Here is a 72,089-nt window from a genome sequence, read left to right on the forward strand (position 1 = left end):
GAGATATGTGGCCTATTTCTCCACAATTGTATCATATTCCTCCTGTTCTTTTTGATTGCATCAGTTCCCTGGCATCTTGTCTCGAAAGCATCCCATATCTCCTTTAAAGTCTTGCATCCAATTACCCTGTTTGACATGACATTATCAATGGAACTATGCAGCAAATGCCTTACCTTTGCATCCTTGGCAATAGATGAGATGTCTTCAGCTGTGTACTCACCTTTTTCCTTTTGTATGGTCTTTGCTGGTTGATCAGCAACTACAACAGAGAGCTTGGTAGGCTTATGTGGTCCTTCATTAATTCTGTCAAGGTATTCTGGATCTGTAGCTTCCAGAAACATAGCCATCTTCACTTTCCATATGGGATACTCAGAAGGTCTCAGTGTGGGAACCCTAATAGTCTCATATCGACTGTGGGTTTGAGTGTTTTGATTTTCTTGAGTTTTGGTGGGCTTAGTTGGTGTTTGTGTTTCTTCAGACATGATAGTTTGGATCTTTACTGTATGTGTGTTAACAGAAAAGCTCTGATTCCACTTGTTAGGTCACACAACACTGTAGAAGGGGGTTGAATACAGTGTTTATATAATCAAATCGATTTGAACACAAGTATGTAACAAAGATCAAGTATATTCAATAAACTCTGTTACAATATGAACTGTTGTTCTCTCTCAGTGATGAACAAATATCACTAAGAGCTGCTAGGTTACAATGAATAATGTTCTCGATAATGATAACACATATAGTGTAAACCCTAAGCTGTGTTTATATAGTACACAGCTACAAGATATATTCTAATTGATATGGAATATAATTATTTCTCCTAAAATATATCAATTAGATATCTTCTACAAGCCTTCTAGTCCTCTAAATCTTCATGCATATCTTCTTTTGTTTTAGTCCATATCTTCTCCTGTAAATCAGCCGTATTCCTTATCTGAAAGTCTTCCCGCACTTAAGTACTGATATGTATCTTCTGAATCCTTAAGTTCTGATATTAAGTTCTGACTTCAGTAAGTCCTGATATGTCCTGTTGTTAAGTTCTGAAAACTAAACACAAATCATATTAGACATGACATCTCAAATATATCTAACAATTCAGATGCAGGAAAATCGGAAGTAGAGAATTCGTCTACCACACTGGACTGAGAAACTGAAGGCAAATATATTTATGTTGGAAACTTGGTAAGTAAGGTGTGTGAAAGAAAGGGAAAATGAGTTTCATGAAAAGTAATATCTTGTGAAACAAAAACCACGTCCTTTGCAATATCTAATACTTTATACCCTTTTTGTGAAATTGAATATCCAAGAAAGGCAAATGGTATAGCACATGGATCAAACTTGGCTCTATGTAGCAATACTAGAAACAAAGCATAAGCTACCAAGGACTATGAATTGAGAAAATTTTGGTGCTTTTTTACTAAGTCTAAAACATGGAGTATTATTCTTAATACTCTGTAAGGGAGTTCTATTAAGAATATAAGCAACACACAGAATACTTTCACTCTAACACTTATCAAAAATCTTGAATTGAAAAAATAATGCACGAGCAGTTTTCATTATATGTCTATACTTACACTCCATAAAACAATTTTGTTGTGCAGTGTAGCTGCTACTAGTTTGATGAAAAATACCTTGTTAAAGAAACAGTTCCTTCAAAATTCCCTGGCATACGTTTGGTACATTATCAGATCTTACTTTGACTATATTGGACTTGTACGGAGTTGCAATATGAGCAAATAAATCTTGCGGAATTTTGACACAATATGTTCTATGTTTCATCACGTGCACCCAAGTAAATCGACTATAGTCATCCAATGTAATATCCCGTAATATTTAGATATCGATTAATAACAGAATAATAGAATAAAAAGAAATTAAAATTAGTTAAGAAGTATAATTTAGAATTGAATTAGAATAAGGAGCCTAAAATTTGGATCATATTCTAATATGGATAACGGGTAGGTTAAGATATAGGGTTTTCTATCGTTATAAATAGATCATATTCGTCTTCCTCTTTTTTATTCATAAAATTCATAGGGCTCTTCTCGACATAAATCAGCAATCTTGTTAAATTCGTAGAAAATTCATCGTAAGTCAGAATTCAGGGATCCTAGACTTTTCGGAAAGGTCTTTTCATTCTCTACAACTTTCGTCATTTATGTTTTTCAAGATAACATCGTTTAGAGGGTCAAAAAGGCTATATTCAGATCTGGTCAGGCTTTGAGGTAAGTACTTTTTAACTTAATTTTATTTTCGAAAAAGTTTTGATACTCTGATTTTCGAATTTCGTATAAAATATAAGAATTCTATTTCGAACTGTATAAGAAATAAGATACGAGAATTTTTTGAAACCCAGTCTCTACGTTTTCGAACCCATTCGTAATTTACGCTATAGTTCCGGAACTAGCCTTGGATACCCTTAATAAGGCGCACAAGTGTGCAACTTTAGATACCTATAAAGGGCGCGTAATTATTGAATTTTAGATGCCGACCACTGGAAATGTGTGGTATAAAGAATAAGAATAAGAATTAGATGCCGGCTACTGGCAAAGTGTGGCCGTAGATCAAGACTGTGGTGTTTATAAGAATTATCGTTTCGATCCGCTTTATTATGTCATGATCTGTTATAAAATCTGCCCTGTTCTATTTTAAATTCTGAATTTTGAAATATAAAACTTTGGGTTGGATCTATTTTTAGAAAATATTTTATAAAATTATTATTATTTTGAGAAAATTCTTTTTATTAAAATACCCATTGTTTTTCTGTTTAAGAGTTAGTCAATTTGTACTTGTTGAGCTTTGTAGCTCACCCCTTTCAATTTCAGGTTTCGTCATAAGATTCGAGTTGGAAATTGTTGGAGTTCGAGGACTTGGAATTGTGGCATATTAACTGTTGTACTTCCGTTAGCTGCGTTTTTGTAATAGTCATCTTTGTAATAGAATTTTGGATTAGTAAATTGTATTTTTTATTAGTTTTCTATTTAGAATTAATAGTCCGGAGGTGCGGGTTATTATAGTGCGGGCTTTTACGGTTGGTATCAAGAGCATGCTGTCTTTCAGAGTGTATTAGGTATGGGACTAGTACATTCCCTAGGATACGTTCCTGTGGATCATAGTTTAAGTTTGACCTGTAGGAGATTAGTAACACTAGACGTATAGGATTGTTGTGAATTTGGGGACCAAATTCTTTTAAGGAGAGTAGTATGTAATTTCTCGTAATGTTTAGATATCGATTAATAATAGAATAAAAAGAATTGAAATTAGATAAGGAGTAGAATTTAAAATTGAATTAGAATAACAGGCCTAAAATTTGGATCAGATTTTAATATGGATAACTGGTAGGTTAAAATATAGGGTTTTGTATCGTTATAAATATATACTATTCGTCTTCCTCGTGTTTATTCATAAAATTCGTAGGGCTCTTCTCGACATAAATCAACAATCTTGTAAAATTCGTAGAAAATTCATCTTAAGTCGGAATTCAGTGATCCTGAACTTTTTGGAAAGGTCTTTTCGTTCTCTACAACTTTCGTGTTTATGTTTTTCAAGATAATATTGTTTATAGGGTCAAAAAGGCTATATTCAGATCTGGTCAGGTTTTTAGTTAAGTACTTTTGACTTACTTTTGTTTTCGAAAAAAATTTGATACTTTGATTTTTGAATTTCGTACAAGATATAAGAATTCTGTTTTGAACTGTATAAGAAATAAGATACGAGAATTTTTTGAAACCCAGTCTCTACGTTTTCGAACCCATTCGTAATTTACGCTATAATTCCGGAACTAGCCTTGGATACCCTTAATAAGGCGCACAAGTGTGCAACTTTAGATACCTATTAAGGGCGCGTAATTATTGAATTTTGGATGTCGACCACTGGAAATGTGTGGTATAAAGAATAAGAATAAGAATTAGATGCCGGCTACTGGCAAAGTGTGGCCGTAGATCAAGACTGTGGTGTTTATAAGAATTATCGTTTCGATCTGCTTTATTATGTCACGATCTGTTATAAAATCTGCCCTGTTCTGTTTTAAATTCTGAATTTTGAAATATAAAACTTTGGGTTGATCTCTTTTTAGAAAATATTTTATAAAATTATTATTATTTTGAGAAAATTCTTTTTATTAAAATACCCATTGTTTTTCTGTTTAAGAGTTAGTCAATTTGTACTTGCTGAGCTTTGTAACTCACCCCTTTCAATTTCAGGTTTCGTCATAAGATTCGAGTTGGAAATTGTTAGAGTTCGAGGACTTGGAATTGTGGCATATTAACTGTTTTACTTCCGTTAGCTGAGTTTTTGTAATAGTCATCTTTGTAATAGAATTTTGGATTAGTAAATTGTATTTTGTATTAGTTTTCTATTTAGAATTAATAGTCCGGAGGTGTGGGTTATTATAGTGCGGGCTTTTACAGTTGGTATCAAGAGCATGCTGTCTTTCGGAGTGTATTAGGTACGGGACTAGTACATTCCCTAGGAAACGTTCCTGTGGATCATAGTTTAAGTTTGACCTGTAGGAGATTAGTAACACTAGACGTATAGGATTGTTGTGAATTTGGGGACCAAATTCTTTTAAGGAGAGTAGTATGTAATTTCCCGTAATGTTTAGATATCGATTAATAATAGAATAAAAAGAATTAAAATTAGATAAGGAGTAGAATTTAAAATTGAATTAGAATAACAGGCCTAAAATTTGGATTAGATTTTAATATGGATAACTGGTAGATTAAGATATAGGGTTTTGTATCGTTATAAATATATACTATTCGCCTTCCTCGTGTTTATTCATAAAATTCGTAGGGCTCTTCTCGACATAAATCAACAATCTTGTAAAATTCGTAGAAAATTCATCGTAAGTCGGAATTCCGTGATCCTGAACTTTTTGGAAAGGTCTTTTCGTTCTCTACAACTTTCATGTTTATGTTTTTCAAGATAATATTGTTTAGAGGGTCAAAAAGGCTATATTCAGATCTGGTCAGGTTTTTAGTTAAGTACTTTTTGACTTACTTTTGTTTTCGAAAAGGTTTTGATACTCTGATTTTCGAATTTCGTATAAGATATAAGAATTCTGTTTCGAACTGTATAAGAAATAAGATACGAGAATTTTTTGAAACCCAGTCTCTACGTTTTCGAACCCATTCGTAATTTACGCTATAGTTCCGGAACTAGCCTTGGATACCCTTAATAAGGCGCACAAGTGTGCTACTTTAGATACCTATTAAGGGCGCGTAATTATTGAATTTTAGATGCCGACCACTGGAAATGTGTGGTATAAAGAATAAGAATAAGAATTAGATGCCGGCTCTGTTCTTTAGCAGTTGAAGATGAAATGTTTTGTACGGCTCTGTTCTTTTTTGTTCTTGAGTGTATTATGTGTATTCAATTCTTAAATGAATGATCTGCTGCTTCTGTCTTTTATAATTCAATCAATAGAATCCACTTGAACTGGCAAGACAATCGGTTGAACTAGCAAGATAATCCCATAGTTGGTAGAACTTTCGGTGAGACAATCTGTTGTACTACCATGATAATCAGTATGACTATCTCCTGAACTAGCATGACAATCAGTATGACTATCTCCTGAACTAGCAAGACAATCCTATAGCTAGCAGAAATTTCGGTATGACAATCAATTTGAATTAGTATGACTTTCGGTATGACAATCTGATTGTCATACCAGTTCAATTGATTGTCATGCTGAATTAATATTGAATATAATTCAAAATCAATTCTGAAAATTCATAATATTAATTCAGAATTAATTAATCAATTAATTCAATTAATAAATAAATTAATCTTTGCAGATATAATTTATTTTCTTAATTAAACTATATGACTTAATTAATTAATAGAGAATTAATACTACTCTTGAACAACAACCACTCTTCTGAATATCTTCCGAAAATCACTGAAAATTATGAATCAATTCCACCACTTCAATGTTGACACTCGATGTACTGTCTGGTTCATGAGTGACTAACTTTCGTGACGTTTCTTCATGTCTTGACTTTGATAACTTGATTTTCTTCAGATTAAATCCCTGTAATTATCTGATACACTGACAAGATCTCTGACACTTGATGAAATCCACAATCTTGATTTATATCATTGAGGCTTGATCAATTTCTTGAGCTTCTTCCAGTGAAGTAATTCCTCAAGTCTGTAGATGAACCTTGTTTCTGAATCCTTTGACAGATATTACTTTGAGAGATCTCTTTGACGGTAGATCCACTATTTACTTGTTACATTCTTATTTGAGTTGAGTTAAACCCTCGAATAAACAAATAAGCTATGACATATGCCTTTCAATCTCCCCCTATTTGTTTGTTAGACAATAACAACAAATACCTAGAGGATAACTCAACTAACAAATAAGAAAAAGATGTAAACAGAAATGCAAAGTAAATAGCAGAAAAGTTCTGGATTATATTTAATATTTTCCAGATTCCAAATAGATGTTCCTCTAGACTGAACATATATTCAAGTAGTTTCATCTTCTTTTGTACAACCACATTTCCTGTTGAGAAGCGCATATCTCGCTTGCTTCTCCCCCTATGAGAATCAACTGCTTAAAGGAGATCACCTTCGTTTACCACATCTCCCGTACAATAGGATCCGCAGATAAAAACCAATGGTACTCCCCTTTTGGAAAACAACTTCTTCCCTTACTAGGAAATCATCTTGTGTTAACCACCTCTCCCGTACAATAGGATCCGTAGTTACAAACAACAATGGTGTAGTGTAGTGTACATGTGCTTTACCTTTTTCTTCCTCCCTGCTATTTCTCCCCCTTAGTTGAGGAACTCCAAACTATTACTTAAGCTTTTATGTCCCCCTTAAAGAAGGAATGTATGCCGTTGTCTGAAGGAGTTCTCATATTTCACTTGGTTGGAAAATAATTAACAAGTAGTTTCATCATTCTTCCTCACTGTGAGTGTGTGATTTTGTTTAGTGTACCTCACATGTGTTTCACTCTTCTCTCCACTCGTGTTTAACTCATTCTCACAAGTGTATTACTCCTCTCATAGCTCCAAAATTCAGCTATAACTGCAAGGAAAATCACCTTAGCCATCCTTTAGGAGGAGGTCACAGGTGGTGCAATGGGAGTTCGCAAATCCCCATCCTTGTTAAACTCGTCAGATGAATCTGAGTCATAATCTACAAGTTGCTAGTTTCCCTTTTAGGGTTCCAGATTTGAATTCTGGGAAGGTAAACAATGATTCAACGAATTTAGCATAAAGATCAAAGTTCCATTCTAATGTCTGTGAAGACATTTCCTTGTGACTCATCAGGTAATATCTGAATCATTGTCAACAAGTTGCCGATCTGCACCTATGTCAGATCCACTATCCGCAGATGCATCCAGGGGATTTAATCCTGGGGAGGTAGACACTGACCACTGACATATGGCTTTTGGATCAGTATCATCTTCTAACACCTGTAAAGGCAATTGGTTCATTAAAGAACCTTGAACAATCGAATCTGACCTTAAAATGGTCGAAACTCTTATTTCCGTCAACTCATCCTTTGTGTGTGTGACCTTTCCTTGTGCATCAAGAATTGTTTATATTTGAGGTGGTGACACTACATCGGATGCCTTGGCCGACAGGAAAATTTCAATAGACGCACCCTGTTCAGAGAATGAATCTAGTAACTATTTTTATGCCTTTTCAGCCATTACATCTTTTTGAGAAGATGTAAGGGGGCTAGCATTTGTCTCGGTTTAAATACTACTCATCTTTGTAGGAGACAGAGCTGCTGGGTTGACTTCAGAACCTTCCTTATGTGGTGCACTAAGGCACTATCTCCCTCACGCTCATTCATACTACATTTTAGTGGTAAGAGAGTGTTGGTTGGTTCTGTTTCTATGTTTGTCTTTACAGTCTGGGATAGATGTTGTGGGTTTTCAACCTCATGACTATCAATGAAAGAAGGACATTGAAGGCTGAACCTGTATCACGGAACATATGGCAATAGAGATAAAACGTACTTAAGATCTATAATGAATGAAAATTATACATTTAATCTTTTGAGAGAAATGATGTACAATAGTGATTTCAAAAGATTTTAAATGAAATAAGAAATCACTAATGTTGAAAGAAGTTTGAGTTCAATGATAACATTACCAGCTTGCAAACAGCCATATCCCTCAGTTAAACCTTTGTTGTTATCTCCAAAGGTAACCACTGGGCCAGCTTTCTCAACCATATTTGATAGCAGGGCTCTATCTCCGGTCATATGTCTTGACGATCCACTGTCAAGAATCCACACTGCCGGTTCCACCTGTTTAATGCCCTGCAACACAAATGGATTAAACCTTCTTCGGAACCCAAACTTGGTTGGGTCCGACATACTTGTAGAATTGACCTTTTTCAGGCAAAACAACATTCTTAACTTTAATGTTCTCAACTTTCTCAATGACTGGACATTTGACCTTGTAAACAGCCTTAACAAATTTCTGTTTAGGCTTAGGCACAAATGTCTCCTTTCTAGCCATAGGAGGACTAGCAGTCTTAGACCTATCATGCTTACTATTATTCACATGCTGACGAGGAGTAGTCTTATCACTAGAAATATGTTAAAATAAGCATACATCAAATTAAAAGCACAAGACATACAATTAGGAACACCACATACTCTATGAGAGGGATTAACAATATGCAAATTATGCATGGTAGACATGGCATTTTTGTTATCCAACTCATGTGTGTCTGAGTTAGTCTCAGTTGCTTTCACAACTTTGACTGGAACTTTTGACACACTTGGCTTGGAAACAACCTTCTCATTAGCACGATCTTCAGCACACATTTCTTCTTGAATAATAAAGGAGGTCTCATTAAATGGTTCAACAATTGATCCTTTATAGAGGGGTTTATCAACACCCTTAAGCACATGTGGTACTGCCCTACCTTTAGCACATACATGTGGAGGGGAGTTTATGCCTAATTCTCCAATAGCAGCATTGTAATCAAAACCTATTCCAGATGTTTGATTAACAGCTTGCTTACTGTAGAACTCTTTAGCCTTCGAACAAGAATTAAAGTAAGCTTTAACCTTAGTCTCAAGACCGGTGATCTTGTCTTTGAGAATAGTTTCGAGTTGTCTATAATAGTTAACTCTATTCTATAGAAAAGATACTTGTTCTTTTAATTTGTCTTGATTAATGTGCACAAGTCTTAATTCATTGACCTCTTTCTCAAGGTCTTTGATCTGCTGACTTAACAGTTCATTATCACGACGAGCACAATCTAAGGAACCTCCTAGATGATAAACTATTTCAACATCAGTAAATTTTACCTCTTTTCTTGACGATGAAGTATTTCCATCAATAGCCATAAGAGCAAGATTCCCATCTTCTTCATCTTTACTATCAGTATCATCCCAGCTTCTTCCCTTTGCCAGATAAGCCCTTTCAGAGTTACTCTTCTGATTTGAATAATAAGAGTTCTTCTATACTTGCTTTGGCTTCCTGCATTCTGTGGAAAAGTGTCCCTACTCATTGCAGTTAAAGCATCAAATGGTGCTCCGATCAACCATCCCTGTTTTGTATCCACCACTGCTGGTGTTAGAGGATGAAGAACCACTTTTCTGGAATCTGTTGTAGTTGGACTTGTACTTGAACTTGGGATTTCTCTTGAATCTGACATTTGAGAATCTCTTGACAATCTAGGCAATTGACTCATCTTCCAATTGCTCCAGCTCTTCCAAGGAGTAAAAATCATCACTGGATTGATTTATAGTAGGAGGATCATATTCTGCTACTATCACATTTTCCTCAGCCTTGGAAGACTGTACCATTCTCTCTAACTGTTGAGATTGTTGTTGACCTTCAGCTACTAGAGCAGTAGACGTGTTGACCACTCTATCTTTCCCGTAGACTTCCTTCTGTTGAATCTGCTCCAACTCATAGGTTTTTAACACACCATAGAGTCTATCCAAAGAAATCTCACTCAGATCTCTAGCTTCTCTTATGGCAGTGATTCAATGTTCAAGATGAGTTGGCGGTGTTAAAAGGAACTTTTTGTTGATCTCCCTGATTGAATAATATTTTCCATTTATGTTCAGGTTGTTGATCAGTGCATTGTACCTCTCGAACACTTCAGTAATTCCTTCTCCTGGATTGGATTTAAAATGTTCATACTCAGAGGTTAGGATCTCTAACTTGTTCTCCCTAACTTCCTCAATACCTTCATTAATCACCTCAATAGTTTCCCAGATGTGTTTGGAATTTTTACAGTTCATCACATGTCTGTTCATCAAGGGATCAAGGGAATCAACTAAAATTAATTGAAGGCTGGAATCCAAGGAGGCTTCTTCTTTTTCAGCAGGAGAAAAATCCTCAGGCTCTTTTGCATAGGTTCTAGCTTTGGTAATTACGACGTCATCTTCTATAACCTCTGGTTCAATAACCATCGGAATTTTTGGACCCTTCTTTAACAGGTTCAGATATTAGGGATTTGCCACTTTTAAAAACAAGAGCATCTTCTTCTTCCACATAATATAATTTTCTTTATCAAATAGTAAAATTTTAACGGTTCAAACTTTTTGTGAAGTCATTAGGAATTTTTGAATAAATAAAAAGTTTAAGGAGTTGAAAAATCACAAAAGTCCAGGATCTTGATTTGTTCGTTAATCAAAAGGCTCTGATACCAATTGTTAATTCCCAATATGTTTGTAGAAGGGGGTTGAATACAAACAATACCGTTTAATCGAATTTAATGCGGAATAAAAAAGTGAAACAAAATTCAAGTTAAACAAAACTATTATTAAACTTGAAAGGTGTTACAACAACGGTATCGATTACAAGGGATTAATCTCAAATTAATTATCACAAATCTAGAATAAATTCGACATGAACTTTTTCTATTTTTGCAATAAAAAGGGATCAAATGCTAAAAGCAAATTGAGATTAAGTTCTAGGGATTTTGATCCGCTAGATAGTTACACAAGAACAAGAGAATGATTTATAGTGGTTTAGATTTAACTTTAATTGCTAGAAATATATGATCTTGAATTGAGCAGTTGAAAATGAAATGTTTTGTGCGGCTTTGTTCTTTTTTGTTCTTGAGTGTATACCGTGTATTCAATTCTTAAATGAATGATCTGCTGCTTCTGTCTTTTATAATTCAATCAATAGAATCCACTTGAACTGGCAAGACAATCGGTTGAACTAGCAAGACAATCCCATAGCTGGTAGAATTTTCGGTGAGACAATCTGTTGTACTACCATGACAATCGGTATGACTATCTCCTGAACTAGCATGACAATCGGTATGACTATCTCCTGAACTAGCAAGACAATCCCATAGCTATTAGAACTTTCGGTATGACAATCAATTTGAATTAGTATGACTTTCGGTATGACAATATGATTGTCATACCAGTTCAATTGATTGTCATGCTGAATTAATATTGAATATAAATTCAAAATTAATTCTGAAAATTCATAATATTAATTCAGAATTAATTAATCAATTAATTCAATTAATAAATAAATTAATCTTTACAGATATAATTTATTTTCTTAATTAAACTATATGACTTAATTAATTAATAGAGAATTAATACTACTCTTGAATAACAACCACTCTTCTGAATATCTTCTGAAAATTATGAATCAATTCCACCACATCAATGTTGACACTCGATGTACTGTCTGGTTCATGAGTGACTAACTTTCGTGACGTTTCTTCATGTCTTGACTTTGATAACTTGATTTTCTTCAGATTAAATCCCTGTAATTATCTGATACACTGAAAAGATCTCTGACACTTGATTAAATCCACAATCTTGATTTATATTACTGAGGCTTGATCAATTTCTTGAGCTTCTTCCAGTGAAGTAATTCCTCAAGTCTGTAGATGAACCTTGTTTCTGAATCTTTTGACAGATATTACTTTGAAAGATCTCTTTGATGGTAGATCGACTATTTACTTGTTACATTCTTATTCGAGTTGAGCTAAATCCTCGAATAAATAAATAGGCTATGACATATGCCTTTCAGATCCTATTCGTCTTCCTTGTTTTTATTCATAAAATTCGTAGGGCTCTTCTCGATATAAATCAGCAATCTTGTAAAATTCGTAGAAAATTCATCTTATGTCGGAATTTAGTGATCCTGGACTTTTCGGAAAGATCTTTTCGTTCTATACAACTTTCATGGTTTATGTTTTTAAGATAACGTTGTTTAGAGGGTCAAAATGGCTATATTTAGATCTGGTCAGGCTTAGAGGTAAGTACTTTATGACTTACTTTTGTTTCCGAAAAAGTTTTGATACTCTGATTTTCGAATTTTGTATAAGATATAAGAATTATGTTTCGGACTGTATAAGAAATAAGATACGAGAATCATTTAAAACCCAGTCTCTAGATTTTTGAACCCATTCGTAATTTACGCTATAGTTCTGGAACTAGCCTTAGATACCCTTAGTAAGCGCACAAGTGTGCAACTTTAGATACCTATTAAGGGCGCGTAATTATTGAATTTTAGATGCCGACCACTGGCAAAGTGTGGTATAAAGAATAAGAATTAGTTGCCGGCTACTGGCAAAGTGTGGCCGTAGATCAAGACTGTGGTGTTTATAAGAATTATCGTTTCGATCTGCTTTATTTTGTCATGATCTGTTATAAAATCTGATATGTTCTATTTTAAATTCTGAATTTTGAAATATAAAACTTGGGTTGGATCTATTTTTAGAAAATATTTTTTAAAATTATTATTGTTTGAGAAAAATCGTTATATTAAAATACCCATTGTTTTTCTATTTAAGAGTTAGTCAATTTGTACTTGCTGAGCTTTGTAGCTCACCCCTTTCAATTTTAGGTTTCGTCATAAGATTCGAGTTGGAAATCGTTGGAGTTCGAGGACTTGGAATTGGGGCATATTAACTGTTGTACTTCCGTTAGCTGCGTTTTTGTAATAGTCATCTTTGTAATAGAATTTTGGATTAGTAAATTGTATTTTTTATTAGTTTTCGATTTAGAATTAATAGTCCGGAGGTGCGGGTTGTTACAGTGCGGGCTGTTATAGTTGGTATCAAGAGCAGGCTGTCTTTCAGAGTGTATTAGGTAGGGGACTAGTACATTCCCTAAGATACGTTCCTGTGTACCATAGTTTAAGTTTGACCTGTAGGAGATTGGTAACACTAGACGTATAGGATTGTTGGGAATTTGGGGACCAAATTCTTTTAAGGAGAGTAGTATGTAATATCCCGTAATATTTAGATATCGATTAATAATAGAATAAAAAGAATTAAAATTAGATAAGGAGTAGAATTTAAAATTAAATTAGAATAACGGGCCTAAAATTTGGATCAGATTCTAATATGGATAATTTGTAGGTTAAGATATAGGGTTTTGTATCGTTATAAATAGATCCTATTCGTCTTCCTCATTTTTATTCATAAAATTCGTAGGGCTCTTCTCGACATAAATCAGCAATCTTGTAAAATTTGTAGAAAATTGATCGTAAGTCGGAATTCAGTGATCCTGGTCTTTTTGGAAAGGTCTTTTCGTTCTCTACAACTTTCGTGGTTTATGTTTTTTAAGATAATGTCATGTAATGGGTCAAAGAGGCTATATTCAGACCTGGTCAGGTTTTGAGGTAAGTACTATTAGACTTACTTTTGTTTTCGAAAAAGTTTTGATACTCTGATTTTCGAATTTCGTATAAGATATAAGAATTCTGTTTCGAACTGTATAAGAAATAAGATACGAGAATCTTTTGAAACCCAGTCTCTAAATTTTCGAAACCATTCGTAATTTACGCTATAGTTGCGGAACTAGCTTTAGATACCCTTAGTAGGCGCACAAGTGTGCAACTTTAGATACCTATTAAGGGCGCGTAATTATTGAACTTTAGATGCCGACCACTGGTAAAGTGTGGTATAAAGAATAAGAATAAGAATTAGATGCCGGCTACTGGCAAAGTGTGGCCGTAGATCAAGATTATGGTGTTTATAAGAATTATCGTTTCGATCTGCTTTATTCTGTCATGATCTGTTATAAAATCTACTATGTTCTATTTGATATTCTGAATTTTGAAATATAAAACTTGGGGTTGGATCTATTTTTAGAAAATATTTTATAAAATTATTATTGTTTTGAGAAAAATCATTTTATTAAAATACCCATTATTTTTATGTTTAAGAGTTAGTCAATTTGTACTTGCTGAGCTTTGTAGCTCACCCCTTTCAATTTTAGGTTTCGTCATAAGATTCGAGTTGGAAATCGTTGGAGTTCGAGGTCTTGGAATTGGGGCACATTAACAGTTGTACTTCTGTTAGCTGCGTTTTTGTAATAGTCATCTTTGTAATAGAATTTTGGATTAGTAAATTGTATTTTGTATTAGTTTTCGATTTAGAATTAATAGTCCGGAGGTGCGGGTTGTTACAGTGCGGGCTGTTACAGTTGGTATCAAGAGCATGCTGTCTTTCGGAGTGTATTAGGTATGGGACTAGTACATTCCCTAAGATACGTTCCTGTGGACCATAGTTTAAGTTTGACTTGTAGGATATTAGTAACACTAGACGTATAGGATTGTTGTGAATTTGGGGACCAAATTATTTTAAGGAGAGTAGTATGTAATATCCTGTAATGTTTAGATATCGATTAATCATAGAATAAAAGAAATTAAAATTAGATAAGGAGTTGAATTTAAAATTGAATTAGAATAACGGGCCTAAAATTTGGATCAGATTCTAATATGGATAACTGGTAGGTTAAGATATAGGGTTTTCTATCGTTATAAATAGATCTTATTCGTCTTCCTCGTTTTTATTCATAAAATTCGTAGGGCTCTTCTCTAGATAAATCAGCAATCTTGTAAAATTTGTAAAAAAATTCATCGTAAGTCGGAATTCAGTGATCCTGGACTTTTTGGAAAGGTCTTTTCGTTCTCTACAACTTTCGTGGTTTATTTTTTCAAGATAATGTCGTTTAGAGGGTTAAAAAGGCTATATTCAGATCTGGTCAGGTTCTGAGGTAAGTACTTTTTGACTTACTTTTGTTTTCAAAAAAGTTTTGGTACTTTGATTTTCGAATTTCGTATAAGATATAAGAATTATGTTTCGAATTGTATAAGAAATAAGATACGAGAATCTTTTGAAACCCATTCTCTACGTTTTCGAACCCAATCGTAATTTACGTTATAATTCCGGAACTAGCCTTAGATATCCTTAGTAGGCGCACAAGTGTGCAACTTTAGATACCTATTAAGGGCGCATAATTATTAAACTTTAGATGTCGAACACTGACAAAGTATGGTATAAGGAATAAGAATAAGAATTAGATGCCGGCTACTAGCAAAGTGTGGCCGTAGATCAAGACTGTGGTATTTATAAGAATTATCGTTTCTATCTGCTTTATTCTGTCATGATCTGTTATAAAATCTGCTCTATTCTGTTTTAAATTCTGAATTTTAAAATATAAAACTTTGGGTTGGATCTATTTTTAGAAAATATTTTATAAAATTATTATTGTTTTGAGAAAAATCATTTTATTAAAATACCCATTGTTTTTAAGTTTAAGAGTTAGTCAATTTGTATTTGCTGAGCTTTGTAACTCACCCCTTTCAGTTTCAATTTTGTCATAAGATTCGAGTTGGAAATCGTTGAAGTTCGGGACTTGGGATTGGGGCATATTAACTGTCGTATTTCCGTTAACTGCGTTTTTGTAATAGTCATCTTTGTAATAGAATTTTGGATTAGTAAATTATATTTTGTATTAGTTTTCGATTTAGAATTAATAGTCCGGAGGTGCGAGTTGTTACATCCATTATAGTCAAAAATTGATTACAACCAGTATATGATTTGACCTTATAGGGTCCCCTTATATCAATGTGAATGAGTTCAAAAGGAGCTACAATTTTAATCTCACTATGAGGAAAATAATTTTTTGATTGTCTAGCTAGTGGACATATATAACAAATAAGCTGTGAAGAAGAATCTTGTAAGCCTGATAATTGTAATATCCGGGAAAATTATGTGAATATTTATGTTAAATAAATAAATATTATGTGTTTGTATAAGTTAAAATGTCCATTGCAATGATATTACGTGTTATAAAATGCTATTTGTATTCCCATGTGAACCGGAAAATTTTCGAGTAATTAATATGTGTTTAAACTATAATTATATGAATCGATCTGTAATCGGGACGCGTGTTTATTAGCGTCTTTATTGAGGTACTCGTTTTATTTCGTTTCATGTGCGTTTGAACGTATTTTATGTGTGTTCGGTGTTTTCTGTTAATTTAGTAATCGTTTCTATTTTTCAAAAATAAACGGATCGGGACCCCACCGGGACGTCAAAGCCCACAAAATTCATGTTTTTATTTTTATAGGAGTATACATATTTCAAATACCCTTTATCTTTGTATTTTTGAATTATTCGCAATTTTGGGGAATTTTGATATAAATTTTATATTTTATTGATTTTAAAATTATTCCCCATTATTATTATTTTTGGGCCTAATTATTTTAATTATGAGAATAAAACACCCTCAATTGATTTTAGGGGTATTTATTTTCCAAAAATATAAATAGCTGCAAGAATTTATTTTATTCATTTATTTATCAAAAATTCTGAAAATAAAAACAAAAATCCAAGAACATATTTAGGGGTTAGATTTTGCAAGGAACCTTTGATTGATGATTTTGATTGAGCCAGGGAACCAAATCGAGTGTTCTAGTAATCAAAACGATCCTCATAAAGAGACCTTCCTATTGATATAACTTTTGCAATCTGAGAGTAAGTATTCATAGAAATTGATTTTGCGGTTCTTGTTCTTAAATTTTGATTTTGATTATTGATGATTGTTGATTGTTTCCGAGATGATAATCAACTTTAGAATGTTAATTAGAATCGATTTGCGTATTGGATTGATTTGTTTTAGTCGAGGAGGTGTAAAACCGAGTTCTTGATTATTTTTTTATTCGATTTTGTAGAACTTTGGGTGAAGGATGGTTGCTGATGATTCTTGGTAATGATTATACTAATCCCAGGCTTTATTTTGATAATTAGAACATGATTTTTGGTTGAGAAACGAAATTCACTGACCATTAAAATTCCTGATTTTTTCATGTCCTTGCAAATCCTTTGCATGGAAACCAAATTAAATTGGAATTGAGGAATATGCAACATATCATGAAGAATTAAATTTTCATGTGCCTTTACATACCCTATGTGTGCAATAGGTATTTATCTCCCATCAGGCACTGTTATATTTTTCATTAACTCATATGACAGGCTTATAAGATTGGAAAAGATTTAGATAAAAACAGATATGGTCAGTAGCACCAATGATATACACGATCGAATCTTCTATTGATGCTCTGATACCATGTTAAAACTGATGAAGTTCTTCATATTCAATTGTAAAATCCCACATCAATAAAAATAAGAGTGTTTGAGACCTTTATAGATACAAGATAACAACTAATGTGTACCAAATCGCTAGCTTTTTTGGACTGACCTGTGTTGGGTCCGGTACGCATTCAGCTGTGGGTTTGGGTGTTATAAATGGTAACAGAGCTCTGCCCAGCCGGAAGTGCAGAGGCACTGCACGGGTTCCGTATGTGTGTGTTTGTGAGATCGACGAGGACGTCGATCTTATAAGATGGGGTGACTGTAACATCCCACATCAATAACAAAAAGAGTATTTGAGATTTTTATAAATACAAGTTAATAACTAATATGTATCAAATTGCTAATTTTTTCGGATTGACTTGTGATGGGTTGTTGGATCCGGTACGCATTCAGTTACGAGTTTGGATGTTATATCAATCATAATGATTAGCATAGTAAAAGTAGTGAAAAATATTTTAGCTATTAGAAGTGTTTGATCAAAGAGCAAGTAAAACATTCTCACTAACTAATTATAGAATCCAATGTGCGGGTATATAACTAACTCAGAGATTAAATTAGTGGATGAAAACTGTGATGAGCTGTCATACGGAATACTGAGCTGACAAGATAGAACGGTGACTATGTGAGTTTGCAGAATTTGAACTTAAAAAATATTCAACAATTTCCAATTAATATTTTTGATTAATTACCGATTTTGGATTAATCCTAAATTAATAATATTAACCTATTAGGTCGGATTAATTTTTACAAAAAGTGAATTACACCCTCCCTCTCTCCAATTGTTATCGTTGTCGTTGGTGAAAGAGTGTTCGACAAACATTTTAAGATAAAAAAAATTATAGTTTAATAACTTTTTTAAAAAATTTCTTTTTCGAATAAAAATTTAAACATTTTATTTTTATTCAGAAAAAGAATTTTTTTTAAAAAGTCAGTGAACTATATTTTTTATGTATCAAACGCTCTTTTAAAAACGATTACAATTGAAAGAGACGGAGGGAGTATACTATGACCTTTCTCTTGGATTTTTGTTGACGGTTCTGATTGTTTACTTGAAAGAATTGCTGTCACCAATTTTTCCTAAAGCTAGATCTATACTGATTTATTTCCTTTTTTATACAAATAGGTATCTCGATTAATATTGATGATATAATGATATTGGTGCTCCTACCCATGTACTTGCTTACGACACGCATTTGTATCATTTTGACATCATCTGAAGAACGATATCATATGCATTGAGTCATGAGAATTGACAATATTTCTCTTTTGCATGCTGTCCACTGAATTTCGATTTATTATCTCTCTCGGTAATAAAAAAAAATATATAATTGGTCAACTATTATTTCAAATTGCTGGCCTTATATAAAGCGAAGTAGCAGGAGGGATTCATAGATACTTATCTATATATCATCTGTACATGTATAATATTTCTACACACACACAAGCAAGAAATACATATATTGATTCGGGAAGAATGGGGGACTCAGTTGAGATAAAAATAGAAGAGTTAATACGAGCAAGTTCATCAGGAAGTCAGGTGTTGCCGACGTTAGAAAGTCCTGTAGATCCATGGCTTCCGACGACAGAGAACGAGACGACGGATAATTTGCTTCCGATAACGGAGTTACGAGAAGGAGGTACATTTTCGGCTACATTTCTACTTATTTGTTCCGGGATGGGGCTTCAATCCTTTGCGCTTCCAGTGGCACTTGTCTCTCTTGGATGGTAAGTTTCGTTTCTTGCATGTCAAATTTGGTTAATTTAAATGAAGATTCTATTATTAGGAGCTTACTGTCATGCCCCTACCTAACTAACATATTTTAATATTTTGTTTCTTTAAGGAATCCAAGTATTTTTAATATATCGATAAGTGCCAGGCTCCAACATCTGAGTGTTATTGTTCCGTGGTAGTTGGAGGTGCACAACAATATTTGGTCGGTAGTTTCGGCACGATAATTACCGATTGGACCTCATCGGTCGAGTATTGTTTTGCATGAATCACAATCGGAACAGTAACTTGCGGGAGCAAGTGTGTTATTTAATTACGATTATAATTGGAGGGGAATACTTTGGTTTATTGGTAATATAGCTATATTTTATTAAGGAATTATAAGTTTATTAGGGTATATTTTGTTATAATGTAATCCTAAATGACCAGCTATTCAGATTTTGTTACCTTGTCCTTGTCCAGATGCGTGCACCTTGCAAAAGATGTGAAGTTGATGGTGAATTCATAGATGAGTTCAAAATCTTTAATAGAAGGTCAAGTTGCCAGCAAATTGAATCAACCAAAACAGACTCGTTGTATTAATATTTCAATCTAGGTTGTTTTAACTGTATGCAACTCTTGACTCGTAACCAACTGTGTGCGTGTGAACTGATATAGTTGTCTATACATGATAGTTCTGCAGGCTTCAAAAATGGGTCAAAGAAGCCCACTTTTATAAATTATTATATCGAATCTACTAAATTAATCACTAAAATTTAGTTTACGAGGAACATTAATTTACTTCAATCGTGTTGCTCATCTCACTTTCATTTGTTTTAATATATGTAGTCTTGATCATGATAACCACAACAAAATTAGCTTATACAACACCCTTAATACCGACCAAAGATGTAGTGCTAGAGTTTTTTACTTTGAGCTTAAATTCAATTCCTAAAGGTAATAAAGAAGAATATTCATTATAAAGACAAAAATTAAGTAGGTGGTGAGATATGAATCTTGATACCAGATACCTTATTCCTAATTTGTTCAACATCTGGATACTTCGTTTATTATGAACGGTAAATTAAGGTTTTTACACTTTAAAGCATGGTTATAAATTTTGAAAATCGAAACTATTAGATTGAAATATCGATTTATGATTTAATGAATAATTTATCTGTAATTTATTGAGAATCGATTAAACTAAACAAATATTTTAACCGATTTTTGAGCAATTTATAGATTTTTTTTTAAAAAAATCGGCCGATTTATATAACAATGCTTAGAAGATGAGCATTTATTGATATCTTATGTAAATTTATTGATTAATAAGAACCGTCGATTAAAATTTTCCTATTTTATGCAAATAACTATTATTTCTCGATTATGTAGAATTGAACCAAACTGAATTCATATTCATATTCATATTCATATCGGCATAACTCAAAAGTTGGGACTTGAATTAATTTAAAATTAAGCCAAATTTTGATATATTTAATTTCTAATACTCCCGCGTCCCACTTATTTTTATCATAAATCAGATTTTAACCTTTTTTATTTAATAATATTAAATAAATTATAAGTCACCAAAAAATATATTATTTATCAAATAAATTAACATAAATAACATTTCAATTATCATAATAAGTAACAGAATTATTAAAATTAATTTAATGTGGACAATATTTTTGGGACAAAAAATAAAAAATGCTGTCAATGGAAAGAGGGAGCACAAAAGTTTGAGTCAATTTTATTTGACTAGGTCTAGATACATTAATTAACTAGTCAAATATCATGTATTTTCCCAAAATGAATGCTAGTGAGATTTTTATTAGATGAAGAAACCGAGTTTTGACGTTATTATATGTGGAATTATAGGTACTGGGGTATCATATCATTGACCATCGGGTATGTATGGCAGCTCTATACCATATGGCTACTAGTCAATCTTCATGAATCGAAGCCTCCTGGAATTCGCTACAGCAGATTCATGCATTTGTCAGTCACCGCCTTTGGTTAGTACATCCAATTCCTAAACCAAAAATTACGTTTAATTCCCTGCAAATTATTTGTTCTACGATAAAATGTGTTATAGGCGAGCTAGAGATGAGATGCTTTTATTTTTGCTGATTAATTACACATGCACACAGCATGAGTCGAACTCTTAAATTTCAGTGGGGGAACAATAGTTCAAACACTGCACCAACCATTTGTTGACGCTTGTACAAAGATTGTCTAACATAATGAAATTGTAATGTTTGCAGGAATGAAGTTGGGAAAATTACTTTCGTTGTTCCCAGTAATGTACTTAGCAGGAGGAACATGTGTGCTCTTGATTATTAACGGAGGAAGTTGCTTGAGAAGTTTGTACTTGTAAATGTGCGGACCGGGCAACTGCACTAGCAGACCTTTATCTGGTGCAGAGTGGTACTTATGTTTTATAATAATAGCCGTCATTCTGTCTCAGATCTCTCCCAACTTGAATTCTGCCACCAAGGTGGCAGCTATAGGAACTTTAGCCGCCATCATCTATACTACATTGTTGGTGGTTCTCTCCCTTGTCCAGGATCGACCCGAAGCCAGCTCCTTATACAGTGTCAAACACGCTCCTAAAAGACATAAGGATGTTTACGGAGCTATCAATGCTCTTGGATTAATTGCATTTGCCTTCAGAGGCCATAATGTTGTACTTGAAATTCAGGGAACGATATCAACGTCCAAAAACCGACCATCAAAAGGACCAATGAATAGAGGAGTAGCAGTTTCGTATCTAGTGATTGCAGCCTGTTTATATCCCCTTGCAATAGCTGGATACTGGTGTTATGGTAATAAATTAAACATGAGCGATAGCATGCCACTGCTAAGGTCATTCATGGATTATCACCGTGACAATGTGCCAAAATTTATGAGGGCCATAATATACCTATTGGTGGTGATACACTTCCTAAGCATATTTCAAATCTATGGTATGGTAGTATGGGACAACTTGGAGCGAATTTATGTTACCAAGAAAAATAAGAGATGTCCCAAGTTGGTGCGAGGAGTAATTCGAGCATTGTTTGGAGGATTTGTGTATTTCGTGGCAGTGGCTGTTCCATTTTTAGGAGTTCTGGGACCGTTGCTTGGAGGACTTACAGCAGTGCCAATAACATTCGTATACCCTTGTTTGATGTGGATCATCATCAGGAATCCTCGTCGAACAAGTCCAATGTGGTACCTCAATGTAGGGATTGCATTTTTGGGCATAGTTTTCATTGTATTCATAGAAATAGCAGCTATTAGAACTTTAATTGTCTACGGCGTCAAGGCTAGTTTCTTCCATCCCAAATAACAGTGATATCTGGACAAAGAATGTGTATTGACAGAGAGAAAGTCACAATTTACACACAGATTTAGCTGGCTTTGTTTTTGCTTAACTATTTTTTTTAGAAATGTAAATTCAAGGTTGACTGTTAGTCTGGAACTTTACTACTACTAGTCTATTACTTTCAGTTTCTATCAGTCTCAAAGAATATTACAGAGACATGGCACATTGAAAATCACTTGCAGTTTTTCTCACATTGGAGAAATACTAAACAATTTTCTTTGTCAAAGCTAGTCTGCTCATGTGCTACTGAAACTTTCACTTACATTCTCTGCAAAATCAAAAATGGATCGGAACAATGTAAATTTATCTTGAAAAAATCATACTGACCTATAATATGATAATAACATCTCACTTTGTGTTCAAGATAAGCATGAGAGATCTCAACTCAAGGGAATCAATCTCTTGGAAGTTCAAAACACAACCTCTAGATTAGTGTTCTGTTCCACCGACCCTTATTAGTTTTCACATACCGATAACCGACCATCAGCATCTTGTAAACCGTCTTCGATGTGGTAAATTAAAAAAAAATAAGCATTACAGTAACTAATCTTAAAGTAATACTGAATGCAAACTACGCAATGTATTTTCACCAGTAATGACTTTGAAAAGCGCATAAGGATAACTTAGAGAAATGTATGTTGGTGCATTACTTAATACTTAATATACAAAGTTATCTTGATTCCAGTAAATTTCTTCTATATAAAGCATGAGAATTCATGTGAACAAAATACAATTCTATCCAAAGTAGACATTTACTAGCTAAGAACTTTGTGAGTATAATATATTTGGTTTTAGTTTAGTTTTAGTATTTGCAGGATGGGAGAAACTAGAGGCTGTGGAATGTTCGATTTCTTGCAAAAGAAAGATGGCAAACCACAAGATGATGCTGTAATGAAATCCCCGGAAAAAATGCAGAAATCAGAACTTGAGGAGAGGAAAGAAGAGCAAAAGCACAACCTCGCAGAAGAGCTCCACCACACTCGTAAAAACTCAAGCTCTGTAAGCATCTTATAAACATTTGAAATCCATATAACCCAAAGTTTTTTAAAGATAGAATGGCTTTATTTGCCAGTGCACTGACAATCCCTCCTGTGATGAAACTACCAGTCTAGCGATGAGGAAGGACGAGAAAGGAAAAAGAAAAAGAACGGTTTGAAAGAGAAGATCAAAGATAAAGTAACCACTGGAAATGAAGAGGATACTGAACACCAAAATGCGCGGACATTTGTTGAGGAATGCAATGAAGAAGGGAAGGCAGAAGCACTACAACCTGAAGAGAAAAGGGGATTTATTGAAAAGATCAAAGAAATACTACCTGGTCAGTACAAGAATGCGGAAGAGGGGACTATGAAGCCTAAATCAAATTCGGAAGCAGATGGAAATAATGAAACTATGGAGAAGAAGGGCTTTATGGAGAAGATCAAGGACAAGCTTCCTGGAGCCCTTAAAAATGGTGAGGAGAAAAAAGAGATTTGAAGTAAACTTCATTTGGGATATATATCCAGACATATCTACTTCGCTATCCTGTTAAGTTGTGTTCTATAAAACTTCCATTCCTAAAGCAAGTGTTTTATGTTTGCAGTAGTTTGATTCTGTGTGTTCTATAATTTGTTAGTTCTCGATGTATTATTCTCCTTGGCAATCTTGTTTAATTCTTGTTCTTGTGTATTATGTCTATTTGATCAAGGTAGCTGCAATTTTTATTTTCTTGTGAATCAATTCAAATTTTATTCAGGATTAACAACGCACAAAAAATTGTTCGAAAATATCATTTTAAGGGCAGATATGCTTCCACAAGTTGACACACTGACTGAGATCAGAACCCAAAATTTTCTAAATGTAAATACAGTAAACATTGAGAATTAGCTGATGAGATCCTAACCTAGTGATGAAGACTAATATCGTGTTTAGGATAACCCTTTATAATTTATACCGCCCTTCTAAATATATCAAATGACTGTTGAACAAAGGTTTTCCGGTGATAGATACTCCTTGGAGAAAAGTTTAAAGTACGTTAATGATGTATGATGAATCTTCACATATGCATTCTAAGTTTTAACAATAAAGCATCAAAAAAGACCTAAGCTATGTTAAGCAGTTTCGACAATTTGGAAGATCAGTTGTGATGAACACAAGCATTTGTCAGATTAACCGGCTTGCCTAGTTTGCTGCCATGTATAGTGACTTGGCATCTGATGGTCCGGTAGAACTTTGGTTTCACCAGCTTTCCCAACACATATGCCCTCGACCTTATGCCGATAGTCAAGTTCAGTGGCACAGAGATGCTGTCAATTCTGCCATTTCTAGAAATAAGACCAGGCACTCCACCGTATAGTGGAAGCTGATGTGATTCGATGCTGGTGATTACAGTCCTCTGAGTCTTTCTATTTTGATGGAACTTCACCTCCTTTTAAATTTACAGTCACATTTAGATTAAGTTTAATAAAAACGTACGAAAAAACATGAGAACAATGTGTCTTCCCTTGATGCCAAAGTAAACGACAATGAAAATGAAAACCTTTAATTATAAGATTAAGGACGAAATTTATAAGAAATAACATGAAAATCAAAGTGTACTAAAGTAGTATTCAGGCAATGGATATTGCAGACATAAACACAAGTTACACGATCATGTCACACAAAGAACCTGTATATTATTACTTACTCCCTCTTTGGAGGCGTTTATTATTTGCACGTATTTCGAGATTTATATAAAATATAGTTTTATAATATTTTTTTGAATAAAAGTTTAAACATAAAACTTTTATATAAAAAAATAAATTTAAAAAATATAATGAAGTTATACTTTATATGAATATTGAAAAATATGTCAAAAAGTGATGTAAAGAATTTAATGGGATATAGAGAGTACTTGGACATCAGTCAAAAGGGCTCAATATTTTGAAATAAAGAGCTCTGCAGCTTTGCAGTTTGCACCATGTACAGTCTACACATTATCTTTACCAATTGGATAACTATTGTCACTTACTCTCATTGATTTATTTAAATAAAAAAACGCTTAAGATTTAATTCACCCAGTCAAAAATTACTAATTCAACACGTCTTATATTATATGTTAGTAATACGCATCCACTAATACTAAATACAGCTTTGAAAAATACTCTCTACCTACTGATCAACTTTTTAACTTGCCACTCATATATCAGCTTTACAAAAATAACTTACACATAATTTGATTCATAAAATCAACATAACATTCACCACGCAAATTTTCTATTTTTCATCAATTCGTAGTTTATCAATTGAATTTTATTTAAGAGAGTACTAGATATCGCAAAACAAATTCTAACAATTCCCCGAATATTAATATCGCATTATACAGTTGGTAAGTTTTTTTTATGACAATACTGGACTTGTATACCCACAAATTCAAATTAAAATCTGCCACTTACTCTTACCTAAATATAGGAAATCGAGTGAGTAATACTTGAGTACTTGATAACCCAAAACATATTTTAAAATCGTTACAAAATGATCTAAAATCAATCACATAAATTGAAATAATGATGACCATGTATAGTATACCATAAAAAAAGGGAAAATCCTGATTTCGGGGGCAGTATTAGATACATCATACATGCATTATTATTAGTGCAACTCCACTAAGCTGTCACGAGTATCCCACTATTGAAACATTACAACATCAATATCTTTAAAATAACCAAATAAAAAAAAACGTGATCTCCGCGCATGATATATTAAATCAAGACACCTACAGCATATATTATAAAAATAAAAAAAAAAGTGTATGAAAATTTACTTACAGGTCCAGTAGCAAGATTACGCTGGTAATACGAAAGTCGAACTGGCGCAACTTTAACATCAACTCCAAAAAATGTACCAGTGTTCCTGTACAATATCTTTATCGTTGAATTCAAAGTCAACATATCCGTTGCCACTCCGGATTCATCCATACCCGATTGTACATTTAGCTTCTCAAACACTAACCTCTGCCAAAAAAAATGGTAACTTTTATTTTTTAAACCAACTCGTCCTTATCGAGTGACTGAGTCAACTCGGTAAAGTAAAGTATACTTCATTCTCAACAGCGTGTGAAATCCATCTCTCCCCTCCAATATTTTCAAAAAAAAAATTCAAAAAACAAAAGAAGTCCTAGCTGAATTGTCATCATTCTGTTTTACTCATCCGAGTCGACTCACCGAGTAACTCCGTAAAAAAACAGCTGTTATTATAAAAACGTCTAAAATGATTACTAAATGTTTATAATACAATAACACATTAAATGTAGAGTTTGTTGTTTTCTTAAGTTAATCAACCAACTACTAAGACAAAATAGCCCAACTAACTCACTGAGTCAACTCGGACGAGTAAACGAGTCTGTAAAAAGGAATTCTTACCTTAACGTAAACTTCAGGAGGGTAAGAAGTGCTAGCGGCCCACAAGATCAACGAAAACACGGAGAACAAAACTACGAACGACAGCACAAAACACACAACATAAAACCTCTTAATCTCTTTCTTCTCTCTCTCATCCTCTTCATCGTACTCCTCATCTTCATCTTCCTCAACCAACTCCCCAGACCGTTGAAGTTTCTTCCAATACCCGGCATTCCTCGCCGTAGTTTTCAACGAAGCTGAGAATCTAGAAGTTGATGATTCTCGAGAATGGTGTATAGGAGAGCAATGGTATTGGTGACCCGGTGACCCGAATGGACTTGACCCGTACGACATTTTGTCCGGCTCATGATTCGACGGGCTTTGCACGTAGTAAAGTGGCCGTGCTGGCGATGATGCTTCGACGCTTGTTACATCGGAGTCTGATTTCCTGTGCATTGTTATTTTTATTTATTTTTGATTCGATTAAAAATATTTATAAGAATAAAATGGTGTTAAGAATGAATGAATGTGGATATATACGGTGAAGAAGACAGGAGGAGTCAGAAACAGGGGTATGTTATGTGATGTCAGTGGGTGTTTAAGTTTAAAATTAAGGTGCGACGCGGTTATCTATATCTTTTGGCAACTGCGGAATGTCCGTAAGGTTCACGCATTTACTAACTGAAGGGTTGTATAATTTTCTTCTTCACGTCTTTTTATATACAGCTATTTCCCACCTCATTTGTCCGCAATATACATTTTCTACGTGCTGACATTACCTTCTGCTGCCAATTACTACTTGGCTAGCTAGACCGGTGTTATTTGAAAGACTTGCCAAGAATGTTAAATTACTTGATTAAGATATTATTTTCTGGTAAACAAGAATTTGATACTTTCTCCATTTCAAAATTATTGGTCCACTTTAAAAAAAATTACACACATTAAATTTTTTGAGATTTGATGAAAAAAGATGTATTAATTACATTAAATCTATATTTATATATTCTTAATTGTGCTAAAAAAGGAGTCAGACAAATTTAGATTTTACCATGGGTCGACTCATTTATCAATTTTACACTAATTAAAAAATAAGTTTAATACATGTAAGGCAATATTAAGAATTTTCTTGTAATTAAAAATTAAGTAAATAATTAAAGAGCTCACATATCATTTCAATCATGTATCGATATCATACGCTAACCTATTTTCAAATTTAAAAATTCACACAATTATCTCTACTGATGAACCCTACTTTCTCCTACCCTCACTAATCTATGATCATATATTCATTGTTTCAATGGTTTTACGTCTTATTTGTACATGATTGTTGAAGAAAGAAATCAAAATCATTTAAACATATCTTATCAGTTTATGTGTTTTCAGTGTAATACATCGTGGCTGTTATGGATTAAAACTACTATATATAATTGCTGTATTTGATACTAAGGAACGTGAGCTTCGAGGCTCGATTTGACTGCTCTTGTGTTTCGTGACTCAATCTGCCTTAACAAGATGCCTACGTACCTTGCTGATTGCCAAGGATCAAGTCAAAAAACGTAGTTCTGATTTGTGGGGTGAGGCCCCTTATATAGATGCGGGAGTCCTTGAATTGGACTTGGTATAGGAGGCTTGGTGGATAAGCCTCTGAATTAGGATAGACTTAGGAGTCCTAGGAAGTAGGAAGTTGATTCCTTATCCTTTCAGGTCCCCTTGAGGCTAATCTCTAAGGATTTATATCCTCATCGGGACTCTTTTCAACATCTGATTTCTCCCTTATTAATTAATTACGAAATTAATTAATAATCAGGGCTTTTTGGGCCTTTTTTATTCCACCAGGCCTAATCTGGTCCGTCAGACTTAACCTTTCTGGTCTGAATATTATACATCTTATTATTATTGGGCCTAGCAGCCCATTAATTATAAAATCAGGACTTATTTATCCCTATCATTTGCCCCCCAACTTTTGGGAAACATTGATTAGGTTTCGCAGAAGTTAAATCTATTCGTTCCCTTACAGGGTTTCGTTTTTGCGTAAAGTGTGGAGCGACCTACACATTTACAACGAATCTTCCTTTTATTCAGAAATTATCTTAATTTCCAGGAATTTTTCCCTAATTTTCTGGAATTTTCCCTAATTTTCTGGGATTTTTCCTAATTTTCTGGATTTTTTCCCTTAATTTCTGGGTTTTATCCCAATTTTTCTGGATTTTTCCCTTAATTTCTGGGATTTATCCTAATTTTCTGGATTTATTCCTTATTTCTGAAAATATTAATATTTTTCAGAAATTATTTAAGGAATTTCCTTATTTTTTCTGGATTTTCCCTTAATTTCTGGGATTTATCCTAATTTTTCTGGATTTATTTCTTATTTCTGAAAATATTAATATTTTTCAGAAATTATTTAAGGAATTTCCTTATTTTTTCTGGATTTTTCCCTTAATTTCTGAGATTTATCCTAATTTTCCTGGATTTATTCCTTATTTCTGAAAATATTAATATTTTTCAGAAATTATTTAAGGAATTTCCTTATTTTTTCTGGATTTTTCCCTTAATTTCTGGGATTTATCCTAATTTTCCTGGATTTATTCCTTATTTCTGAAAATATTAATATTTTTCAGAAATTATTTAAGGAATTTTCCTTACTTTTTTTTTTTTTTTAATACAGTTTTCGACCAGGAATCCATTCGACCAGGATCCTGGTCGAATTAACCCCCATATTGCCCTGGTCGACAGCTTTTCGGGCAGGATGCTTTCGATCAGGAATCCTGGTCGAATTTCGGCCAGGATTTTTCTCTTAATTTTTTTTTTTTTTTTTTTTATCTTTTTTTTTTTTATCTTTTTTTTTTTTTACAATTTTCGACCAGAAAATTTTCGACCAAAAATTTTGTTCCTTTCGGTCAGGAGTCCTGCTTTTTGACCGAATTAACCTTCATTTGTTGCCCAGGTCGATGCAAATTCGGGCAGGGCTCATTCGATCAGGAATCCTGGTCGAATTTCGGCCAGGATTTTCACCCCTTCCTCTCCTTTTTTTTTTTTTTTTTACAATTTTCGACCAGAAAATTTTCGACCAGAAATTTTGTTCCTTTCGGTCAGGAGTCCTGCTTTTTGACCGAATTAACCTTCATTTGTTGCCCAGGTCGATGCAAATTCGGGCAGGGCTCATTCGATCAGGAATCCTGGTCGAATTTCGGCCAGGATTTTCACCCCTTCCTCTCTTTTTTTTTTTTTTTTTTTTTTTTTTTTTTTTTTTTTTGGGCCACCCTCTTAGTGGGTCTTAATCCTGGGCCCATTCCTTAAATTTGGGTTTTGTTTGTCAACTAATTGGGCCCCCCTTTTTTGGGCTGGTTTTATGGGGCTATCCTCTGGGCCCATTGTTTTTTTTTTAACTGGGCTTTTAGCTCACGGGCTTATTTTAACCCTATTCCAATATACTGGGCCTTTTAATTGGGTCCCTTTCAAAAAGATATTAGGGCCTCAAACAGGGCTTTTATACCTGGGCCTTAGCTCTGGGCCTTTTTAGCCCTACACACTTGGATTTTCCAAGATTCTTATAAAATTGGGCCTTATCTCTAAGTCCAAATTCCAGGTTCTTTCTTCTAAGGTTTTTCTGGATTCTTCTAGAATCTTTGAAAAATTAAAAATTCTTTATTTGGTCCTTCCAGGAATTTCCAGGATTTTCCAGAACCTTCTCTTTGTTGGGCCCAAATGGGCTTTTTGAGGCCCAAACCACCTCTTCTTTGGCTATATAAAGGTGGGTGGGGGGAGTGTTCATACTCACACTCTTCACTCCTCATTCCTTCCAACTTCCTACTCTCTCAACCTTCCTTCCCTAGCTTTCAGCCTCCTTCCTTCCACAGTTTCCAGGCTTTTCCCAGCTTTACTAATGGCTGACAAGAGTTCTGAGAGGGCGGCCAAGATAGCCTCGGCTTCAAAACGAGGTAAGGATATCGAGATCCGCTCTTCATATATGTCTTTAATTGATATGATTAACACTAGGGGGGATGAATATCCTTCCACTGCACATCTCGACTCCTTTAATCACTGTAATACTTGGCATAACATAGATTTCAATAAACTAAATGCTCGTTATAACGTCCCTCCTCCCTTTAGACTAGTCCCAGTCTCTGGTGGTGACCGTACTTGCCACTGGAGGCCTGATACTCTCTTCATCTACACCGACGCCCTTAATGCTGGGCTTAGGTTCCCTTTTCATCCTTTTATCCCTCATCTTTTGGCTGACTTACAAATTAACCCGTGTCAGCTTCCTCCAAACGCCTGGAGGAATATTCTATGTTTTATGGTTTGTTGTCTTAGGGAGGGCTTTCCTCTTTCTGTAGCCGTTTTTAGGAAAGTCTTTCAATGTTACAATAGTTCTTCCAATATTTGTGGCTGGGTTTATGTCAAACAAAGGCCCAAAAGCAAACATATCTTTAACAGCGCCTCTATTCCGGATAATAATCCAAATTGGAGGAATAGTTTCGTCGGGTTACGTTGGGAGAATGGCGATTGGGGCACGCTCTTTCGATCTTCCTTCGGGAAGGTCAGTGATGGTAGCCTCAAATCCATTCACTTAACTCCTGAAGAAACTATCATTTATAATGGGCTCACTCAGGATGATGGCACCACCACCAGCTGGACTCTTTTAGAAGAGTTTTCCCTGATTCATGTGGGACTATCCTCTGTTTCTCAACAGGGTATTTCTCTTCCCTTCTCAATTTTTCTTTATTTCACGCATTATTAACATCACTTATTTTGTCTTTTGCTTTGTTTCAGCTGCTAAGGAGATTAACGAGGACAATGTCCCCTTGGTCGAGGAAACAGCTAGGATGAAGAAAGCTCGGTTAGCAGGCCTAGACACCAGAGGAAAGGCGACAGAGCCTATCTTCTTGAGAAAGCACAAGGAGCCTATGGGGGAGGCTTCAACTGAAGGAGCTGAGGGCCATAATGCTCCTATCACTGCTGCTGCCCCTGCTGCTGCTGCTACAGGCGCCTTTCAGCCTCTCTGGGGATTCCGCCGAGGGGATACCGTGGTTGGTTCCACGAAGCATGCTTGGGATTGGTCCTACCATAGCGTGACCCCAAAGGACTTTACTGATGTGGTGGCCACCCCTGACCTTGAGAGGATTAAGCTCATGGGAGCCCAATCTCTGGCTTCGGTATGCCTTCTCTTTTTTAAACTTATTTCTCGTTCTTGTAGCACTTTCTTGCCTTATACTTTGTTAATTGTTTTGTTTCAGTCTAACGCCTACTTTCAAGGCGCTGTGAGGCAAGCCGAATCATAGAAGCGGGCTTCTGATAAGGCCGATAATGCCCTCAGGAGGCAGCAGAAGAAGTATGCTACCCTGGAGAAGAAGCTCAAGCGCAAGGAGGAAGAACTCGGAGAGTCTAACGCCGAGCTGGTGGTACTTCGGGCGGAGAAGGATAAAGCTATAGACAATTATCTGGACTCGGAGGAGTTTGCCCAATCCATGAGGATTAGGGATGATTCAGTCTTTCCCGAGTTTTTTAGGACTGGTTGGGACACGGCCCTTGGGACCGTGAACGAGGCTTGTCCTGATATTAACCCGGCGGACTACATCTGCCCTGACGATGAGGCTTTGCTACAGAGGTTTCGTACCCGAGTAGTTGTCTCGGATCATGTTCCTCAGGATCCACTTCTTCCTCCTCCCGAGTCTTTTTCCAGACCTGCTGAGGATGACAGCTCTTCCTCCTCCGAGACGACGGAGACATCTAGCGAGAGCGGAGAAGACGATGATATGGACGCCGAGGGCACCTCAGCTCCTTAGAGCTTTTTCAGCCCTGCGTGGCTTTTTTTATTTTCGAGACTTTATTTATCAAACTTTTGTAACATCTATCATATCTATCTCATTTATCACCTTTTATGCTTTGCATCCATGCATTTGATTTTTATTTGTTAGGCCACAATCATACTTTGAAGAACTTATGAATTTCATAAAATTGTCTGGGATTCGTCCCTTACACAAGTCTTAATAAATTTCGTAATAAAACTAAAACATATAAATCCTAAGCAAGCAAAGCTTCAAGGTGCTTTTCAACCTACTCGCCATCCTGACGAGTGAGAATCGTACTTCGACCATCTTACACGTAGTAAACCTTCAGGTTTTGTGCGTGCCAGGTTCTCGGGACTTCAAAGCCATCCATAGTCTCCAGCTTGTAGGTTCCTCTACCCTGAACGCTCTTGACTCTATACGGCCCTTCCCAATTTGGGGCAAGCTTTCCTTTCTGTCCGACACCAGAAGCCTCTATTTTTCTCAAGACTAGGTCACCTTGTTTGAAAAACCTCTCTTTAACCCTTAGGTTGTAGTAGAATGAAGCCTTTTTCTGATATTCTACTATCTTTGCGTGTGCTTTATCTCGTACTTCATCGATTAAATCCAGGGCTAACTTCTGCCCTTCCTCATTTTCTTTTTCATCAAAAGCCTGAATCCTTGGAGAAGAATGTGATATCTCCACGGGAACTACTGCTTCCGCCCCATATGCCAACATGAAAGGAGTTGCATCTGTCGTGACTCTACAGGTAGTCCTATAAGCCCATAATATGGGAAGTATCTCATCTACCCAATTATTTCTCGACTTTTCGATCCTCTTCTTTAGTCCATCCAGGATTATCCGATTTGCTACTTCCGCTTGCCCATTGGCTTGCGGGTGAGCCACAGAGGTGAATCGTAACTCAATTTCATTTTCTTCACAATACTTCTTGAATTCCTCATTGTTGAATTGCGTTCCATTGTCAGTGACGAGGATACGGGGAATTCCATATCGGCACATAATGTTTTCCCACAGGAATTGTGCAACCTGCTTAGTTGTGATTTTGGCCAAAGGTTTGGCTTCGATCCACTTGGTGAAATAATCAATGGCTACAATCAGAAACTTCCTTTGTGCTGTGGCCATAGGAAAAGGCCCTAGAATATCCATCCCCCACATAGCAAAGGGAATAGGTGAGTTGATAGAGGTCAGCATCTCGGGGGGTTGTCTGGCGACTGGTGCATGCTTCTGACAACGATCACACTTCTTTACATATTCTTTGGCATCAGCCATCATTTCTGGCCAATAGAAGCCTAAACGAGTTATCTTATGAGCCAAGGCCCTGCCCCCCAAGTGTTGCCCACAAATGCCTTCATGCACTTCCTCAAGAGCCAATCGTGCCTCATCGGGCCTGAGACACCTCAAGTAAGGAACCACGAAAGATCTTTTATATAGAATCCCATCTATCAAAGAGTACCTTAGTGCTCGAACAGTTAACTTCCGTGCCTCAATTGTATCACTTGGCAACCAACCGGTCTGAATGTGAGCCTTGATGGGATCAATCCATGACGTCCCCAAGCCTACGGGAGCCACAAGTTTAACATCTATACTTCGTGTCTTCAAAACACGGAAGTACACACTTCCTGAACTTTCTTCAATCTCAGATGAAGCAAACTTTGATAGCGCATCTGCTTTAGCATTTTCTTCCCTTGGAATGTGTTCAACATGGCATTCATTAAATTGGGTCATCACAGCCCTTACTAGGCGAACATACTTTGCCATCGTATCATCCCTTGCTTCAAATTCTCCCTTTACCTGGGATATGATCAACTTCGAGTCTCCACGGACCTTTAAGTTTTTGACTCTAAGTGTCCCAGCTAGACCAAGGCCAGCAATCAGGGCTTCATACTCTGCCTCATTATTTGTGGTTGGGAAGTCTAGCTTCATGGCATACTCAATTAAGAATCCATCAGGACTTTGCAAAACCAACCCTGCTCCACTGGAATTTGTTTTTGATGCTCCATCAAAATAGAGAACCCAATATTCTTTCTCCTTGTCCCCATTGTCGACTCCCTTGTCTTGAGGTGTGGTATCTTCCTGCCCCCCGACTTCTTGGTTGGGTATGGTACATTCCACCACGAAGTCAGCTAGTGCCTGGGCTTTTATGGCCATACGTGGCTTATACTTGAGATCGAACTCTCCCAACTCTATTGCCCACTTAATTAGTCTCCCACTTGCCTTGGGACTGTGAATGATATTTCTCAGTGGCTGATTTGTTAGCACTTCAATTTGGTGAGCTTGAAAATAAGGACGCAGCTTTCTTGAAGCCATCACCAAGGCTAAAGCGAATTTCTCAATGGCTGAATAATTCAACTCAGCACCACGCAAAATTTTGCTGACATAGTATACGGGTTTCTGGACTTTCAGTTCCTCCTTAACCAACACCGCGCTCAAGGCGCTTTCTGAAACAGCCAAGTACAAGAATAAAACTTCACCCAGAACTGGCTTGGCCAACAACGGGGCCTGGCCCATATACTTCTTTAACTCTTCAAATGCCTTCTGATTTTCCTCACTCCATACAAAGTCTTTAATGTTCTTTAATGACTTGAAGAATGACAAGCACTTGTCTCCTGACTTGGAGATGAATCGTCCTAGCGCAGCAACCCTTCCTGTGAGTTTCTGAACATCCTTGACAGTTTTTGGGGGTTCCATGTCCAGGATTGCCTTTATTTTATCGGGGTTAGCCTCAATTCCCCTCTTTGAGACCATCAATCCCAAGAATTTTCCAGATCCTACTCCGAAAGCACATTTCGTGGGATTCAACATCATCTTGTGGTACCTCAGGACCTCAAAAGCTTCCCTCAAATGGGTTATATGATCAGTCTTTACTAGACTCTTGACTAGCATGTCATCAACATAGACTTCCATAGTCTTCCCAATAAGATCCTTAAAAATTTTATTCACCAACCTTTGATAGGTGGCTCCTGCATTCTTGAGACCAAACGCCATAACAAGATAACAATAAACACCAAAGTCAGTGATAAATGATACCTTTGGAATGTCATCCTTATGCATTTTGATCTGGTTGTATCCGCTAAATCCATCCATGAAACTCAGCATCTCATGTCCAGCGGTGGCATCAATCAAAGTATCAATTCTAGGCAGCGGAAAACAGTCTTTGGGACATGCATCATTCAGATCGGTGAAGTCTATACACATCCTCCACTTTCCATTAGCCTTCTTCACCATTACAGGGTTTGCTAACCACTCCGGAAATTGAATCTCCTCAATGAAACCAGCCTCTAAGAGCTTTTCCACTTCCTGCTTTATAGCCTCTTGTCTTTCCGGGGCAAAATTTCTTTTCTTTTGTTTCACTGTCTTCCGGCTTGGATCCACGTTTAACTTGTGGGTAATTAACCCCGGGTCTATGCCTGGCATATCAGCTGCTGACCATGCAAACACATCACTATTTTCTTGCAAAAATTTCACTAACTTCCCTCTAAGGGGCTCCTCTAATGTAGCTCCAATGAAAGTCATCCTCTCAGGATTCTTGGGATCTAAAGGAACCGAAACCAATTCTTCTGCTGGCCTTCCTCTATTCTCATCATTTTCTCGAACATCCATATCTTCAATAGGAAGAACCTGCCCCCCGACTCCATCTGCCCTCAAAGAGGCCACATAACAGCTTCTAGCCATTTTTTGATCTCCCCTCTCTTCTCCAATCCCGTTTCGGGTGGGAAACTTCATGACTGAATGGTAGGAAGAGGGGACTGCCTTGAAGGCATGTATCCCTGTTCTCCCCATGATAGCATTATAAGTTGAACTAGCCTTTACCACCACAAAATCCAGCATCTGCGTTGCTTGCCTTGGCTCCGTACCTATGGTGGTTGGTAATTTAATTATCCCTTCCACAGGACATTCTACTCCAGCAAATCCATATATCGGCATGTCGGTTGGTGTCAACTGGGAGTCGTTATACCCCATCCTTAGAAAGGTGTCGTGGAGCAAGATATCCACAGAAGCACCATTATCCACAAGGACCCTCTTAACCGGGCTATTTCCTATTATCGGCGTTATGACCAGCGGGTCGTCATGGGGAAACTTCACACCCTCTAGGTCGGAATCATCAAAAGCCAATGTTACTTCTGTCCTGGCCCTCTTCGGGGCTTCTCCAACAATATGCATAACCTCTCTAGTATATGCCTTTCTGGAATTTTTGGACAATCCAGCAGCAGTTGGACCTCCAAAGATCGTGTTTATCACAGGCCCTCGAGGTCTCGGCCCTCCATAAATGGTGTTTATAACTGGTCCTCTAGGTTGGGGATTCCGCCCCTGATCATCTTGGTCCCTCCTACGATCTTCAAAGTTCTTCCTTCCATTATTGTTTCTGTCTCCTCCATCTCCAGTATACTTGTTCAGCCTTCCTTTTCGAATCAAAAACTCAATTTCATCTTTCAACTGCCTACACTCATCGGTGTCATGACCAACATCTTTGTGAAACCTGCAATACTTGCCCTTATCTAGCTTGGCGGGATCAGCCTTCAAGGGCTTAGGCCAGCGAATATCTCTGTCTTTCTCAATCTCCATCAAAATCTGACTTCTGGGGGCATTCAGCTTAGCGTATTCAGTGAACTTTTGCCCAGGTCCTCCCTTCTTGGGGGTTGAATCAGGGTTTTGTTCAGTTCTAGGATACTTATCCTTAGCGATGTACTCCAAATCAGTTTTTCGTTTCTTGCCTCCAGTGGGCTCATTACTTACTACGGTCTTCCTCATACTCTCTTCAACCTTGATATACTTCCCTGCCCTCTCTTGGAGCTGCAACATGCTCTCAGGGGGTCGTTTGGCCAAAGACATCTTGAAAAACTCATCCCTAGTTCCTTGTTGCAGCGCTATCATGGCTACCTTATCATCAAGGTCTGGGACTTTTAAAGCCTCCTTTGTAAAACGATTTAGGTAATCTCTTAAGGATTCTTTAGCTCCCTGCACAAGACTCATAAGAGATGCTGAACTTTTCTCATGGACTCTTCCACTGATGAATTGCTTAATAAAAGCCTGACTTAATTCTCTGAATGATCCAATAGAATTTGGGGGTAGGCGACTGTACCATCTTTGAGCCATACCCGAAAGGGTTTGAGGGAAGGCCCGACATTTTATAGCATCATTCACGGGTTGCAGCAGCAGTGCATTAGAGAATGTCCTAACATGATTAGCGGGGTCTCCCGTGCCATCATAGGCTTTGATAGTGGGCATCTTAAATTTTCTTGAGATATGGGCATTCATTATCTCTTCTGTGAAGGGTGGAGTTGGATCATCAGGATCCCCAAGGGGAAGGAGATTGCTTGGATCAGTTCTTGGGACAGCAGCCCTTCTTCTTACCGGACCATCCAGGTCTATGATAGGAGGAGGATTTCTCCCCCTAGGAGGTATGTGGGGTCTGGTGGCTTGGTAAGCCTCCAAATCACGCCTCAGCCTTTGGATTTCAGCCTCATGAGCCCTGATCTTTTCCTGCACTTCTTGGGGATTCGCCCCTGGGGTGCTTTGGGGGCGTTGCCTTCCATCGGCCATTGGCTCTTTTCCAGGACGCCTCCTTCTCGGGGCCACTTCATCATCCGAAGATTCGGAGTCTCTCTCAGTGTATGGACCAGAAAATTCCCGATCCTCAGGGATAGGATCCAAACCTCGTATATAGGGGGGCGACCGCCCTCGTGCTTCGCTTCGCCCAGCATATCCACTTCCTCCAACCTCAGGGTGAAGGGGCATCCCATAAGGGGGGTTAGTAGTAACAATAGTTGAGTATTCATACCCGACGGGTCGAGAATTCACAGGTATATGTATTTGTTGAACTTGAGGATTCGTACCTTGAACAGTCGGGGGAGTTGTCCCTTGTGGCTGAGGATGAGTTGCCCCTGTCTGGGCTTCCCCCTGAGTAGATGCATAAGTTGAATGGGGAGGAACCTCCACGGTTGATGAAATCACCTGGGTTGTCCCTGATGGTGTTCCCTCTTCCAGAGTGCTGGTTGTTCTCCGTGTTCTCGCCATGGTTGTTGTTGCGTATGTTCCCACAGACGGCGCCAAATGTTATGGATTAAAACTACTATATATAATTGCTGTATTTGATACTAAGGAACGTGAGCTTCGAGGCTCGATTTGACTGCTCTTGTGTTTCGTGACTCAATCTGCCTTAACAAGATGCCTACGTACCTTGCTGATTGCCAAGGATCAAGTCAAAAAACGTAGTTCTGATTTGTGGGGTGAGGCCCCTTATATAGATGCGGGAGTCCTTGAATTGGACTTGGTATAGGAGGCTTGGTGGATAAGCCTCTGAATTAGGATAGACTTAGGAGTCCTAGGAAGTAGGAAGTTGATTCCTTATCCTTTCAGGTCCCCTTGAGGCTAATCTCTAAGGATTTATATCCTCATCGGGACTCTTTTCAACATCTGATTTCTCCCTTATTAATTAATTACGAAATTAATTAATAATCAGGGCTTTTTGGGCCTTTTTTATTCCACCAGGCCTAATCTGGTCCGTCAGACTTAACCTTTCTGGTCTGAATATTATACATCTTATTATTATTGGGCCTAGCAGCCCATTAATTATAAAATCAGGACTTATTTATCCCTATCAGTGGCGATGGTCGTCGTAGTGATGAAGATAAGTTCAATACATCCCGTCAGATTCATGAACGAGATAGGTTGCATCAGAATGTTAATAATGATAATGACTTTTCACATATTCATTGGTACCTCTGTTTGTTCGTTTAACATGTATGATATGATATTTGGTTTTGTAAAATATGTATAATACTAGTTCTGAATCATAGTAATTTCGTTTATTGGAATGATCGTGTATTTTCTGATTCTGCAATGATCTTCTTGCTAATTCCGTAAATGTTGATTCTCAGCCACATCTCTTCAACAGGAACATTATACAGTCGAGTAAGTGTTTATTTAATGTCTTATATTTATTTTTTTTACATATTTGTGTACGGTCCTTTTATTTATGTACATGTTTTATTCGTTCCAACCGTGTTTTCGCCCTCGACATATTTTTTTACATGACAGAATGCTTAACATGCCAAATATGTCCAAGGACAAGGAGAATGTATTTCCAACTGGTTGATGTTTCTGTTTTCTTATATATACATTTTGTTTGTATCATTTCTGATATTTGTATGACTTCATTTGTAGGTTCATTACAGGAACACCGTCGTAACAATTCAGCTTCTAATGTCCTCCAACTTAATAAACACAGCACCAATACACAGTCTCCGTTGTCATGTATTTCTAATAGTCTTTTTTATCCATAATTCTTTAATAGGTTGTATTTACAGGATTATATTTTTTATATTAGACACTCCACTATCTCATGGTCACGTAATTCGTGAAGATACTGAAAATTGTAGATTTCAATGGACCTCGGATCCAAGTGGTGTGAGTAATACTACATGTATTAAATTTGAAAAAACTTTATTATGTCTTTAATTGTTCTTATCGATTTTGATTGTTTAAATCATTCATTGGTACAATATTTATATATTGTCGGATACATTGCAAGTTGCACCAGTTAATAAAAGATGCAGTGTGCTCATGAATGATACAAGTACACCACCAAAATATATTATTTTCTCGATATTTATATACTATTAATACGAGTTTAAAAATATAACTGGACAATGTTGTTCAACTCAGTTTAAATGTTTATTATTTTTATGTGTTTTAATGTTGAACTACGGTAAATGCATCTAGCAATATTAGATCGAGGAGCCCTTTTTTTATATATCTAATTCATTTGTCAAGAGGTCAAAAGATCCATCAATGAGTATAGTTTTGGAAGATAAAATGAAAAGTCAGCCGCAAGTTGGTACAATTGAACTCCAACATCCTATATTTTTAACCTTTTTATGTTTGTTCGTCTATTTCCTAGCTAACGTTTTCATCATTTTATGACATAAAATGCATCTAGCATATTAGATTGAGTAACCTTATTTCTGATTTATCTAGTTTGAAATAACCCTAATTTTTGTAACTATTTAAAATCCTGATGAATAATAATTGTTGTGAATATGTTGTGAACTTGATGATTACATTAACAAAACACCTTAGTAGATTTAACTTAGTGAAAAATGTAGCACTCGACGGATGATCAGATATAGTCCCGACTGATGACTCAATATAGTCCCAACGGATGATGATTTGACATCCATTGAGTTAGAAGCTTATGCAATAATAAGTATTGTAACACATTTCTGTGAACAACTTTGTATAGATCCTGTAGTAGCATATGAGTCATGTTGACTATTATTAGATATGCAGAATAGGCTGATCAAATATAAATATAAGATGTCTTGTAATTCTGCATAAGTGAAATGAAGTCAAGAGTCAAATAGCTGCCCGACGGATGATCAACAAAGCTACCCGACGGATGATCAACAAGGCAACCCGACGGATGACAAGCATGTACTCGACGGATGATCAATTCAAATATCTGTTGACAGTGACAAGACAGTCACATGAGTTGGGGTGTTTACAAAAGGAATGCGGGAGCCTGTTTAACAGGAAATGAAGAATAAAGAAGCATTACCATTTTCATGCAACCTAAGAAGATTTTCAAAGATGCTGGAATATAGTAGTGAAGTAGCATGGAGTTTGACTTTATAGTTTTGTTTTATTATCATGTCTTATTACCATGTAAACTTGGTGATATATAAACCAAGTGTAGCTAGTGAAACAAACAACAAAGCAAACACTTTTAGAAGAGAAATAGAAAAGCTGTAACTGTTAAGAATTTCTCTGTAGTTTGTTTGTTCACTTGTAAAGCAGCTGTGAGACAATTTGTTCTTCACAGAGTTCTTAAATTGATATATATATATATATATATATATATATATATATATATATATATATCTGGTGGATACTTTCAAATCCATCAGAAAGTTTTAAAAGCTTGTGTTTTTATTACTTTGTGTTTTTGATTCACTTAACTTGTTATTCTGCACCTTGCAAATCAAAACACATATATATACATAGTTTGAGTTAGAACATTTTATAGTTCAAGAAAAAGTTCACTAGAATTACATTCACCCCCCCCCCCTTCTGTAATTCTTGCTACATTGTTAGGGGCTAACAATTGGTATCAGAACAAGCTCTTGAAGCACAAAGAGTTTAAAGATCACAACAAACAGCAAGATGAACAAGAAGGATGTTGGAGTCAAGATTCCTTTTCTGGACAAAGATAATTACCATCACTGGAAGGTAAAGATGCATCTTCATTTACTTTCTCAAGATGAGGCCTATGTAGATTGCATAGAGAGAGGTCCTCATATACCAATGAGAGCTGCAACTGGAAATGAGCCATCAGTTCCCAAGCCAAGGCATGAATGGTCAGATCTTGATATTGAACAAGTCAGGAAAGACAAGAAGGCCATGAATATTTTATTCAATGGAGTTGATGGTGCGTGTTTGACAACATCATCAATTGCAAGACATCCAAGGAGGTTTGGGACACCATTCAAATAATTTGTGATGGCACTGAACAAGTTAGAGAAAACAAGATGCAGTTACTAATTCAGCAATATGAGCATTTCCACTGTGAAGAAGGTGAAACTCTCACTGATATCTTTAGTAGATTTCAAAAGCTACTAAATGCTCTGAAGCTGCATGGAAGAGTCTACCAAACCAAATATTCCAACCTCAAATTCCTGAGATCCCTTCCAAAAGAATGGAAACCAATGACAGTCTCGTTGAGAAATTCACAAGAATACAAGGAGTTTACACTAGAGAGATTGTATGGCATTCTAAAGACCTATGAGCTTGAGATAGAGCAAAATGAAATAATGGATAAAGGGAGAAAGAAAGGAGGGTCCATTGCACTAGTTACTGAGTTAGAGAAAGAGAAGGAGATGAAGATAGAAGCTGTTGAGTCTACTTTAAAGGTCTGTGAAAACAAGGGCAAAGGGCTGGTAGCAGAAAATGAAGATTCTTTGAGCCTTGATGATCTGGATGATATTGATGAACATCTTGCATTTCTTTCCCGAAGATTTGCCAAGCTCAAGTTCAAGAAGAACTTTGGAGCAACTAAGCCAAATAGAAACATGGTGGATAAATCAAAATTCAAGTGTTTCAAATGTGGCTTGGCAGGGCACTTTGCCAGTGAGTGTAGAAGGTCAGATTCCAGCAAGAAAAAGTTTGAGCCTGTGGATTATAAACAGAAGTATTTTGAGTTGCTCAAACAAAAGGAAAGAGCTTTTATTACATAAGAAAATGACTGGGCAGCAGATGGTCTGGATGAGGATGAAGATGTCAGCTATGTCAATCTAGCCCTAATGGCCAAGTCTGATGAAACAGAGACAAGTTCTTCAAGTAATCAGGTAATCACCACTAACCTTGCACATTTATCTAAAGCTGAGTGTAATGATGCAATAAATGACATGTCTACAAAATTATATCATTTACGTGTTACACTTAAGTCCCTTACTAAGGAAAATGCTAAAATTAAAGAAAATAATCTGTTTTTAACTGAGAGGAATAATGTGCTAGAGTCTCAGTTTATTGAATTTGAAAAATTGAGAATAGAATGTAAGATTGCTAAGGAGAAATTAACTGAGTCCTTGAAGAAAGAAGAAATTTTGAAGAAGCAGCTTGATCATGAACATGAGGTGATTAAGGCATGGAAATCATCTAGAGATGTCCATGCTCAAATCACCAAAGTTCAAGGTATTGAGTCCTTCTGTGATGCAGCCTGGAAAAAAGAGTAAAGGGAAGCTGGAATTCAATTTGGTTGAAGGATTGCTAACAGATGTAGACTCGACGGATGATGAGAGTCATCCGTCGGATAATCAAAAAGGTTATCCGTCGAGTGACATAAATCCTCATCCGTCGGCTGTGAGCAAACTTGTGAGTAAAGCCAAACTTGCCAAGTTAAATGAAAAATATGGATCAGTTTCCAAAATCTTTATTTCAGGAGAAACTAGTCAAGTGAAGAAGGAGAAGAAAGTGAATGTTGGTCATTTGTCCATCAAGCAATTGAATGACAGACTAGAAAAGATTGAGGTTAAAACAGAGGCTAAAAAGAAAAACAATAAACATGGGAAAGTAGGGATTAACAAACATAACAACTACACACCTGATAAATATGCTCCAAGAAAAATCTGTGTTAAGTGTGGAAGTGTTAATCATCTGTCTGTTAATTGCAAAATTGCCATGCCTACTTCCATGACTGTACCACTTTCTTTTTCCAACATGAGTGATATTCCTTCTATGCCTATGAATGTTATGTCTGCATAGAATATGAATGCACAATTTGCTAACATGCCATTTGCACCTAATCCTTATTATGCTGCATTTAGTATGCCTCAAATGCCACTTAGCATGCTCTACTGGAATAACATGTTTGCAAATCGCATGCCATTTCCTGTTAATCAAAATGTGCATGATAATTCTGTTTTAATGAATGGTTTCAAAGGTCCAACTCAGATGAAGAAGGATGAATCTGATATCCCCAAGTCAAATGAGATCAAACCTAAGAAACAAAAGAAGAAAGCTAATAAGGCTGGACCCAAGGAAACTTGGGTACCAAAATCAATTTGATTTAATTTTAATGTGTGCAGGGAAACAGAAAGAATCTGTGGTACTTGGATAGTGGCTGTTCAAGACACATGAATGGAGATACTATCCTGCTCACAGAGTTCAAGGAAAGAGCTGGCCCAAGTATCAATTTTGGAGATGACAACAAGGGTTATACTGTGGGATATGGCTTGATTTCAAAAGACAATGTCATCATTAAAGAGGTTGCCTTAGTGGATGGTCTCAAGCACAATTTGTTGAGTATCAGCCAGCTTTGTGATAAAGGCAATTTAGTAACCTTCAATACAGAAGCCTGTGTTGTGACAAATAAGAGGAACAACAAAGTGGTTCTCACTGGAGTGAGAAAAGGAAATGTGTACTTAGCTGACTTCAACTCATCAAATGCAGAATCTGTTACTTGTCTTCTCAGTAAAGCAAGTCAAGATGAAAGTTGGCTATGGCACAAGAAGCTATCCCATCTGAACTTCAAGACCATGAATAAGCTTGTAAAGAAAGAACTGGTTAGAGGTATTTCTCAAATGGAGTTTTCTAAGGATGGACTGTGTGATGCTTGCCAAAAGGGAAAGCAAATCAAAGCATCATTCAGAAAGAAGCTTAATTCAACAATTGAAGTACCTTTGTAACTGCTACACATGGATTTGTTTGGACCAGTCAATGTGTTGTCCATCTCAAGGAAAAGATTTTGCCTAGTTATTGTAGATGATTTCTCAAAATTCTCTTGGACATATTTCCTAAAGTCTAAAGATGAGGCTAGTGAAATCATCATCAATCACATAAGGCAAGTCAATAATCATCATGATTTCAAAGTGAGAATGATCAGGAGTGACAATGGAACAGAGTTCAAGAATTCTGTCATGAGAGCATTTTGTGAAGAGAATGGGATTATGCATGAACTGAAGCTGCAAGGACAATGTTTGAAGGATCAAAGTTACCAATATACTTCTGGGCTGAAGCTGTAAATACTGCATGCTACACTCAGAATATTTCTTTGGTTAATCAAGCAAAATGCATGACTCCCTACCAATTGTTCAAGAACAAGAAACCAACTCTAAATTTTCTTCATGTCTTTAGATGTAAATGTTATATCTTGAGAAATCAAACTGATCAAAATGAGAAGTTTGATGCTAAGGCAGATGAAGGAATTTTTGTTGGATATGATATTGGTAAAGCATACAGAGTCTACAATCTGAGAACCAACATTGTTATGGAATCAATACATGCTGTGTTTGATGATAAAAAGATCGAATGACTACAAGATGGAGATTACCATGAGAGCCTCAAATTCGACAATGTGGAGATGGTTAGTGATGACAGTGATGATGAAAGTGATCAAGAAACTACAACTAAGAATAGTGCAGAAAAATTTTCAACCAATGAAGCTAATAACTCAACATCCACCGAGTTACAAAATGCTTCATCCGTCGATAGACAATCTGCATCATCCATCGGGAGACAATCAGCTTCATCCATCGAAACTCAAAATAGACCATCCGTTGGGTCATCAAAAAAAGCTGAAAGTCAGAATAAATCACATACAGAAAGTTCCTCTTTCTCAAATCATAGATTTACAAACTCAGGGGGGGTTTCTAATAATCAAAACTCAATCACATATCAAGACAACAATGAGGCCTCTTCATCTAGAGCTAATCTACTTTAATAAAGAAAATGGACAAAGGATCACCCCTTTGAGCTCATCATTAGTGATGTATATTCTAGAGTTCAAACAAGGAGTGTAACTCAAGTAAAATGTCTATATAACAGTTTCCTATCTAAGGAAAAACCAAAGAAGGTAGAAGACGCTTTGTTGGATCCTGATTGGATTTTAGCTATGCAGGAGGAGCTAAACCAATTTGAAAGGAACAATGTTTGGAAGCTGGTACCTAAGCCTAAAGGAAAGAATCCAATAGACACCAAATGGGTATTCAGAAACAAGATGGATGAAAATGGCATAGTAGTCAGGAACAAAGTTAGATTGGTTGCTAAGGGCTACTGTCAACAAGAAGGAATATATTTTGATGAAACCTTTTCTTCTGTTGCAAGACATGAAGCCATCATAATCTTCTTAGCCTATGCAGCCCATGCCAATTTCAAGGTCTATCAAATGGATGTCAAGAGTGCTTTTCTAAATGGAGATTTGGAGGAGGAAGTCTATGTTAGTCAGCCTCCTGGTTTTGAAGACCCAAATCTACCTGATCATGTATACTATCTTTTGAAAGCACTCTATGGATTGAAGCAAGCACCTAGAGCCTGGTATGACACTTTGTCAAAGTTTCTTTTAGAGAATCACTTCACTAGAGGTACTGTAGACAAGACTTTATTCTTTAGAAATGTTAATGGCTCTAGCATACTTGTTCAAATTTATGTAGATGACATTATTTTAGGCTCTACAGATGAAATTTTTTGCAAAACGTTTGCCAAATTGATGCAAAGTAAGTATGAAATGAGCATGATGGGAGAACTAACTTACTTTCTTGGTTTGCAAGTTAAGCAAGTTAGTGATGGAATATTCATTAGTCAAACTAAATACATTTATGATCTTTTAAAGAAGTTTGAACTAATGGATTGCACATCTACAAAAACTCCCATGGCCACTACAACTAAACTTGAACTAAACACTACTAAAAAGTATGTGGATATGTTATAGAGGCATGGTTGGCTCACTTCTATACTTAACAGCTAGTAGGCCAGATATAATGTTTGCTACATGTCTTTGTGCTAGATTTCAGGCTGATCCTAGAGAATCTCATTTAATTGCTATTAAGAGAATTTTCAGAGATCTCAAAGGTACACCAAAACTTGGCATTTGGTACCCTAGAGATTCTGGTTTTGATCTGACTGGTTATTCAGATGCAGATTATGCAGGTTGTAGAATTGATAGACAAAGTACAACAGGAACCTGTCAATTTCTAGTAAACAAGCTTGTGTCTTGGTTCAGTAAAAAGCAAAATTCAGTTTCTACTTCTACAGCTGAAGCTGAATATATTGCTGCTGGCAGTTGTTGTGCACAGATTTTGTGGATAAAAAACCAATTGCTAGACTATGGTCTGCAAGTGGAAAGAATTTCTATTTTCTGTGATAACACAAGTGCAATTGCCATCAATGAGAATCCAGTAGAGCATTCAAGAACAAAGCACATAGATATCAAGTACCACTTCATAAGGGAACATATAATTAATGGTACTGTGGAACTACATTTTGTTCCAAGTGAAAAACAGCTTGCAGATATATTTACCAAGCCACTGGATGAATCCACCTTTTCAAGGTTGGTAAGTGAGTTAGGTATGCTTAATTACTCTTGAATCTTTTCAGATATTTTGCAAGTTGTAAAACAGCCAGAAATTTAATTGATTTTTCAGTCCTGGATGAAGTTTTGGCTAAGTCAAAATTTACATCCCGACGGATGATCATTATCCATCTAGTTCGATCATCCGTCGGAATACAATTTGTTAATAAAATCAATTATTTTTCTGGAATTATTATAACTGGAAGGATAACTGTTTATCCTCATCCGTCGAATTGTCTAAAATCCTAGTCGTTAATTTTCTGAACATTATCCATCGAGTATACTTACAGTTTGTAAGCATAACACGATGGATAATTGATGGAATTTTTACAGTTAATCTTTTAAACGGATATTTTGGGCAATTTTTATTGGTCACTATATTTTACTTTGTTATTTTTGACAGTTATTATTTTTTTGTATAAAAGCAGAATTCATTTTCATTTCTTTTCTTTTATCATTCTCAATTCATCTGCTCTAAATTCTTTCTTTCTCAAAAGCAATTACTCTCTCTCTCTCTCTGCAATTTTTACTCTCTAAAAATGGCACCAGTCGTCAAGATCATGTCTCAAACTGGCTTCATCTATGAGAAGAACAATTTCACTACTTTAGTGAACAAGGGGATTCAGCAGTCTGGCGACTACCACAAAATGATGGATTTTGTGCAAGGCTGTAAGTTCAAATATGCTATGCTAGAGTCTCCCACTATCTACTGTGAGGTTGTGGAGGAAATATGGATGACTGCAGTATACAACTCAACTGACAAGACCATCACTTTCACTATTAAAGGTAAGGAATTCTGTGTTAATAGTGACATTGTTAAAGCATGCTTTAGGATTCCTGATAATACCGTCTCTACTCCACACACAGACACTGATATTGTTAACATGTTAACTCCATGAGTTATGCACTCACCATCTTTAAATTAAGTGAAATTAGGAGATTGGGTCTTAGGAAAGAATGGTGTTTCCTGTGTGATTTAGTTACTAAAATATTTTCTAGAAAAATTAGCAATTTTGATTCTGTTAATATCTCCATGCTCAACATGCTTTACATGCTAGTAACTGATAAATACTTCAATTTTAGTGATCTAGTCTTGTTTGAGTTGGGGTTTAAGTTAGGAGAGCTTAATAAGAGGGGTAAGAGTGTTTATTATGCTAGATTTTTCATGATGCATGCTAACCACCTCTCTGAGGATATTGTGCTTGAGAATCCAACCAACAAGTTAAACTGTTGGGTTCAAGAGAGAAGAATTATTGCTAATCTCAATAGAGCAGATCACCACAAAGAGGTGCCACTCTTCTACTTTCCAGTAATGGAGGCACCTTAGGTAAGTGAGGTAATTTCAACTGCCCCTACTCTTCCAACCTCAAACACTTCTTTGCCTTCTAGTGTAGCAGTGGCATCTATGTCAATGACCAGACAGATGCCTACCCAAGCTACCAAAACCAAAGTTTCAATATCAAAGACAAAGAAAGCCCCCTCTGGTGTCTCTCAAAAGATGCCAGTTGTAAAATCTACTAAACACAAAGAGGGGAGTGTGAAGGTGGGAAAGACAGGTGAGGGACAGGGTGAAAATCAAAGAAGCCCTAAGGATAAGGATGGTGAGCATAGTGTACCCAAACCAAGCCACACCACAGTTTCCCACCAAACTGTGGTTGTTAATAAGGATAAAAGCTCAATTCTAATTTCATCCTCCCAAAAGGATGTAACTATTGAAACAAGCTCTCAACCAGGAGCACAGAACAAAAGGGGTAGGGACACAAGTTCACCACAAACCTACACAAGAAAGAAGAAAACTAAAACCCTTAGAGATGCACAGGGTACACACACAGTGCAAACTGGAGCTAAAGACCCAATCACTGCACCATCTCAAAGTCAACTTGATGTGGCTCCAATAAATGTGGAGTCACAGCCAAAATCTGTACAAATTGAAACACCTCAAATACCAAATTCTCCCACACACTCTCTGGATGTTGACATGATTCAAACATCACAACCATATTATCCATCTTTAACTCTGTTGGAGAAGCAAAAAATCCATACAAGTGAGCATCATCTTCTAGATGATTTATTGGCTCACTTGCCATTTCTTTCTGAGACTGTTGAGACATCTGTGCCAAAATTTTCATCAATCTGCACAGAGTCCACAATAGTCTCCACTCCAAACTCATTCATTTCTACTCACTCGATGGATATTGTCCATCCGTCGAGTAGTGATTGTATCCCGACGGAAATGCCTAACAGCAGTCATCCGTCGGATAGTCAAATTACTAACCCGATGGATATTTCTCATCCGTCGGGTGTCTCTGCACAACTCCAAAGTTCAACTATAGTTATAAGTGCAGATGACCTAGTAATTGTGCAATCACTATTAGGATTGAGGAAGGTAGTGACTTGAGTGAGAGTCTGGGTTGCTCCCAGGAAAAAAGAGAGAAAAAGAGTGATCCAATGTAGTCCATTTCTTCAGGACTAGTAAAAGTGAGTGTGAGGAGTCCCACCTTAGATGATGAAGGTGAGGGTGTGAGGGTGGGGAGCCAAGGTGAGACCTTGATGCAAGAAAAGAGAGATAATGAGAGAAATGCAGGTACTGGAGATATAAGGGTGGATGTCATTGTAAGTGAGTTAATGAATGTCCAGGATGCAGACAGGGAGAGACTATCTCAGCAAACTCAAGCTATTATAGATTCGACCTCCTTAGATGCTGAAACATTTACTAACCCTGTTCCAGCCTATCAACTTTTAGCTGGACAGGGCAATGACAATGCAGAAAGAATGCTAAATTTGGTGCACACCACACAGTCCATGCAAAGAGCTAAGGATGCCATTACAGCTTTGCCCTCAACAGCTGGTGATGTTGATTATGAGACTGGTAGTTCAGAAGAATTCTTTGAAGGTGAGGGTGGAGATAGTGAAGAAGAGCCATTGGACATAGGGGGAGAAGTAGGCCCTAGTTCTAGATCAGGTACGCCATCTTGGGCATTTTTAAAGCAGTGTGATGAACACTATTTCAAGATAACCCTGATTCAACTTATAAATCTGACACATTCTGCTCTTCATACCACAACAAATGCCAGCACCAAGAAGCTCCTTCAAGCACACCTTACTTCTCTGCAACTACAAAAATCCAAGGTCTTCAACATACTCAAGATGTCAACACTATCAAAGGTGATATTGATCAAATAAAAAGGGACATTTCTGAAAGGTTGGACTCTAAACTTCCAGAAGCTACAATGCTTGACATTAAGAGACAACTCAGGAAGAATTCTGATCTTGCCACAAAAATAGATGCCTTGGATACAAGAATGACAGCAATGGAAGCCTCTCTCACAGCAATTTATCTCCACAAGCACAACAAACAGACTTGCTTCAGAAACTGGTGGCTGCACAGACCTCCTCCTCTACTCAGCTTGATGATAATAAAAAGGGGGAGAAAGAGAGTTCTAGGAGTGAGGGGGAGCAAAAAGTGCTTAACATTCAAGTGAGTAAAGCAATTGTGCTAATAATTGCTTTTATAAAGCCACCAACTAAAGATAGCATTGATCTAATAAATGATGCAGCAAACACTTTGAGAGCAGCTGAGAAGAAGCAGTTTAGTACAATCAACTGGGAGAAAATTGATGAGGATATTCAAAAGAAATTTGGTCTAGCAAAGAAGCCAGAAAAATCAGTCATTCATCACTCTCAAGTCAGGCAAATTTCTGTGAATGATATGAGCATGAACTATCTAGAAAAAGGCCATACATCCTGCATCAAATCCCTAAAGGCAGATCTAATTATGAAGCCAAAGGTGAACTAACCAAAGTCTTCACTCAAGAACCCTTTGGACACAGTGTATGAGACACCAAAGCCTGATGAGAAGAAACTGTTGTCAAGATCTATTGCATTCTACAAGGATCCAGCTGATTCAGCATTGAAAATGAGAATTGTCAAGGTTTTCAGAAATGGGAAGGAAATTTGTGTGGTGGCTGGACACCCTCAATTTGCTGAAGCAAAAAGGGAAGAAAAGGCAAGATTGAAGCAAAAAAAGAAGCAAGCTGCTCTAGATGCTAAAAGGCTCAAACAAAAGAAGGAACAATCTACTATCTTGACCAAGTTGCAAGCTGTGAAAACCACACAACAAATTCCTGAACAACCATCTGAAACCACTGGATCTAAGGATCTGAAAATGCAAGAAGAATCACAGCAGAAAAGAAGGTTTAGATACAAACTTCACTCCAAGAGAAAAGTGAACTTTGATGAAGAAGGATTGGAAGATAAGTTTCCCAAAAAGTCTACTTCTAATATAACTCAAACATCCATGCCCTCTATGGCACATGAAGAATTCAAGATAGATCCATCCAAGAATTTCCATGGTGAACCTATCATTTCAAAAGATGAGCCAATTGACTGGGATAGTCTACCAAATCCTGAACTCAATCTACCTCATTTCATGAAGCCAAAGAAGACAAAGACCAGAGCAGTCAAGAAAGTAAAGCCCTCAACTCTCAGATCCAAGTCCCTAACCAAAGCTCAAACCAAGGACACCAAGGGATATATCATGTACATCTGTGACATCAAGGAATTTTCTGATCTAAACCTCTATCTAGATGAACTGGAAGAAGTTAGAGGAATTGATGCTTACAGAAATCTACCTGAAAGTTTAGTATTCAAGTACAAGGGAGGAAAAGAGATACCATGACCACTTCACCGAATTCTTCAAGAGTGCCAATCTGTACTGATAAAAGTTTATTCATCCTTCAAAAAGAACTTTGGATTCAATGTGATAGCTAGAAGATTAGTTCTAAAGAAGATTGAAGAACTGAGGAGTATTAGAGCCAAAGATGCACTCCCAAAGACTTTAACTATTCCTTATACATGGAGTAGAGTGCTTTAAGGCCCTACTGGCTGATGGAATTCATGGATGATAAGGGAGTTAGAAGATTCTTCAGATTAGAAGACCAGTTGAGCATTTCTAGCAATGAGACTCTTCTGGAAATGCAAGGAATGCTAGATCTCTCAGAATCTGATGAACTTAAATTCCACAGACAGCTCCAAAATCAAATAGAAGAAAACAACAGGAGGCTTGGGAAGAAATCCAGACAATCAAGGAAATAGATCAATTTGCTCAGACTATAGGAGCTCCTTGAAAATTGTTATTCCCAATGAACTAACAATGAGATTTAAAGAAGGGGGTTGAATGTAAATCTCAAAACTTTTTCAAGTTTTGAGCAGTTTCTAGGCTATGTGTTTTGATGAACAAGTGTGTGTGAATTGCTTTCAGCTAATGTAGACAGATATATATTCAAACACAAATGTAAAGAACACAACAGACTTAAAAACTTTTCTGGTGGATTTGTTGTTCCACCAGAGATGTGTTATTTCAGAAAATCCGTGATTCAAGAATTAAATCACAGCTGCGTCCTAGTACAAACTAGATGATTTTCTCTCTGGATTTTTCTAAACAGCTCTGGAAAATTCACATCTAATTACTAGCTGCTACTTGGTTTATATATCACCAAGTTTACAAGTGAAGACAAAACTGTAAAATACAATTAAAAGATTCTTCACATATTTCTTCTTCATTTCTCTATCCAATGCAATTTAGGTTTAGCTATGAATCTTTGAATACTTCCTTGTTTGCACCAGAATGGAAATGCTGCATTTTCTTGATTCCTCTTAGAGGCTGCCACATTCCAGTTTATCTCTGTCAACCCATGTGCCTCTGTCAGCTTATGAATTGTCACTATCAACTGCTATTGAACTAAGCATCCGTTGAAGCTTTCATCCGTTGATGCTTTATCCGTTGAAGCTTTATCATTTGATGCATTAGCAGTTGAAGCTTTATCCATTGAAGCACTCATCCGTTGATGGATGTTATCCGTTGAAGCTTTAGAGACATCCGTTGAAGCTTTGTTTCTCATCCGTTGAAGGCCTTTAATATCAGTTGATACTACTTCACTTATACAAAATTACAAGGCATGAAATATTTACAATTAGCCCTCCTATTTGCATATCCACTAGTAGTCAACATGACTGATAATTTCCCACAACATCTAAGAATTACAACTTAAATACAGAGAATGAAATGTGCTACAATACTAAACTTATTTCTAAGTAAAGCTACTCCTTCAACGGATAGCCAAAATGGTCTTATCCGTTGAGGCTACAAACACTAGATTTCTACTTAAGTGTTTTGTTTAACTTATCATCAAACTAATACACATATTCCTAACAATCTCCCCCTATTTATGTCTACTAGAACTGTAGGCATAAATTTGGGTTCAACTTGATGATAACAAAACACTTAACAAACATATGAACTGAAATAAAGTAAAAATTCAAAAGTGCTGCAAAAGTGTGTATACTGAGATAGAATTGAAGAATTACATTGTTTCCAAGGGTGCTCCTTTAGTCTGAGCAGATTAATTTCTTTTCCTTTGATCCCTTATTTTCTTCCCTAGCCTCCTGTCATTCTCCTCTATTTGAAGTTGGAGTTGTCTGTAGAACTCAGCTTCATCTTCTTCATTGATGTCCAACTTAGATTGCATATCCTTGAGAGTTTCATTACTGGCAATCTTGAGCTGATCTTCAAGTCTGAAAAATCTTCTGACTCCTTTATTGTCTCTGAACTCCATCAACAAATGAGGTGATTTATGAACTGTGATTCCTCTCTCTGGTATGAGTAATGTTCTAGGCAAGGCATTGGGCTCCCACCAAGTTTTCCTTATGCTGGAAATCTTGTTGAGAATCTCAGTTTTGGCAGTCCTGGTAAAGCCAGAATCCCTTTTTATGGCTGAGTAGACTCTAATCAAAGTAGAATAGCCTTCATTCAGAATTCTGTAAAGAGGCCAAGTCCTTTCCCCACTTCCTTTATATTTGAACACTAGTCTTTCTGGAAGCTGTCTGTAGGCATCTATTCCCCTTACTTCCTCCAGCTCATCCAGATAGAGTTCAATGTCTGAAAATTCCTTTATGTCACAAATATGAACATAATCATCCTTTGAGGCTTGTGGCTTAGGCTTAGGCTTCTGAGTGAATTTGATTGAGGTTGGAGGAGGTGTTAATTTGATTTTCTTTTTCTGTTTCTTTGATGGTGGAGAAGTGGTTAAGAAGGTGGGCAATTTGATGGTGTCCCAATCAATTGGTTCCTCCTTAGGAGTGATTGTTTCACCATGGATGTTTATGAAGGGGTCAGGCACAATGGGTTCAGGAATAGAAGGTAGTGGTTTGGATTTTGATTGGGTTTCTTCAGTATCATCTACCATCTTCCTTTTTGCATTGGCCTTCTTTCTGTTCTCTTTCTGCCATTCCTTTCTTTCCTTACTTCTTTCTTCCACATCATCACTAATCATGTCCCCCAAACCTACATCTTCACTCTTGTCTTCAATTTTTTTCTTTTCTTCAGCTTGACTTCACTTTAGATGTTTTTCAAGCTTTGCTTGTGCTCTTTTGTCAGCCTTTAACTTTTTAGCTTCTTCCTTCAACCTTCTGGTTTCTTCCTTCTTGGCTATTGAGAATTTGGGATGTCCTTGTATCACACAGATACTCTTTCCCTCTCCATGTTCATCCTTTCAACCACATCCTTGGTCTCCTTGTGCTTCATGATATTACCACCCAAAACCTTGTCTTTATCAGGCTTTGGAAGAGGAAAATCCACTCCTTCCAACTGAGCAAGGCTTAGAGGGTTCTTTGTAGAGTCCTTGTTGGATCTGTTGTTGGGCTTGAGAACCATAGGTTTCAGATTCTTGAAAGAAGTCTCTCCAACCTTATTTCTCCTTACTGGCTTGAGCACCATAATGATTGGCTCCACTTTTGTGCTATGCTTCACAGATTATGATTTTGAAGTTGTAGAACCAAAAATTTGTTGCATCCTTTCATCAATTTTCTTCCTTTGCTCTTTGACTTTCATCTCAGCTGCTGCTATCTGGATTAGATCAATTCCATCAAGCTTTCCTTTGATTTGAAGTGTTGGAGAAGTGGTGATGGCAGGAACTAGCACTTTAGATATTTGAACTGTTGTTGATGGCTCTCCTTCCCCTTCCATTTCATTCTCCCCCTTTTTGTTATCATCAAGGATAGGGGTCAAGCCTTGTGCTTTTGCCAGCTGTAATAGTAGATTTGTTTGATATTGTTGATTTTGAAGAATGGTGACCACAGAGTCTTCAATGACTTGAACTCTTGTTTCCAACTTGGCCAGCCTCTTGTCAGCATCAGATTCTCTTCTCAGTCTCAGCAACAAATCTTGCATTGTACCATAAGGCATGACTGAATCCAACTTCTCAGAATTATAGGATTTCAGATCAGAAATATCCTTTTTGAGTTCATCCACACTTAAATTCTGTCTGATATGCTGCAACTGTAAGAGATGCAGAGAGTCTAGATGAGCTTGAAGAATAGCCTTTGTACCAGCATCTGTAGTCTCCTGAAGGGCCTTTTGAATAGCCATTACTTGCTTGACCAAAGCTACACCAAACTGTCATGGTGTAGATTTCTTTGTCCATGCCCATTCAGGTAAATCTGGAACAGAACTTGGGCCTGCATCTCCCCCTAAGTTCATGCTTCCATCCAGAGAAATAGAGTCATCATCATTAGAATTTACTTCAAACTCTTCAGATGGCTCACCAGCTTGAGAATGCATCCTATTAACAGCAACTTTATCTCTTTGAAGAGATTCTGAAGTGTGCACAATGTTCAAAGTCTGCTCTGCCTCCACATTGCCTTGAGCAGCCAACAGTTGATAGGCTGAAACAGGATGAGTAAAAGTGTCAGCATCCAAGGAAATGTTATCAATCTCAGCTTTGTAATGTTGCTGAAATTGTCTTTCCTTTTTCAGCATCATCCACAATCATTGACTCACTAGCAATGGCTGGATCCACCCTTATAGCTTCTGTACCTGCTTTTCTCTCATTTTCTCTATATTCTTGCATCAGGGGCTCCCCCTGGCTCACACACACCCTCACACCCTCACCCTCACCTACTAAGGTGGCACTCCCCTCACTTACTTTTGCCATGCTGGAAGAAATAGCATGCATATTTTGCCTCTCAACCTCTCCTTTTGCCTGGGAGCAACCCAGCCTCTCACTCAAATTATCACTCCCTTCCCTCAATCCTAGAAGTGATTGTACAATAACCATGTCTTCTACACTTGGAATTGATTCAGTTATATATGTAGAGACCATCAACGGATAGGGAGTATCCGTTGAAGTGGAAACTGATGATATCAACGGATAACTGCTGTTAAGCTTATCCGTCGAAGAACAACCACTTGTCAACGGATGAGAGATATCCGTTGAAGAAGGAAAAGATGTAGATTTTGAAAGTGACATAATTGTTGAATCTGTGTGAATTGATTTTAAGTGAGGTGACACAGATTCTTCAACTAAGTCTGAAAGAATTGGCTGATGATCCAACAAATCATCTAACAGATGATGATCACCAGGATTTGAGTGGGGCTCCTCCCTGAGTTTTAAAGAGGGAGAATCAGGAATTGATGCGAATATTATATCCACATCCAGAAATGGTGATGGAGAATTTGGTGATTGTTGTGTGTCTATTATGAGAGAATGGGGCTGTGACTCCACATTTGCTGGAGCCACATCAAGCTGAATTTGAGAAGGCAAAGATACAGGTTGATATATCTGTGCAGTGTGTGCCCCCTGTGTGGAAACTAGGGTTTTAGCCTTCTTTCTTCTTGAAAAAGCTTTGACAGGTGAATGTGTGGCTTCAGTGTCCCTCCCTCTTTTGTTCTGTGTCCCTGGTTGGGGACTATTTTCAATAGCTGCATCCTTTTGGGAGGATGCAACTAGGGATGTGTTTGACTCCTTTTGAACCACCACAGTCTTTTGAGAAACTGTGGCTTGGCTGGCTAGGGTACCACTCACCTCTCCCACCTTATCCTGGGGGGTTTCTTGATGTTCACCCCTCCCCTCACCACTCACACCCTGTTCACTCCCTTCAGGGTTTATGGTAGTTGTTACAACTGTTGTCTTTTGAGAGACAACAGAGGTGGTTTTCTTTGACTTGAGTTTTGGAATTTTAGTTTTGGTGGCTTTGGTAGGAATCTGTTGGGACAAAGACACAGATTCCATTGCCACACTAGAAGGCAAAGAAATAATGGGGGTGGAAGATGTAGGAGTTGCAGAAGTATTTACCTCACTTACCTGAGGTGCATTCATTATTGGTAAATATACCAATGGCACCTGGCTGTTGAGGTTGATTCTCAAAAGGTCTGCAAGGACCCTTTTCTCTTGTGCCCAGCATTTGAGTTTATTGCTCTCATTAGTTATGACCAAACCTTCAGCAACATGGTTAGCCAATAACATAAAGAATCTAGCATAGTAGATGTTATGAGGTCTATTAGCTTTGTTACCTAACCTGGAACCTAATTCTAGCATGACATAGTTGCTAAAATTGAAGTACCTATCAGAAACTAGCATATAGAGCATATTAACAAGAGATGAAGTTATGGCATCAAAATTGCTAATCTTCCCAGAGAAAACCTTGATAAAGGCATCTCCAAGAAAACTCCATTCTTTCCTAAGGCCCTTTCTTCTAATGCTCCCTAAACTAGCAGAATCAAAAGAATAGCCTATGGAATCTAACATAGCAGATACATCATTATCAGTGTGTGGTGTCATGGCATTATTCTCAGGTAGCTTAAAGCAAGACTATATATCATCACATTTAATACAGTAATCCTTACCTTTGAGAGAGAAAGCAATGGTCATATCTATGGAGTTGAACTCTGCAGTTGTCCAAATCTCCTCAATTACCTCATAATAGATAGTTGGGGCTTCAAGCATTGCATAGCTTAGTTTGCAGTTCTTGATGAAGTCCATCATTTTGTGATAATCTGAATGGGCTTCATTCTTTTCCACCAAGGCTACGAAATTGTTCTTTTCATAAACAAAGCCAGACTGTGACATAATCTTGACTACTGGTGCCATTGTTGTGAGTAGAGATTACAGAGAAAAGATTGAGAGTTTTGGGAGAGAAAGAGAGTAAAAATTGCAAGAAAGCGTAAAGTGAAAATGAGAATTCAATGGGATTTTATACTTTCTCGAATTAAAACGTAAATAAAATGATTAAATGATACTTTTAAATAAATTACAACCGTTTGAAAATAAAGAAAACTGTAGAAATTTTGAAAACTGCCTTTAATACAAATACATACAACAGTGTATATATGTATCAACGGTTAAGTAAACAAATCAACGGTTGTGATTCACTTAAAGTAACTGATGTGGCACTTCAACGGATGAGGTAAATAGTTATCCATTGAAGATTAACACAGTTTTATCCGTTAAAGGATAAAATTACCAGAAATGTATTTGTCTTTCAACGGATAATGAACATCCGTTGATAGAACAATTTTGGCTTTCAACGGATAGGGAATATCCATTGATAGAATAATCTTTACTTAAAGCCAATTTTGTTCTTACCACAAATTCATTTCAGGCTTCAAAGCAGATTTTAATGAGGACATGAATTTAAGAATAATTAAGCATACCTAGCTCACTTACTAATCTTGTGAATGTTGATTCATCAAGTGGCTTGGTAAATATATCTGCAATCTGCTTTTCACTTGGAACAAAATAAAGTTCCATTGTACCTTTCATCACATGTTCCCTTATGAAGTGGTACTTGATGTCAATGTGCTTGGTTCTTGAGTGCTACACTGGATTTTCAGTAATGGCAATGGCACTTGTGTTGTCACAGAATATAGGAATTTTGTCAACAGTTAGTCCATAGTCAGATAGTTGATTTCTCATCCACAGTATCAGTGCACAGCAACTACCAGCAGCAATGTACTCAGCTTCAGCTGTTGATGTTAAAATAGAATTTTACTTCTTGCTGAACCATGACACAAGCTTATTCCCTAGAAATTGACAGGTGCCAGTTGTGCTTTTCCTGTCTATTTTACAACCTGCATAATCTGCATCTGAGTAGCCAATTAGATCAAAACTAGACTCTCTAGGGTACCAAATTCCTAAATTTGGAGTCCCTTTGAGATATCTGAAAATCTTTTTAATAGCCACTAAGTGAGACTCTTTAGGGTCAGCTTGAAATCTAGCACAGAGACATGTAGAAAACATTATATCATGTCTACTAGCAGTTAAATATAAAAGTGAACCAACCATGCCTCTATAACTTGAAATGTCTACAGACTTTTCAGCCTTGTTTAATTCAAGCTTGGTGGCAGTGGCCTTGGGAGTTTTTGTAGATGAACAATCCATTAAGTCAAACTTCTTTAAAAGATCATAAATATATTTAGTTTGACTAATGAAAATTCCACCACTAACTTGTTTAACTTGTAAACTAAGAAAATAAGTTAGCTCTCCCATCATGCTCATTTCATATTTACTTTGCATTAACTTAGCAAACTTTTTACAAAGCTTATCATCTGTAGAACCAAATATAATATCTACATAAATTTGAACAAGTATTGTAGAGCCATTAACATTTCTAAAGAAAAGAGTTTTGTCAACATTACCTCTTGTGAAGTGATTATTTAGAAGAAATTTTGACAAAGTCTCATACCATGCTCTAGGTGCTTGCTTTAGTCCATAGAGTGCTTTCAACAGATAATACACATAGTCTGGAAAATTTGGATCTTCAAATCCTGGAGGTTGGCTTACATAAACTTCTTCCTCCAATTCCCCATTCAGAAATGCACTCTTGACATCCATTTGATAGACCTTGAAATTGGCATGAGCTGCATAGGCTAGAAAGATTCTGATGGCTTCAAGTCTGGCAACTGGAGCAAATGTCTCATCAAAATTATTCCCTCTTGTTGAGAATAGCCTTTAGCAACCAATCTGGCTTTATTCCTTATGACAATGCCATTTTCATCTATCATGTTTCTGAATATCCATTTTGTGTCAATAGAACTCTTGTTCTTTGGCTTGGGTACCAGCTTCCATACTTTGTTCCTTTCAAATTGGTTTAGCTCCTCTTGCATTGCTAAAATCCAATCTGGATCCAATAGAGCTTCTTCCACTCTCTTAGGCTCCTTCTGTGATAGAAAACTACTATACAGACATTTATCTTGAGTAGCCCTTCTAGTTTACACTTTAGATGTAGCATCACCAATGATTAGTTCAAAAGGGTGATTCTTGGTCCATTTCCTTTGAGGTGGTAGATTAGCTCTAGATGAGGTTGCCTCAGTATTGTCATGATGTGAGATAGAATGTTGATTGGTTGAAACTCCCCCTGAGTTGCTGATCCTTTGAAAGGAATTGGGAGTTCTATCAACTGATGAAGTAAAATGATTATCCGTTGACAGACTGTGATCAACAGATGCTTCATTATGAACTTCAACGGATGATGCACTTTGTCTTTCAACGGATGCTGCATTGCTTCTATCAATGGAAGCTGAATTATGACTTTCAACGGATGCAACATTCTGTGCATTATCCAAAGACAGATTTTGAATTCTTTTCGAGGTGCCTTCTCCATCATTCTCATCTTCACTATCATCACAATATATCTCAATGTTGTCAAATTTGAGTCCTTCATGATGTCCCTCATCTGTTAGTCCATCAATCTTTTTATCATCAAACACAACATGCACAGATTCCATGACAATGTTGTTTATTAGATTGTAGACTCTACATGATTTTCCAGCAGAATAACCAACAAATATTCCTTCATCAGCCTTTGCATCAAACTTCCCTTTGTGATCAGGTTGATTCCTTAGAATGTAACATTTGCAACCAAAGACATGCAAAAAGTTTAAAGTTGGTTTTCTTCTCTTGAACAATTGATAAGGAGTCATGCCTCTTGCCTGATTAATTAGAGAAATATTCTGAGTATAACATGCACAGTTAACAGCCTCAGCCCAAAAGTATGTAGGGAGTTTTGACTCTTCAAGCATTGTTCTTGCAGCTTCAATTAGTGATCTGTTCTTCAACTTCATGGTTGTATTCTTGAACTCAGTTCCATTGTCACTCCTGATATTCCTTACTTTGAAATCTGGATGATTGTTGACTTGCTTGATATGATTGATAATGATTTCACTAGCTTCATCCTTTGATCCAAGGAAATAAACCCATGAAAACTTTGAGAAATCATCTACAATCACTAGGCAATATCTTTTCCTTGAAATTGACAATACATTGACTGGTCCAAAAAGATCCATGTGTAGCAGTTGTAATGGTTCATCAATTATAGATTCAAGCTTCTTACTGAATGATGCTTTCTTCTGCTTTCCTTTCTGACAAGCATCACACAGTCCATCCCTTATGAATTCCACTAGAGGAATTCCTCTAACTATGTCCTTTTTTGACTAGATCATTCATTGTCTTGAAATTCAAATGGGATAGCTTCTTGTGCCATAGCCAACTTTCATCTGGACTTACTTTGCTGAGAAGACAAGTAATTGATTCTGAATCTGTAGAGTTGAAGTTAGCTAAGTACACATTCCCTTTTCTAACTCCAGTTAGAACCACTTTGTTGTCCTTCTTACTTGTGATAACACAAGGTTCAAAATTGAAGAAAACAGTATTCCCTCTGTCACATAGTTGACTGATGCTCAATAGATTGTGTTTGAGACCATCAACTAATGCAACTTCATCAATGATAACATTTTTTTTTGAAATCAAGCCATATCCCATAGTGAACCCTTTGCTGTCATCTCCAAAGGTTATGCTAGGGCCAGCTCTCTCCTTGAACTCTGTGAGCAGGGTGAAATCTCCTGTCATGTGTCTTGACCAGCCACTGTCCAAGTACCATAGATTCCTTCTTTTTCCCTGCACACAACAAAATCAATCAAGTTGATTTTGGTACCCAAGTTTCCTTGGGTCCAGCCTTGTTAGTCTTTTTCCTAGACATCATTCCTCCTGCATCTTTTGACTTAGGTACCTTTGGGTCAACCTTGGTCTCAGATGTAGTTGGTTGAAGTATAGGGTTAGTCACAGAATCATTTAGCACATTTGATTGAATTTGATAAGGCATGGATTGTGCAAACATATTATTCCACATAGGCATGTTGTATGGCATCTGAGGCATACTGAATGCAGTAAAATAAGGATTATTAACATATGGCATGTTTGCAAAATGTGCACGAGGATTCTGATGAGATATAACAGGCATAGCATGCAGAGGTGACATAGACATGTTAGGCATGGAGGGAGTTAAAGGCATGAGAGCATTCTTAACAGATTTGCAGTTATCAGATAGATGATTAACACTTTTACAATACACACAGCTTTTTCTAGGAGCATACTTATCAGGTGTGTAATTGTTGTGTTTGTTAATCCCTACCTTCCCATTTCTATTAGATTTTCTTTTAGTTTCCTTTTTATCCTCAACCAATTTAAGCCTATTTTTCAGCTGATCCAAAGTCATGTGTCCTATATTCACCTTACTGGCATCTTTGGATGTGCTAGCTCCTTCTTTGACAAAGTTCTTGAAAGTGGAACCATCCTTCTTATTGAGATTATTCTTTTTAGAATCACTTGCCTGTTTTAATTGATGAGCTTTCAACGGATGCTCTTTTTCTTTCTTCAACGGATAACTTTCATCATCCGTTGATTCCACATCCGTTGATAATCCATCAATTGATTCTAACTCCTTTTTGTTTTTCTTCCAGGCATTCTCACAGAAAGATTCAATTCCCTGAACCTTGACAATCTGAGCACTAACATCCCTAGATGTTTTCCAGGCCTTAACTACCTCTTGCTCACTTTCTAACTGTTTAGAAAGAATTTCTACTTTCTTAACAGCTTCTTCTAGTTCACTTTCAACAGTCAAACATTTAATTTTAATCTTTTCAAGCTCAATTACCTGATTCTCTAACACAGCATTCCTATCACTTAAAAACAAATTATTCTCTTTGATTCTTGTGTTTTCTTTAGCTAGTGATTTAAGGGAAACACGCAAATGATATAATTCATTGGACATATCATTTATGGCTTCATTACATTCAATCTTAGAAAGTTGAGAGAGATCAGTAGTAATTACCTGGTTGCTTGATAAACTAGTTTCATTTTTATCAGAATTAGCCATCAGCTAGGTTGACATATTCCATATCATCATCTTCATTGGCTCCATCTGCTGCCCAATCCTCTTGAGTCAGAAAAGCTCTTTCCTTTTGTTTGAGCAAATCAAAATACTTCTTTTTGTAATCAACTTGCTCAAATTTCTTCTTATCAGAGGTTGACTTCCTGCACTCATTTGCAAAGTGTCCACTAATACCACAATTATAACATTTGAACTTAGATTTGTTCACCATGTGTTTGTTTGGCTTAGTGAATTTTGTATTTTTCCTGAATTTCATCTTTGCAAACCTCCTGGACAGAAAGGCCAGATGTTCATCAACATCATCAGAGTCATCTTGACTGGAATTGTCTTCATCCTCAGCTATTTGCTCCTTTCCCTTGCTTGATTCTGATTTGCTTGTGCCAATTTGAGACTTGGCATCGTCTTTTCCTCATTCCTGGCTTGAATCTTCTCATTGTCAGCTACAAGTACAACTGATCCTCCTTTTCTCTTTCCCTTTTCCAACAGCTCATCTTGCTCCATCTCAAGTTCATATGTCTTCAAAATTCCATATAATCTTTCAAGTGTGAAGTCCTTATAATCTTGAGAATTTCTTAGAGAAACAGTCATAGGCTTCCATTCCTTTGGTAGAGACCTCAGAAATTTTAAATTGGAGTCCTTGAATTGGTACACTCTGCCATACAGCTTCAATCCATTCAACAGTTTCTGAAATCTGTTGAAGGTATCATTCAATGATTCCCCTTCTTTAAAATGAAAATATTCATACTGTTGAATGAGAAGCTGCATTTTGTTTTCTCTAATTTGCTCAGTACCTTCACAGATAAGTTGCACAGTATCCCAAATTTCCTTAGTAGTTTGGCTGTTAATGACATTGTCAAACATATCTTGATCTAGGCCATTAAACAGAATGTTCATGGCTTTCTTGTCCTTGTGAAACTCTTCAATATCTTTAACAGTCCATTCTGCTTTTGGCTTGGGAATAGACTGCCCAACATCAACTGTTGCAGTAGCAGTTGTGGCCACCTTGTGAGGGATGTGAGGACCATTTTCAATGCAGTTGATGTAGCTTTCATCTTGAGAGAGAAGATGTAAATGCATCTTCACTTTCCAGTGATGATAGTTATCTCTTTCCAGGATTGGAATCTTTACACCAATATCCTTCTTACTCATGATGTTAGCAGAATAGATCTTTAAACTCTTTGTATGTTAAGAGCTTGCTCTGATACCAATTGTTATTCCCAGTGAACTAACAATGAGATTTACAGAAGGGGGGTTGAATGTAAATCTCAAAACTTTTTCAAGTTTTGAGCATTTTCTAGGCTATGTGTTTTGATGAACAAGTGTGTGTGAATTGTTTTCAGCTAATGCAGACATATATATATTCAAACACAAATGTAAAGAACACAATAGACTTAAAAACTTTTCTGGTGGATTTGTTGTTCCACCAGAGATGTGTTATTTCAGAAAATCTGTGATTCAAGAATTAAATCACAGTTGCGTCCTAGTACAAACTAGATGATTTTCTCTCTGGATTTTTCTAAACAGCTCTGGAAAATTCACATCTAATTACTAGCTGCTACTTGGTTTATATATTACCAAGTTTACAAGTGAAGACAAAACTGTAAAATACAATTAAAAGATTCTTCACATGTTTCTTCTTCATTTCTCTATCCAATGCAATTTTGGTTTAGTTATGAATCTTTGAATACTTCCTTGTTTGCACCAGAATGGAAATGCTGCATTTTCTTGATTCCTCCTAGAGGCTGCCACATTCCAGTTTGTCTCTGTCAACCCATGTGCCTCTGTCAGCTTATGAATTGTCACTATCAACTTCTATTGAACTAAGCATCCGTTGAAGCTTTCATCTGTTGATGCTTTATCCGTTGAAGCTTTATCCGTTGATGCATTAGCAGTTGAAGCTTTATCCGTTGAAGCACTCATCCGTTGATGGATGTTATCCGTTGAAGCTTTAGAGACATCCGTTGAAGCTTTGTTTCTCATCCGTTGAAGGCCTTTAATATCAATTGATACTACTTCACTTATACAAAATTACAAGGCATGAAATATTTATAATTAACCCTCCTATATGTATATCCACTAGTAGTCAACATGACTGATAATTTCCCACAACATCTAAGAATTACAACTTAAATACAGAGAATGAAATGTGCTACAATACTAAACTTATTTCTGAGTAAAGCTACTCCTTCAACGGATAGCCACAATGGTCTTATCCGTTGAGGCTACAAACACTAGATTTCTACTTAAGTGTTTTGTTTAACTTATCATCAAACTAATACACATATTCCTAACAAAAATGATTGTGAGCAAATCTTTGAACACTTTGTCTTGTAAATTTTTCAGTAAATAATGCAGCACTTTTTGGTTTTATCTACTACCTTTTAAATCTGTATTTTTAGGGTGTTTTGTTATCATCAAGTTTCTCTTAGTTTATGGCTACAATTCTAGTAGGCATAAATTGGGGGAGATTGTTGGGAATATGTTATGAACTCAATGATTACATTAACAAAACACCTTAGTAGATTTAACTTAGTGAAAAATGTAGCACTCGATGGATTATCAGATATAGTTCCGACGGATGACTCAATATAGTCCCGACGGATGATGATTTGACATCCATCGAGTGAGTAGCTTATGTAATAATAACTATTGTAACACATTTCTGTAAACAACTTTATATAGATCCTGTAGTAGAATATGAGTCATGTTGACTATTATTAGATATGCAGAATAGGCTGATCAATTATAAATATAAGATGTCTTGTAATTCTGCATAAGTGAAATGAAGTCAAGTGTCAAATAGCTACCCGACGGATGATCAACAAAGCTACCCAGCGGATGATCAACAAGGCAACCCGACGGACGATATGCATGTACCCGACGGATGATCAATTCAAATATCTGTTGATAGTGACAAGACAGTCACATGCGTTGGGTGTTTACAAAAGGAATGTGGGAGTCTATTTAACATAAAATGAAGAACAAAGAAGCATTACCATTTTCATGCAAGCTAAGAAGATTTTCAAAGATGCTGGAATAGAGTAGTGAAGTAGCATGGAGTTTGACTTGATAGTTTTGTTTTATTATCCTGTCTTATTACCATGTAAACTTGGTGATATAAAAACCAAGTGTAGCTAGTGAAACAAACAACAAATCAAATACTTTTAGAAGAGAAATAGAAAAAGCTGTAACTGTTAAGAATTTCTCTGTAGTTTGTTTGTTCACTTGTAAAGTAGCTGTGAGATAATTTGTTCTTCATAGAGTTCTTAAATCGATATATATATATATATCTGGTGGATACTTTCAAATCCACCAGAAAGTTTTAAAAGCTTGTGTTTTTATTACTTTGTGTTTTTGATTCACTTAACTTGTTATTCCGCACCTTACAAATCAAAACACATATATATACATAGTTTGAGTTAGAACATTTTATAGTTCAAGAAAAAGTTCACTAGAATTACATTCAACCCCCCTTCTGTAATTCTTGCTGCATTGTTAGAGACTAACAATAATTTTTGTTGATTGTGAAATATTATCAGGAAATCATATATATAAGTTATTTTATAAAAATTCTGAGTACATATTGTTAGTGTTTGTGCCCTAGAGACAACACAATTATGTTTTGTTAATGACATATGGATTATTAATATTTATGTTCTATCGATTATTCTTTTAAATCATTTATTAAGTCTTAATTTACTGCGATGTAAATATTAGATTAATAAATGTCCTTGAAATATGATATGAATTCTATATCTCTAAGTACATGACTTTGAAATGAGATTATGTGAATAGTATCGATATTCCAAAATATCCCTAGTCGAGTATTATTATTAAGGGACAATAATAATGCATTAAGACTAGTGTGTTTGTTGACTGATGATCATATCTATTTGATCATAGGTATAGTGATACTAAAGTCGAAAACACAGTTAGATGTAAATATACATGGTGTTGGATAGACCCAATGTGAGATTCTACATGTCTGTTGTGTCATGAGTAATTCTCACAGTGATAATGATGTAATGGTCCTTAGACTTGAAATCATTATATCTCTATACGATGATTAATATACTTTGATTACATCAAAAGTTTCCTTTGACCGGGTAATGATAAAAGTGGACTTCGGGTATATTAAGAATCGTGTGAGAAATATGAATGATCTAGAAAAGATTTAACCCTCCTAATTATTGGAGAGATATTATTGGCCTCTTGTGTGAACTAGACTATGAAATGTGTGGCGCCGCGCTCAAATGTTATTTTGAAATGATAGTCTACTCATTGATCAAGGAAACCTGGATTAAACCATAAAGAGGATGACAGATAACATGCCTCGAGTTTAATCTATAATATTTGGTTAAAGGGATTATATTACTTTATACATTATTCATGAAAGATTTAATCAATCACCGATTTAATTATTATTACTTGGGTAGCAATGATGTATTACTAGATGCCACCCATTGTTTATAATTTAAATATGAGATATTTAAATTATTTCTAACGTAATAATAACCTATAGGGTCGCACAAAGAAAGCATTGAGGAATATTTAATTCAAATTCGGATTTGAATTAAAAAGGAAATTTGAATTATTTATTATTAATTAAGTTGGACTTAATTAAATAAATAGAATTTCAGATTTCAATAAACTCTAACTTGGATTAGGGTTAAGACCGTTTTTGGCCTCTTTATATAAACATCCTTAAGGCTAAAATTAGGGTAACGTTTTTATTAGATAAAAACATAAAACCCTAGCAGCTAAAGGTGAGAGACAGAGGGGAAAACATCTCCGTTCTTGGTGCTAGTACACGCCTCCTCTATACCAGCTTTCGTGTGGATACCTCTACAGCGTAGATCTTCAAGGTGGGATACATAGTGTTTGGTTAAAGTTAGGATCTCCTTTTGACAACCATAATCGTAAAGCTCTTTAAGGTAAACATCTCATCCACGGAATAAATATTATTTTTCACATGGATCCTGCGGCGGATTTCGATTTATTCTATTTTTATGGTTTTATTTATTATTTTCGCTGCGTTTTATGCCTCGAAACCCAACACATATTAGTGTTCACAAATGAATATGAGTATATATAAAAGTCGCCAGAATTCGAAAATGAGCAATTTGATTTTTTTTCCAAAAATTCAACAGACACCGAAGGAATTGAATATAAAGCATTAAGATTGAAGGAATTAAATCCAAGGTTTATAAAGACGATTAATAAAGGAATAAAAGATATTAAGAAGGTTTTAGGGAACCCCTAACAATAATATCACGGATATGTTCCCTCAAACGATCAACGAGAATTAAAGTTAAACGAACCGTAAAATAATTAAACGATCAAGGAACAAGCTTATGCAAGTGGCAAAGGAAAGTAACCAAGCTAGTTCAAGAATTAACCAACCAATTAGTATCTAACCAAGTGGATTGGACTAGATGATATCATCACACCACAAAGAATCAACACTTGGCAGGAAGATGAGGCAAGCTTGATGACCTAATCACTTTAATAAAGTGGAAGCGCTTGGATATTACGCTAACCAAGCATTAGTAGCAAATAAACCCAAGTCACTCAAGCTAAGCAAGCTCTCCCCTTCCCTTTTTTCTTGCTCTCGACCTAGGTGAAGAAAATGAAGAATAGGAAACTCAAACTCAAGCTTGACTCCACCACAAATCCTAAGGTAATTTCCATAGCTTCTTTATGTTACAACTTAGTTACCCTAGAAGTTTGAGCTTCAAAACCATGCCTAGCTAGTCCAAATAAATCAACAAAGATGATGATGAATAGTGATCATCAAGAACTAATGTCGTTTTTTTAAGGTTTCTTTGAAGATCCAAGCTTAGTAAGACTATATAAGGGGTTTTTAGGCTTCTAGTGACTACCCACACTCTAAGAAAGGTATAAAACCCTTGAAATCTTAGTATTAATTTGATTTGAATGAGTTTTAAGCATGTGTTTTGATGATTGTTAATGGATAAAAGTATAAAGCATGTTTAAGGTTATGATTATCTAAGTTAGTGTAATGAAGATTATTGTTGGTGGATCCATGATTTGTGCTAGTTACAAGTTAGTATTGTTGAGAGGTTTTGACTTAGAATAGTTGTTGATGATGGGATATTAAGTTGTTGGTTGGATTGAGGATGGTTTGGTGTGGTTTAAATATTTGGAAATCGTTAGTTTATAATCATCATAATGACCAATTTTATAATGCCTCTTTTGTGTGTAGCTTTGGTTTTGAAAAACCAACTGTTGAACCTCACCACTGCCATGATTAGTTAGTTCATGTTTTAATATTCGTTTTGATGTATAGATCGTGTTAACCGATTTACGATTTAGGAGAAACGATTGTTTTAGTAAACTATATTTCGCGAAACCACCCCTACCTTATATGTAACTTTGAAACTATTTTTGAAACCCGCAAAAGACTCGTTAGATCATGAAACTTTTACGCAAAGTGTTAGAGGCAGTTAGTGAGGTCCTCGCAAAGGTTTCGTGTTAAAAATATTATTTTTCGATCTTATAAAAATGATAGAGTTGAGGACGTGCAAGCGAGAATGTTAATCATTGACTTGAAAATGAGTGTTAGCATATATGAGAGTTAAGTGTTAGTTTCATAAGCGATCAATGACTAATCCCGAGTAATGTTATTGTTTATAGATTATCGGACCAACCTGAGACCCACTACCACCCCCGGACAATCAGTCAAGTTTTCGAACCATTTTTGTTGTTGTGGTTGTTATGATCAAAGAGTTTATGCTTTATATTACGATACAGATGCATGTATGTTTTGAAATCATGTCTTACGATAATTGTAGTATAATTTAAATGTTGGGATTATAAGTAATAATACCTATGATAGCTATAAGCTAGATTTTTACGAATACCCTGAGTATAGGGCATGCAGTTGAACATTGTATTTTGAACCGGGAGACGATGTTCCCAAATATGTTACGCATGGTTTTCGATAACTGATAATGGAATAAAATTTATTCGATAATTTTAAATTCTAAAGTGAATATTATTACAAATATTTATTTAAGATTTTTATTTACGAACAATTATTATTAAGTGAATATTATTTTAATTATTCAAGTAAAGATTTTACTTATAAATATTTATATTATTTATTATTTATTAAATAATAATTATTTTTTTGAATATTCATTTAAGGATTTAACTCCAATTAATTTATTTAAATATATTCTTTAAATAAAAATTATTTAAAGAATATTATTTAAATTTTCATTAAATATTTTTAAATGAGATTGAAAAATGATTTATATTATTTAAAAGCATCTTTGGCCTTCAATATTTTTGAAGAATATTTTCAAACTTTACCAAGATTATTTTAAAAGTAACAAAAGCATCCCAACCCTATTTTTAAATTTAAATCTTTCTTTACGAAGGAGATTTAAAGATTCACTCAAAATACAGGGGATCCATCTCAACGATGAGTTTTATATTCGCAACAAAGTTGTTGAAAGATAAAGAAAGAGAGTTTTATTACTTACCCAATATTCGGGAAGTAAGTCATGGAACAAGTTAATCCATTAACAAGCATCGCTTAGGAAATATTGGTGAGTTTCCCATTTCCAAGCTGATACGACTTCTTTATAGAGTCCTATTAATAATTTCTACTTGGGGAAAAGGGAGGCAAACTTTACGTTTCAGAGTTATAAATTATAATCGAACTAGGAGCTGGCGTAAGGGACCGAGTGGCGCCGGTTCAGCATTAATTATTAGGCCCAAATGGCCAGGAAGTTTCTGAAAGGCGCTTCATTCCTTAGGAGTTCAACGATCGGTGGACAAGTAAATCCGACTGTTCTCCCCTACATGTAGGCATTAAGTGGGGTTGTACGACTGCGAATGATCATCGTAAGTTGCACAACCTGGCGCGGTGATACTCCAAAAAGTAGTTCATCATCCAGGTTGGATATTTTTTTCTGTAACATTATCGAGAGTACCCCGATTGGAAAGCTACGGCTGGGTGATCGATGAGTGTTGGCAGGGTCAGGTGTTCAAAATAATATTTTAAAAATGAAGTATCTCGTAACTTCAACTTTTAAATGATATTCTGAGACTTGATTTTACTTGATGGAACAAAGGCTGTCAATGGTTTTTACGAAATTGATATATACAGAATCACCTTGTAACTTCATCTTATATGATTTACATTTGAAACTTTGTTTATACTTTGTACAATAACAGTTTTCAGGAATTTTATGAAATATATATATATATATATATATTGAAGTACCTCGTAACTTCATCTTTTAAAATATATTGAGACCTTTTTTATATTATGCATGACAAAGATTTTCAGAAATAATATGAAAAAGATATTCTGTATTGTTGATTAATTATATATTATCTTGTGGCCTGTGTTGCTCACTCTTGCTCTATGTATTTATCACACAACAACAACTAAGAAAGATGGTCATACTTAAGTGCACCCCACGCAAGTCCGTCGGTTGTAATAACTTATAACTTGTGGATTTTATGACTGATACTTACCCCAATTTCATCTCTGTGACTATACCGTCTTGTGGATTGTGTATTTATTATGGGGTCACAACATGCAGGTATTTATTTATGATTTAAGTTAAATGTTATTAATGGAAATGAAGACCGTGACAACCCAGATACCCAACCCCGAATCTGG

The 72,089-nt window shown here is 36.2% G+C and overlaps 2 protein-coding genes and 1 pseudogene across 2 annotated transcripts; 2 read left to right on the forward strand and 1 right to left on the reverse strand.

Annotated features, from left to right (window-relative positions):
- Positions 1–18,684: 18,684 nt before the first annotated feature.
- Positions 18,685–22,523, forward strand: LOC141671089 (lysine histidine transporter-like 8; annotated as a pseudogene).
- Positions 22,136–27,478, reverse strand: LOC141671087 (uncharacterized). The gene is made up of 3 exons (XM_074477192.1): positions 26,815–27,478; positions 26,221–26,406; positions 22,136–24,842 (listed from the first exon to the last, which is right to left on the reverse strand). The coding sequence occupies exons 1-3, from the start codon at positions 27,247–27,249 to the stop codon at positions 24,552–24,554; spliced, it is 912 nt and encodes a 303-aa protein (XP_074333293.1). The 5' UTR covers positions 27,250–27,478; the 3' UTR covers positions 22,136–24,551.
- Positions 23,252–23,911, forward strand: LOC141671088 (uncharacterized). Its single transcript, XM_074477193.1, has 2 exons — positions 23,252–23,434; positions 23,543–23,911. Exons 1-2 carry the CDS (start codon positions 23,252–23,254, stop codon positions 23,909–23,911), a joined length of 552 nt encoding a protein of 183 aa, XP_074333294.1.
- Positions 27,479–72,089: the final 44,611 nt, after the last annotated feature.

This window comes from Apium graveolens, chromosome 7 (assembly GCF_009905375.1).
Source record: "Apium graveolens cultivar Ventura chromosome 7, ASM990537v1, whole genome shotgun sequence".
NCBI lineage: Eukaryota > Viridiplantae > Streptophyta > Magnoliopsida > Apiales > Apiaceae > Apium > Apium graveolens.

What these genes read in the sequence shown, in the direction of transcription:
- LOC141671088 (XM_074477193.1), top strand. Translation starts at nt 23,252, where the DNA reads ATGGGAGAAACTAGAGGCTGTGGAATGTTCGATTTCTTGCAAAAGAAA. An exon ending in CTCGTAAAAACTCAAGCTCT is followed by an intron (nt 23,435 to 23,542) that starts GTAAGCATCTTA and finishes TGAAACTACCAG; the next exon opens with TCTAGCGATGAGGAAGGACG.
- LOC141671087 (XM_074477192.1), bottom strand. Translation starts at nt 27,249, where the DNA reads ATGCACAGGAAATCAGACTCCGATGTAACAAGCGTCGAAGCATCATCG. An exon ending in CTCCTGAAGTTTACGTTAAG is followed by an intron (nt 26,407 to 26,814) that starts GTAAGAATTCCT and finishes TTTTTTTGGCAG; the next exon opens with AGGTTAGTGTTTGAGAAGCT. An exon ending in GTAATCTTGCTACTGGACCT is followed by an intron (nt 24,843 to 26,220) that starts GTAAGTAAATTT and finishes TAAATTTAAAAG; the next exon opens with GAGGTGAAGTTCCATCAAAA.